Source organism: Pinus tabuliformis, chromosome 9, assembly GCF_031772625.1.
Source record: "Pinus tabuliformis cultivar Carrire ecotype Pingquan chromosome 9, CPIR1, whole genome shotgun sequence".
Taxonomy (NCBI): domain Eukaryota; kingdom Viridiplantae; phylum Streptophyta; class Pinopsida; order Pinales; family Pinaceae; genus Pinus; species Pinus tabuliformis.
The window spans coordinates 130,302,225-130,374,313 of record NC_142307.1 but is presented as its reverse complement, the minus strand read 5'-3'; the positions used below and the strand labels follow the sequence as shown (position 1 = coordinate 130,374,313).

Here is a 72,089-nt window from a genome sequence, read left to right as displayed (position 1 = left end):
AGTCTTTTGTAGATAAGCTCTTCAAATCTTGAATTTGCTCAGCAAATGAGCAAGAGTAGCAGTCCCTCTACTTCGCTTTTGATATAGTCAAAAGCTTTTCGATTTGGTACTCTTTTCTTCAAGAAATGAATAGCAAAATACTACAAACACCAACAAGATACTAGGCTCCCCAGTGGAGTCGCCAGTTTGTTGTGGGGAAAAGTATCCGATGCGGATGACCCTATCCCTACTCTAAAGGTGACAGTCTTTAGCAACAACTGAAAGTAAAGCTTTGATGTTTTCCTTTATGAAAGTACAGAGAGGGGGAAGAAATGATCAACCAACCTGGTATCCTTCACTTAGTCGATCTTGATCCTCTCTCTTTGTCTCTTGTTCCCAGCTCCTTGCTCTCTTTGCCGGTCCAGCTACACACAAGCCCTGCACAAAACGAGAGAGGAATCTACAAGATACAAGTACTCATAACTGATGCATGGATTAGAGTGAATCAAATATACATGTAAATACAATACATCAATGCAATACAAGTATATAAGAGAACATGCAAAACTTTATTGATAGAAGTAACAGGGTTCTGAGAAGGTTACAACCAATGATGGCTCCAATCCAGCAGCACCTCCCCAGCAGCAAGAACTCTCCTCTTCACCTCTAGTAAAACAATCACCCAATAGCTCTAACTGTAATCCAACAGCACCTCCTTGCTTTACACAAAATTCCAGCCTCCTTAGACCTCATAGAAGAGCTCTATATATAGGATAGAAGAAGAGAGGATGAGTCAGCTTGAGACTGACATGAAGCTGCCTTGTGTCCTCTCCCTCTTCAGTTAATCTTCAGTTCTTGAGTCCACTTGGAGATCCTTGGTTACACATGGTGATCAAGTACCTCTTACTCATCATAGGGCGAATCTTATGAACCAAGTGTCAGTTTGGAAGCTTCCTGGGCAGTTGACACCTTGCAGGATGACTGTGCCACTTGGCCAATCTCGCCCAGCGCAGGTAGCCTTCATTACTCTTGACTTCCAGCGCAGGTACAGAGTGGGACAGTTGCATTACAGCGCAGAAGCTCAGTTAAGCAGCTGACATGATCCAAAATAAGCCTGTTTTGAAGTGTTTTCAGGTGGAGAACTGATTGGAAGTGCTGTTGTTTGATGACCTTGTTCTTTTAGGGGTAAGAACAACATGTTTAGGGACTTAGGATCCCTGTAATTATTGACATTCCATGCTCCATGATGCGAGGCACAAAAATGTCTATAACAATGTGTGATTAGAAGACTACCACCGGAATAGGGGCATGAAATATGGTATCAGATCTCTTTCCATAGGGCTTTGTTGATTCAAGATTGTGAAGCAAAGATACGACAACAGGGTTGAAGTTGGTATTGAAGCTTGGACACTTGGGATTTGGATCAAGTGCGACCTAGTTAAGCAGTGGTGAAGCATTGAGCTTGGGCCACGCTGAACGACAAGACATGGAAAGTTGGGAAGAATGCCATGGGAGGCTCTTGCATACCTTATACAGGTTGAGGCATATGAAAGAAGAGAACCCACAGATTCGAGATGAAATTGAAGTCTTGGAAGAGAATGTTAAGGGTGAACTTCTTCGACTTGGTTGGGCAATAGAGTAGGACGAATCTGTGGGTTTCAATGAGGATGAAGAAGTTGTGATATATGAGGAAAAGGATGTTGCAGATGTGAGAACGATGGAGGAAGAACTTGGTGTGATGACACTTGACCAAGTTGGACCAGGATCGTGCACATTGTAGACATTGGATAGAGGGCACTCACATGGAGGAACCTCATGAAGATGTAAGTATTGATGTTACTTGTGTTTCATTGAATCTTTTGGAGGATGGGCCATATGCAGGGATGGGCAAAGGGAGTTTTTCAATGTGATGGACTACCTTACCATGGATGACTATGATGAGACCTTGTGCATTGGGGAAAGGAATATGGACTATTGTAGGACTTGTTGGGGCAACTTGTGACCTTATGGGAGAAGGCGAAAATGCACGTGACAAGGGGGGAACATGATGATCTTAGTGATGGATGAGTCATGCCTAGCCATATGGAGAATTAGATAAGTGCTCGACATGAGTCATGGACACATTGGAGAGAGGGCACATCAGAGTTGTTATGATATGATACTTGGGTGGAATTATTCATGGCTGAGACCAAGAGGCAGTCTTGGTGGACCTTTAGTGGGGGAGGCAGCGATGATGGAAGGAACCTGTGATATGATATGACATGAGGTTTGAGTGACCGAGTGCACTAAACCTTATTAAGAACAAGGATGTGATGCATGAAGTTGTGATGATTTCACTAAGATGGACAACATGGGCAACTGAAGTCATGGACATCGAGTTGGGTAGAAGAAGCATGGCATACTTTGTCCAGGGACATTATGCAGGAGAACTTATAGAGATGTCTCATATGGGAATCCAAGGAGGATTTTCAAGGAAGGGATGTTGTGCAGATGGACTTGTTGATGAGACATGGAGATAGTTTGTAGATGATCTGTTGCGGATGTTGTACACATTTTTACAACAAGGCCATTGTTATTTTGTGAGAAACCTATGAGAGTATTCATACGACTGAGAGGGCAGAGGCATCTTGCAGTGGCACTTGAGACCGAGTTAGGTATGCTTGCTAAAGTGTTGGATGGAGATGGTTCATGGGAGCTCATGATGACTTGAGAGAGTTGCAACTGATGGAGACTTCATACTATATAGGTCTTGGAGTATCTGGTTCGTTGAGGCACTGAGGTCAAAGATGTACTTGACTTTGATGTAGTATGGGATGCATATCTTGGGACATAGTGTGGGTTGTGTTCATGAGGAGTGACTTGATGAATATGATAGAGACGAGACACTTTGGAGTTGATGGAGTTGCAGCGATGATGATGCCTTGGTGGTAGCACTTGGGCATGGGTTGAGTTGATGAGACTTAACCACTTTTGATAGACATGGTGGCTTATTGGTCTATGACCATAGGTAGCACATGGATGATATTATGAGGTAGGTATAGACTTCCCCTTTGAAATATTTGATGGATGGCATATTGCAGAAGAGATGGAGGTTTCTTCATGGACTTGGAAATGGCACATTGAGAGTTGGATTGATGGGAAGAGCTCTTTGAGGAGAGAAGCCTCTCACACATAGATGATGATGCTTAGATGGATGTTGTTGGTCGGTACACTACCACCGCACATGGACATTACCATTCACAGAATCATGTTGCAAATTAGATAGAGACCACTTCATGGACCTGGGCAAGGATTAGTTTACATTTGAGAGATGGGATGGATTCTTAATTGAGTTGATGTTGTGATGGGATGCTGGAGAAACGATTGATGATGGGATGAGGAGGTGCAATGTCATGGATTTGATGATGTTTGGACTGGCCATCCGACTAGTTCAAGTCATGGGGGATGTCAGTGCACTGAAATATGTTTGAGTTGAGTTGGAGTATCATGGCAGCAGTTCACATGATGATGATACATGATGTGTCAACACGATATATGTTGTAGTGAGAGCATGTAGCTTGAGTTGGAGGGGCTAGCCTTCCATGATGGGGCAACATGTGGAGATTGCGACAGATGTGGTTGATGATCATGGATTGAGGAGAATTCCCCGTTTTATGGAGTCATGAGCCTTGATAGCGGCTTATGTGATGATGAGCATAGTTGGGCAACATGGACATTGATGTTGGAGCTAGTGACACTTTGCGATGTTTTGATGATGATGGTGTTGTTGAGAATGACAACCTTATTTAGAGTGGGGGAGGATGTTTGGGCCTCGAGTTGACGAGCACCAGAGAGAGTTGATAAACCAATGATTACGGTTAAAGGTGTGCAATCGCGATGGAAGTGCGATGGACGTCGAAGTTTAGTTAAAGGCGACTCGAAGATAGATGTCGGTTATATGTGACGAGTCATGCAATGGGGATGTGCGATGAGTCGTGCAATGGGTGAGCACACGGGCAACCCGAGTTGGGCATTCGGTTGGGAGACGGGTGATGGGCCGACACATGAGTATGTGTAGGCCAACGTATGGAGGCATGTTGGACCAACCTTTGGATGAGTAGAAGGGTCGTGACCCTTGGAGTTTCACCATGAAGCAACACATATATATTGGAGTAAGGTCAAACCACTTGGAGGCAAGCAAGTTCGACCGTGTGGCATTGCATAAACAAAAGCATGAAGGAGGTTGAGCGAAACATGAAAGAAGAACCGCAAGCAACAAGAATTGGGTCGAGTTGAAGTTACAGTGGGTAGAACCGGGTCGGGTTTGCAGTACGCGTAGTAGCAGCCAGGTCATGTCGGACAATCGCACTGCGTGCGGGTCATGAGCCCATGCCTACAGGCAGGCCGAACGTATTGCGACAGGCACAAGTGAACGAGCACGAGAGTAGTGCAAACAGTTTGATAGAAGATCGAATGGGTAACACGACATAGTTCAACAACACGATGTGCAGACCGGGTGTAATGACACGGGCACTGCACGAGCTGCACGATGGACCGTGTGGAGTGTGCAAAATTGGGTGAGGTTGAACGTAGGCAGCACAAGTTGTGCCGGCAACAAATTTGGGGTTTCCGGTGAGGAAAAGGGGCAACACGAGTTGCACAGTTTGGGCATGGGTGCTTGGTGAATTTGGTAAATTGTTCAAGTGTGCAGGACGAACGTTTGGCTGCACGACTTGACTGTAAATTGTACATTTGTATATTATTGAAGTTTTATTATAAACTGATTGGGCATACTTTATGGGATTTCCCCCTCCCAAGTATGTATGGGTGTACTTGTGATGTTGATTTGATTTCCGCTACATATTGATAAAAGATAATTGAAGAAGATAAATTGTTGATAAGTCATTCTGCTGCATTATTGTGAGCACTTATTTGGAAAATTGACCGAGTGTTGTGTTAGGTGTAGTTTGTACACTTAAGTATTGGTGGAAAGAAAAAGTATATTGATGTCGCACCCACTTATGTGTGGTTGGAAGACTACCACCGGGATAGGGTCGTGACAGCTGGGGTGCCAAGTTCCCCAACTAGTTAATGTGCTCAGTGGTAGATATGGTAAATATAGTTTGTTTTTTATCTTTTAATCTTGTTAGGTAGGAATGGTATTTTTGTATGTTACAGGTAGGTTTTCACTCATGCCAGATGCCTCTAAGTCTTGGGCCATTAACCTGTTTCCTTACATCTGAGGAAATCAAGCTCTTATCCAAGCAAAAGTAGTTTTAGGACATACTTTAGGGCCATACTTTTGAATAGTGAGAAAATCTATCATAACTGAATTGTCAAACCAATAATAAGAACAACCATCACTAATTACTATCTGCTAATACAAGTTCACTTGTTAATATTTACTCCAACCCTATAATTATTTTAATATTTAATTGATTTAAAATAATTTATTTATTTTTACGCCGTAAGGCGTTCCTCTTTGAAACGAACTCACCTAACTGCCAGCGTGTACAGTTTTGCAACGTTCGATGAAATGTTAGATGATTAAAACAATATTGGGCGTTAGATCACCACCGACTCCTCCTACTTAATCGTAAATCGACTCGGTATTCCTTTGCTTTTCAACTTCTTCTTCAACTGTCTGAGTTCTTTTTCTTCACCAATAAATTCAACCAAACCAACTCCTTCGTTAGATCACCACCGACTTCAACAGGCGATTTAGCCGTGCTTGCAACCAGCTCCTCTGGCTTTTTAATTTCTTCAAGGTTTCTACTGTTTCTTCAACTGAAGGGGCTTTTTAATTTCTTTGAGGTTTCCACTGTTTTTTGAAGACTAACCATCTGATTTTGATTTTGAGATATTTCTGAAATCTGCAATAAACATATAGAATACTTTCAGTTTCTATTGTTCTTGAATTCCTAGTGCTTAGATAATACCATAGCTCATTCTGGATTTCACTTTTTTGGGCAGATGACATTTATCATGTTGATGAATCAGCTCATTGGTTTTGACTCGGAGACTGTAGAATCGAAGATACTCATGCAGAGGTTTGCAGATTTAATGTCAGGACTCTGCGCGCTGCCAATTAAGCTTCCTGGCACTACTTACACGAAGTGTTTGAAGGTCACACCCACAACCCAAACCAGTTCGAAAAGGAAGTTAAATAATGTACAAAATCTATAAATCATTTGAAAAATCAAAACTATATTTACAGTTCTGATTTCATTTATATCTAACATGTTCCAATTGAAATAAGAAATAGTATTTGAAAAATCAAACCTATATTTACAGTTCTCATTTCATTTATTTCTAACATGTTACTACTGAAATAAGAAATACAATTTAGTTGCAAGTAAATAAATATCTATTTGGCCATCACTATATTATGAATATCTAACAATATTTATAGTTATCTAAAAAATTTGCAGTTTTAATACTTCAAGTAATATTGCGGGGTCGAGATCATGTGACCAAGACTCTAACAAATATTATTTCTGAGAGAAAAAGGTTGGGAAGAAGGTCTGTCAACACGGACTTCCTGGATAAAGTGCTGGAGTATCAAGCAGATCATGACGATGAGGAGTTTAGCGATCTTGTCATCGTCGATTTCCTCTTTGCACTTCTCGTGGCAGGATATGATACCACTTCCATCGCAATGACCATGGCTGTTCAGTATCTCACAGAGAATCCCAAAGCTCTTCAACAACTGAGGGTAAGTTCCAAATTTTGTTTCAGTCTCTTCAGTCCTGTCTATTATTATTGCAAATATCATAATAGTGTGGATATAATTCAATGATAGATGTGCAGACCTAAGTTAATATGGACTGATCAAAAAAATTGAAGCATAATTTTCTAAAAGATAATTAAGATAAAGTTTGCATATTTTTTGACAAATTTATATTAATTTTACCGATACAATTCATATACAAAAATTAATTTTGTAAACAAGAAAACTGTATGGATTACACGTCTGGATCAAAATAACCTTTTTAAACTATATATTGTGCAAAGAGAACACAACGCTATCCTTCTCACTAAAAAATAGAAACAGGAAAAGATGTTAAACTGGGAGGACTACAAATCCATGGAATTTACACGAAGTGTAATGATCTTTAGATCCTGACCATTTCAGATTTATTTGAGGTTAACTGCAATATTAAAAAGTTCCTCCTAACCTTTGTGTGCGTTGAAACAGGTGATAAAAGAGACATTGCGCCTGTCAAACGTAGGACCCTTTTTGTTTCGAGAATGTGTACAGGACACAGAAATCAAAGGTAGAATAGTATAAAGTCAATTCAATTTTTTGAAGTTTGGAAAAAAATTCGCAGTTAAAAATTATAGTTTGGTGTTTTGCGTTAGAATCAATAGTATATTTGGTGTTTTGTGTTAGAATCAATAGTATATTTACGCCGTAAGGCATTCCTCTTTGAAATGAACTCACCTAACTGCCACCGTGTACAGTTTTGCAATGTTCGATGAAATGTTAGACGATTAAAACAATATTGGGCGTTAGATCACCACCGACTCCTCCTACTTAATCGTAAACCGACTCGGTATTCCTTTGCTTTTCAACTTCTTCTTCAACCGTCCGAGTTCTTTTTCTTCACCAATAAATTCAACCAAACCAGCTCCTTCGTTAGATCACCACTGACTTCAACAGGCGATTCAGCCGTGCTTGCAACCAGCTCCTCTGGCTTTTTAATTTCTTCGAGGTTTCTACTGTTTCTTCAACTGAAGGGGCTTTTTAATTTCTTCGAGGTTTCCACTGTTTTTTGAAGAGGAGGTTCAGGTATGCTTGGACCTTGGTTAACTGTGTGAAGCGGAGTCTAGGGCGATCAGATTCTACGAGATACCCTAGCCTTTTCGGGTTATCCTTCTCTTTTTTAAAATATTCAACAGGTGATCAATTCCTCATTAGGGTTTGTTTTGGTTTTCCCTTAATTCTCTATTTCTCTTTCTTACAAAAGAATTTATAAGAATCTGAGACATACTCATCAGGGTCTGTTTTCGTTTGTATCTCTTACGGTTTATTTCAGAAGGCTTGTGTAGAACCTTGCCTTCAAAATTCAATATGTTTTAACTATTTCGCTACAGAAATAACAACTTGGACTACAGTAAGTGGTTTCTTGAGCAACATTCTGGGGTTTATCCTGCTATAATATTTGCTTCTTGTGTTTGAGATTTATAAGGTCGGTTCATGGTATAATATTTGCTACTGTTGTCAAAAAATAGCTAATAAATAGAATTAATACAATTATACCAATCGATGTGATGAAGTATATTCCATGAAATCGCAATGTTTGAGATAACTGCATTTAAGATAGAAAAAAAATGCCACAATAATATTTTTGTCCAGATAGAGTACAAACCCTTCGCACAATTCTTTCAGGAAAAAGGATGATATTGAAGAATGTAGCTAAATTAAAGGCATATTTGACCATACCATAGGTGAATAACCTAAAATAACCATCCATATACAATTACACCAATTGATATGATGAAGCATATTCCATGAAATTGCAATGTCTGAGATAACTACATTGGAGAAATTTTTTTGTCACAATGACATTATTGTCCAGATAGGGTACAAACCCTTCATACCATTCTTTCAGGAAAAAGGATGAGAATGAAGAATGTAGCTATTTCTTAGCTGCTATAAAGTAAAGGTGATTTGACTATACCATGGGCGAATAGTATATTAAGAAATAAGTTAACTTCCAGTTCAAAATTTATGCAGAAAACTACAATTTCTCTCTAATATTTACAGATAAAAATAGAATCGAATAAAAATAATTAGGCTATATCCTGCACTAGTACCTCCAAAACATATTCCTATTTTGCACTCTCACAAGATCCGGCAGGGTATTCCAAAGCAATTTCTTTCTGCTCTGCAATCCCTTGTTCAACTAGGCATCAAAAGGAGGTTCTTTCACACCATTCCCTCCCTCTGTTAGAAACCTCTCTTGCAAGTAAAGCAACAACAATTTCTGCAGAGCAGAGATCTCTCTAACCTTGCCTTCCAACTCACCTACTCTGGTTTCAAGCTCTCCTGCTCTTTCATTCATTCTTGTATCCAACAGCCTTATGAGCTCATCTTGAATCACCTTCTGTATCATCTGGGACCTCTTATACTCATCCACTTCCTGAAGCCACAGATCTGCGAATTGGCAATCTTTCCAGGCCTCGAACCAAGGGCCTCCCATTGTATAATGTATAGCTTTGGGAAGTTCCTTGTCATCAATCTCATTGTGACCAACAAGGAAATTCCAGGTGTAGGGAATGGGTCCAATATCATTGTCATCAAGCCAATTTTGATGTGTTTATGTTGAAAATTTATAACCTTCATAAGCATTTTTAAGTTCACTGTTATTCAATAAGTAGTGTATTTTGTGAAGGACAATGGAGATTAGTGGATCTTCTCATTTGCTGTGAACAATACTAGAGTGCTCAAGCTAGTGTGTACAAAGCATATCACAGCAAGATATATTCATATTTTGCATGTGCGAAGTATGCATTATGCTCACATATGGAATTTTTAACAGTGTTCTTCTACGAGAAAAGTATGCCTTTATGTTTTGATGCAGACACCTCCAATCTGCACAGCACTCTGGTCCTCAGGTTTCCACAGGGGTAGACTTACACCACCCATTTAAACCTAACATAAATGTCAAAGAACGCTTCCCATGATCTGAAAAGGGGTTAGTAACTATAATAGAGAATAGGCTGTGCAAGCTTTAGCAGAGGGATCAAATGAAGATTTCCAATCTCAAAACCTGCAAACAAGTTTACAGCGGAAGAGATTTAGTGAGAAATTACGTGATGCTATGTTCCTGCAAACAATTGCGGTATTTATGAATGCAATCCACTAAAATATTCAGGTTGGGGATGAATAATCTACAGGGGACAACACCAATCTTTAGATTGCCGAAAAGCTAGAAAAGTTGTCTTTATTCCATTATCTCTAATCTTTGATACAAAGAAAAGTCCCTAGATAACTAGCATACCAGCCCTACAATCGCTTCCCTTGGCGTATGGCTCATCTGAGCACATTCTTTATCCCCCTATGACAATTATAAGCACTGGATATACATCTATACCAAACCAGACTCCCGTTTAATGAGCTTAAAAAAGGCCAGTGGATTGTGACAGATCTCGTTGATGGTATGTCCTTCTGGAATTGCCACAGTTGAGTTGTAGAAGTAGCCTGCCCAGCCTGCCCAAATTTTGCCCATGTTTCCTTGTTAGTACCTATTCCCTGGTTAGTTTTTCTTTCTTCACATCATGTAGTGCGGTTTCTTTCCACTAATCATTCTGCTGAGTTGTAAGGAATCTTAAAAGATAACCACGACTGCAGTTGAGGTTAGCCTAGCTAAACTGTAACTTTACATTAGGTTATGCTTATTATCATATTCATTTTAAGTCCATTTGAATATCCGTTTGCCCAATAAAGCACATGGTCAGTGCTGCCTTGTCCTGCACTCTTCAAATGTAGAACTGCTCGAGGAAGGTTAAGAGAGAGGGCAATCACATCACTGAGGATCATGAAATGAGACGAAGAGAAACAATATTATTAAGAGGATGACGCAAAAGAAAATTGGATATGGAAGTATATGAAGATATAACTAAGACTTTCACACTTAACTTCCAATTCCTATTACCATTTACTTGCCTAATAACATTTCATTCCATGTTCTCTCTTTGACACATGCTAATGTATTACGTAAACAATTTACATAATGTGACCATTGCTATAATGCCATAACACTGTGACACCACCCTTGATGGTCACAACAATGACAAACATAGCTAAAAACATCCCTTCCCAGGTTCTATCGAAGAATGGTTGTTTAAAATTAAAAACCGATTGCTGAGACCATGAATACAGTCCCACACCAAAGAAATGTAAAGATTCCTAAACCACTTTTCCTAAAAATAAAGAATAAAAAAATAGCAGATTAGTTTCCAGCAGTTATAGTAACCTAAAAGACTTTGATGAATCAAATTTAGTAGTATAAATCAAACCCTTACATGAGTGCTGGGAAAAGCAGATGTTCGAAGCGTTTCCTGTACTTCACTTGACAAATTCTTTTTCAGCTTGCTCAAGATGAATGCAACTTGATCAGGAGTTGCAACAATAGAAGTTATTCGATACCCATTGTCCCAACGTCTGTGAATACCTTCACTTGGATAGAGAAAATCAAGCTCAACAGCTTTACTTGGATTTCAATTCAATAAGGAAACAGAAGTGTTGGTTGCTTCTGCCATGAACCTGTTAGGCAGGCCTTTATCTTCAACATGTTCCTAGCAATTACCATCATGGTTCTATTATTTCATTTAGGCACCCCATTTTATTGAGGCATATATGGAAGAGTCGGCTACTTTTTATGCCTTGGTGCTTTGGTGATCTTTAAAAAATATCTTGAAACATATTCCACTATCCCCTGTCCTCAGACTCTTCATCTTTTTGTCACTGAACTTTTCAGCTTGCATGGCAAATGCAACCTGAACTTCTGTGAAGAATAAAAATAATGCTATCTAATTTTTCAGAACAAAAAGATCACCTGATTTGAAAACCCTGCATTCCTTCACATAACCACACCCCATTGATTTCCAACAGTTGCCATTGATGTCACATAAAATCCCTCTTTCGATTTCCTACTAATCCATTTAAATGGAAAAAAATCGCTCACTTTATATGATTGTTGTTTATAGAGTGTACCTAAGAAAAACCGTGCATCATCAGATCACTACAAGGAAGTTTAGTAAACACTCAAAAGCCTCAGCGTCAAGAGTATTTCCCAGAAGCACAAACATTATCGATATTACTCCAACAGTCTAGAGTAACAATCAATACCCCAACTGCAACAACATGGGTTCCTTTATTTTAGGAACTACTATGGCTAAATCAAACTCCAGCAAACATTTATGCTACTATTTCTTCAACTGAAAGGGGCTTTTTAATGTCTTCGAGGTTTCCACTGTTTTTTGAAGAGGAGGTTCAGGTATGCTTGTACCTTGGTTAACTATGTGAAGCGGAGTCTAGGGCAATCAGATTCTACGAGATACCCTAGCCTTTTCGGGTTATCCTTCTCTTTTTTTAAATATTCAACAGGTGATCAATTCCTCATCAGGGTTTGTTTTGGTTTCCCCTTAATTCTCTGCTTCTCTTTCGTACAAAAGAATTTATAAGAATCTAAGACATACTCATCAGGGTCTGTTTTCGTTTGTATATCTTACGGTTTATTTCAGAAGGCTTGTGTAGATCCTTGCCCTCAAAATTTAATATGTTTTAACTATTTCGCTACAGAAATAACAACTGGGACTACAGTAAGTGGTTTCTTGAGCAACATTCTGGGGTTTATCCTGCTATAATATTTGCTTCTTGTGTTTGAAATTTATACGGTCAGTTCATGGTATAATATTTGCTACTATTGTCTGAAGATTTGAGGGCGAACTAATCTTTGCAATAACCATATAATTGTTTTTTTCATACGCAGCATATAGCATGAGCAGTTAGAGATCCAACAGCATAACCACTAGAATCAACGCAAGCATAACTTCTGTTAGATCGATAGCAGTTTCATGAAATAGTTTTGGTTTCTGATCTCACATAGACACATTTTTTTTGTTCAACTATTCTGTAATGGTCCCCTGCATAAGGGGGTTGGGTTTTTATGTCAGAGCTCTGTATCATAGGGTTTGTTCTGCGACTACCATACTTGTCATTAATGTTGTGTAATGGGTTTCTGCATGTTCTGTTTCGAATCGATACTTCTGTAACATTGGGCTGGTTCTGCTATTTGAGCACTAAATGCATTCACATAAGGCACATGTCAAAGCATGTCAATGCTCTCGTACACACAATTGTCCAATTAGTTACCTAACGGTAGATAGGTCGGTGCTGTTTTGTGTTCTAATTTAGGCTAGACCAATGGTTTTTTGATAGTTGAGAGTAGGTTTAAATGTGCAAAGATTGGAATTGAAAATAAAATTATGTTCAATAGTTAAAACTATGTAATCATCTTTTATTCATCCAGAGGGCAACAGGGTTATTGGATGGTCCAGTGATAGTGATAATGTTGATAATGGCTCCCTTAAATCAAATTCAACAACAAATTTCATTCACCGTTGTTCTCTGCATATTCAATTTTGAAATGGTCCAACACTGTCTTATTCTTTAATTCGTGGCTCCAGAAAATTCTCATGAATTCTCCAAACTTATATCCTTTGTACCAAGTTGGATGCTATTCATCAACCAGGGACGTTGCAGGGGCAACGAAGGCATCCTCCGAGGGACCATAAAACGTAGGAATTGATATACGTGCAGCAGATGCATTCGTTACTGCTCGATGTTCGACACTTCTGAATCTACCATTGCTCACAACCTGACAAATTATTAGCATTAATAATAACATTGTCAAATTCCCATTGCTCTCAACCTGATAAATTATTAGCATTAGCATTAGCATTAACAATAACATTGTCAAATTTTCAAGAGGAAATAAAGTATTGGATCTGCTCTTGCTCTTGTTAAATATCTGCAGTTGATCTCCCATATTAACAACGAAAGCGTTGGGTATGGGTTCTACAGCAACCCACTTTCCATTTCTGAGTACTTGCAAACCACTGACCTCGCCTTGCATTGAAATAGTGATGCCACGTGCATTTGAATGGTGTGGTGTGCCAAGAGTAATATCCGGTTTCAGGCATGGAGGATAGTACATTATATCCATGAGTTGGGTTTGTTTTCCGAAGATTCTATCCAAGTAACTGGAATCGAGCCCTAGAGCTTCAGAAATGGCAGCCAGTAGCCTTAAAATCAGATCTCTCACCTTCATAGCTTAGTTGCTTGCGATCTCTCTGTATAAAAGCATATGCAAGATAAGTACTTGTTGTTGTTGCAATATCGTTCCTCCAGAGTTTGGACTTCTTTTAGTTACCCTCTATTGAATCTGGCATGCTCGGTCTTCCACGGGCATTTCGAAGAATTCTTTGGCAATTTCCATCATGCTTTTCATGGTTCCTTCTGGTACGCCATGGTTCACTATCTGCACTCACTTAGATCAACCAGAAGATATGTGGCCATAAAAAAGAATAGTACATACCCTCAGATATGAAACTTGAACCAGTCACTAGATCTTATTAACACATCAGACTGACATTAAAAATATAGATTAAATAATCCTACAACTCTGAAAGTAATAGCTTCAAAAACTTCAGGAATAGAAAACTGATAAGAAATATTCTAGAATATCCATGGCAAGATTAATTTGTAACATAGGGCCTTTTTGGTGTGCGTAGAGGAGAATCCAGAGATATTAAAAGAAAAGCACTGGCAAGAGAAGGGGGATTAAAGTATGATGTACCTGGAAAAATCCATCTTCCACGCATGCATGGCGGATTTCTTCAACTACCCTTGTTCTGTTGGGGCCATCCAGGTCTTGGAGATCCACCACCGAAATGCTCTCAGAGTAAGACACCTCAGACAGGTGGGGGCATTCATTGGGAGGCGGGATATATCTATCTTGAACTTGAAGATGATTTATTCCATTGGACAGCAGCTTTTCGACAGCATTCACATCCTGGGTCAGGACTTCTTCCATTGTAGACGGCGTATTTCTTTCTCGAGTGTTGTAAAATTGGCAGTGGCACCTACCTATTGTTGTGAAAAACTAAGCTTCGACTTGCACACCAGAAATAGGATATCGGATGATGGGTAAAAGAAGAGTGAACATTTAAGTGCGTGCATGTAGATCTCTGCAAATGAATTGAAAAGACATCCCCATGTTAAAGTTTTCAATATACACTATACAGTTTTACTACTATTTTTTACTCTCTTTCTTTTAATTTTCATAATCGAAAGAGAGGATGAATTGCGTTTAATAAATAGCAAAAGAATTTAAAAGAAGCATTATAAATTCTGATTATGTCGTTCAAATTCACAGCAAGAGCCAATTGGCATCGTTTTCAATTTTCTGAATGTGCTACGCATGGCTGTAGCGGTGCACAAGTTAGCCCAAGCAGTGAAGATTTCACAAGAGTTGCAGGCTTTGGAAGACAAGTCAGAGTGGAAAATGAGAATCCTTACAAGGTCTGGGCCATCCCGATTCCCCATTATGTACAAAGTTTGAATTTTAGGCTATATCAATGGTTTTGTTAGGGTTTTTGAGGGGTTTCGGTGGATTTTATTTTTGTTTATTTGCTTCTTTGGGTTTCTTCAAAGACCATGTAATAATCCTGTTGATGGTAGAGCTATATGCTGGTAACTGTCCCTGGGCTTGGTATTTGATGTTCTATAAACTTGTCTGCTTTTTGATCTGGATCTCTGTTGCTCTCGATGAGCTCTCTGTTGATCTCTGTAATTGCAATTTGAATATGTACTATACGGTTTTACTATCTCATTGTTATGGTTTCTTCCGTAAGTGTTTTTAAAAATGACACGTTTCACGAAATAGTTTTGGTTTCTGGTGTCACATAGAAACTTTTTTTTGGTTCAACTATTCTGTAATGGTCCCCTACATAAGGGGGTTGGGTTTTTACGTCAGGTCTCTATATCGTAGGGTTTGTTCTGCGACTGCCATACTTGTCATTAATGTTGTGTAATGGGTTTCTGCATGTTCTGTTTCGAATCGATACTTTGGTAACATTGGGCTGGTTCTATTGTTTGAGCACTAAATGCCTTCACATAAGGCACATGTCAAAGCATGTCAATGCTCTTGTACACACAATTGGCCAATTAGTTTCCTAGCGGTAGATAGGTCGGTGCTGTTTTGTGTTCTAATTTAGGCTAGACCAGTGGTTTTTTGATGGTTGAGAGTAGGTTTAAATGTGAAAAGATTGGAACTGAAAATAAAATATGTTCAATAGTTAAAACTATGTAATTATCTTTTATTCATCCAAAGGGCAACGGGGTTATTGGATGGTCGAGTGATAGTGATAATGTTGATAATGGCTTCCTTAAATCAAATTCAACAACAAATTTCATTCACCGTTGTTCTCTGTATATTCGATTTTGAAATGGTCCAACACTGTCTTATTCTTTAATTCCTGGCTCCAGAAAATTCTCATGAATTCTCAAAAATTATATCCTTTGTACTGAGCCGGATGTTGTTCATCAACCAGGGACGCTGCAGGGGCAATGAAGGCATCATCCGAGGGGCCATAAAACGTAGGAATTGATATACGTGCAGCAGATGCATTTGTTACTGCTCGATGTTCCACACTTCTGAATCTACCATTGCTCACAACCTGACAAATTATTAGCATTAATAATAACATTGTCAAATTCCCATTGCTCACAACCTAATAAATTATTAGCATTAGCATTAGCATTAACAATAACATTGTCAAATTTTCAGGAGGAAATAAAGTATTGGATCTGCTCTTGCTCTTGTTAAATACCTGCAGTTGATCTCCCATATTAACAACGAAAGCGTTGGGTATGGGTTCTACAACAACTCACTTTCCATTTCTGAGTACTTGCAGACCACTGACCTCGCCTTGCATTAAAACAGTGATGCCACGCGCATCTGAATGGCGTGGTGTGCCAAGAGTAATATCCGGTTTCGGACATGGAGGATAGTACATTATATCCATGAGTTGGGTGTGTTTTCCGAAGATTCTGTCCAAGTAACTAGAATCGAGCCCTAGAGCTTCAGAAATGGCAGCCAGCAGCCTTAAAATCAGAGCTCTCACCTTCATAGCGTAGTTTCCTGCGATCTCTCTGTATAAAAGCATATGCAAGATAAGTACTTGTTGTTGTTGCAATATCGTTCCTCCAGAGTTTGGAATTCTTTTATTTACCCTCTATTGAATCTGGCATGCTCGGTCTTCCATGGGCATTTTGAAGAATTCTTTGGCAATTTCCATCATGATTTTCATGGTTCCTTCTGCTACGCCATGTTTCACTATCTGCACTCACTTAGATCAACCATAAGATATGTGGCCATAAAAAATAATAGTACATACCCTCAGATATGAAACTTGAACCAGTCACTAGATCTTATTAACACATCAGACTGACATTAAAAATATAGATTAAATAATCCTACAACTCTGAAAGAAATAGCCTCAAAAACTTCAGGAATAGAAAACTGATAAGATATATTCTAGAATATCCATGGCAAGCTTAATTTGTAACATAGGGCCTTTTTGGTGTGCGTAGAGGATAATCCAGAGATATTAAAAGAAAAGCACTGGCAAGAGAAGGGGGATCGAAGTATGATGTACCTGGAAAAATCCATCTTCCTCGCATGCATGGCGGATTTCTTCAACTACCCTTGTTCTGTTGGGGCCATCCAGATCCTGGAGATCCACCACCGGAATGCTCTCAGAGTAAGACACCTCAGACAGGTGGGGGCGTTCACTGGGAGGCAGGATATATTTATCTTGAACTTGAAGATGATTTATTCCATTGGACAACAGCTTTTCGACAGCATTCACATCCTCGGTCAGGACTTATTCCATTGTAGATGGCATATTTCTTTCTCGAGTGCTGTAAAATTGGCAGTGGCACCTACCTATTGCTGTGCAAAACTAAACTTCGATTCTCACACCAGAAATAGGATATCGGATGATGGGCAAAAGAAGAGTGAACATTTAAGTGTGTGCGTGTAGATCTCTGCAAATGAATTGAAAAGACATCCCCATGTTAAAGTTTTCAATATACACTATACAATTTTACTACTATTTTTTACTCTCTTTCTTTTAATTTTCAGAATCGAAAGAGAGGATGAATTACATTTAATGAATAACAAAAGAATTTAAAAGAAGAATTATAAATTCTGGTTATGTTGTTCAAATTCACAGTAAGAGCACTTTGGCATCATTTTCGATTTTCTGAATGTGCTATGCATGGCTATCGCGGTGCACAAGTTAGCCCAAGCAGTGAAGATTTCACAAGAGTTGTAGGCTTTGGAAGACAAGTCAGAGTGGAAAATGAGAATCCTTACAAGGTTTGGGCCATCCCCATAATGTACAAAGTTTGGAATTTTAGGCTATATCAGTGGTTTTGTTAGGGTTTTTGAGGGGTTTCGGTGGATTTTTTTTTTTTTTTATTTGATTCTTTGGATTTCTTCAAAGACCATGTAATAATCCTGTTGATGGTAGAGCTATATGCTAGTAACTGTCCCTGGGCTTGGTATTTGATGCTCTGTAAACTAGTCTGCTTTTTGGGCTTGGTATTCGATGTTCTGTAAACTAGTCTGCTTTTTGATCTGGATCTCTTTTGCTCTCGATTAGCTCTTCGTTGATCTCTTTAATTGCAATCTGAATATGCACTATATGGTTTTACTATCTCATCGTTATGGTTTCTTCCGTAAGTGTTTTTAAAAATGACACGTTTCACGAAATAGTTTTGGTTTCTGATGTCACATAGACACTTTTTTTTGGTTCAACTATTCTGTAATGGTCCCCTGCATAAGGGGGTTGGATTTTTATGTTAGGTCTCTGTATCATCGGGTTTGTTCTGCGATTGCCATACTTGTCATTAATGTTGTGTAATGGGTTTCTGCATGTTCTGTTTTGAATCGATACTTCTGTAACGTTGGGTTGGTTCTGCTGTTTGAGCACTAAATGCGTTCACTTGGCCAATTAGTTGCCTAACGGTAGATAGGTCGGTGCTGTTTTGTGTTGTAATTTAGGCTAGACTAGTGGTTTTTTTATGGTTGAGAGTAGGTTTAAATGTGCAAAGATTGGAATTTTAGGCTATCTAAGCGGTTTTGTGATTAGACCCATCTCCAGTATCTCATGGAAACTCAAGCTCAAGCCTCAGCAAGCAACCATCAAGAGCATTCTGAGTCTTTCTCCACCCCCAGTTAAAATGCCACTCAGTTCCTGCTGCGTTAGCTCTTTTAAGTCATTCTCTTTCCTCTCCATTTTCAATTACAAGCCCACCTTCAATCGCATAAAACATTCATACTCTGTCAGTGAATGTACACCCGATTCAATAACCCACAACTTCAACACCTTTTAGATCACCTTCAAAAACCTGGGTATTTCTCAGTTGATATATGCACAGCACAAAAACAACATTCTCAAGGATGTGGGTAAGCAAACTCTGTCAATGGCATCCATGCTCTTGTTCACCTCTCTGATTCAGCAAGTCCAGTTGACACCATCTTTAGCAATTACCCAAATCCTGAACTCAGACTTTCAATCCCACATGGCCTCAAAAGAGCCAGAGGCATACGAACATTAAGACCTTAAATTATTTACAAAATGTAGGCCACCATTATACCATTCAATGGGAGAATAATGAGTACCCATCAACATCATTACCATAGGTTTCTCCCATAAAATGGTTTTGGGGTCAATGTCAATAGTGAAAATATCATCTACATAATAATCAACATTTTTTATATCCGCTTCTCATGGGATTGAATTTGAAGAGCCACGCTTGATTCTTTAAGACAATTTAAGTACATATAGGTTATAGTTTTAATGGTATAGTTAATGTGTTAGATATTAAAATTTATGTGTTGTAACATTTTAGGAGTTACAATGTCTTTATCATGAGAGTGTACTAGGGGTCATAGTTTCTAGAATTCATTGTGTTAAAGATCATAGTGCACTATGGTTTAATTAATTTTAGAGTTATTCCCTTAAGGATTATAAGGTAATCAATGCCATTTTTTTTTAATGGTAATAGTTGTTAGAGGTTGCATTATGGAAGGGTTTTTAATTATCTAAGAGTATCAGTGATCACAGTAAATTAGCGGTTATGGGTCATATTAGTGTTTTGACATTCATAATGGTTTTTTGTTAAGGGGCACACATTGTATCAGATATTATAGTGGTCAGAGTGGTCAAAGGTTACATTAATAAAGGGAAAAAATTTGTGGGGGTAATATATAGTGCAATATATAGAAATATCTAATAATAAATTCATTATAAGTATTTTTATTCTTCATGAATGTATTATTTTGTTGTATTTACATTCTTCAATTTATGCCTTACCTTTGCAACATCTGGTGCAAATGCTAATTAAATCTAAAATAAAATTTATAAATTAATATATTAAATATTTAAAAATTAATATTTTTTTTATTCTTCGAAAGAAAGGCTTATGTGTATAATCATAAAAGGGCGAAGCATCACCGTTGCCGAATTTATCGATGGCTTAAAAACGAATTGACGTAACTCTTTAATAAGGTTGATAACGCAATGATTGGGCATTTGATTATTAAAAGGTTTTGATAATGCAATAATCAATGATTCGACTTGTTTTCTCATTTTTATTTTCAAACATATTGATTATGTATAAATTAGTGGCGTATTTGTACTTTTAAAAGTGGACTCTAATTTCAAATTTTTAAAAATTGAAGAAAGCCTTGATTGAGGGGTGGGTTGGTTATGAAAGTGAAGTGGTATTATTGGTAAAATAGTTTTATTTTACTAGATATTTTTATTAATATAAAGATTATGATATATTAAATTAATATGTTTCTTATTAATATAAAAATGATGATATATTAAAATTGATGGGTTAAGTTAATCACTTTTTTTAATTGCATATTTTTTTCAGGAAAGATGAGCATTTAACAATCTACCAATCATTATATTTGTAAGAGACCTGACTTCCATATAAATTTCTTTATTCAAATATAAATGGTAAGAGACCAAACTATCATATAAATGTTTTTATATCTATATATGTGTGTTTTATATATATATATATATATATATAACTAATTTCTCAACACATTTAATAAGGGTGGTGTGACTAATTCACCACATGCAACACACTTGTAAGCAATTATTACCACCTTTCATTCTCATGATAGACTATTCTTTGTCTGAGCATTCTGGAATGAGAGACATTGCTTTCTATTTTTTTTTTATGCTTGTGATATACCTTTGTCGTAGGTGGGACAATTCCTTTGGTCAACAAGTAGTGAGGAGGTCGTATCCGATAATGAAGACTCAAGGTTTTGTCATAAATTATGGGTTTCCTCTATGGTATGAGAGATGGTTTTTTTTTCCATGGCCATGGCTCGAGATGCACTAGAAATTTGGGGGGTTTAGGTTTGAGGTTCTCCAACTCATGCACTAGATGTTAAGCAACAATGAGGGGAAACGACAAAGGAAAGTAATGGATGCATCACCTAAGGCGTTGACAATAACCACAACAAAAGACATTATAGGAGCGAGAAGCGACAACCTTCAACTATCTCTCACAAAGATGCAGGTTCATGCTTGTTGGTCGACCAACATTGGGTAATTATTTTTATGTCCAATTCCTTTACTTTTGACAACTTCTTCACTAGTTTTGCTTCTATTTAGTGGGGTATGGCATGTAATGCTTTAAGATTGGTAGAGGTGAGTAGTGGTTTTGATGTTGTTGCCTCTCAGTGGTTGTTGGAATCTACCCATAACATTTTATATTCCCCCCCTCAGACGTTGTTTTCCATTGGAATTCATCATAAACCTCCCTGGATGTTACTTGTATTTGGCTTTCTCATCTTCAATCCCACGGTTTTTGGATGTTTTGGGCTAGAATTCTATCCTAGCTATTTTATAAAAATACTTTTAGACCAATACAATTTAAATTCAAATATATATATCTATAACTTTAAATTTTATATAATTTAACTAATTTTTTATTTTATTTAATAATAATTAAATATTTAAATACAATCAATTTTAGAAATAAAAAAATAAAAAATTATATATATATATATGATATTTAAAATATTAATTAATTATTTAAAATAAATTTATTTTGAAAAAGTAATACCTATTCTAAAATACACCATGTAACATTAAGATTAATTTTACATATCACACATTGCTCGTGATATAATAATATATTAATTAAATATTAAAAATGTGATATATAAAAATATATAAAAAGAGCAATATCATTTTCATTAATATATGTTTAAAGTAAATATTAAAAATTAGTGATATAAAAGCATATCACTATGATGATGTGATGAGATGAGCTGAGATGCCATTTCTTCATTATTATTTTCTTGACAAAACATTGACTTAAAATAATAAAACTTCTATGTTACACTCAAATTTTCATTAATATATGTTTAAAGTAAATATTAAAATTTAATGATATAAAATCATATCACTATGATGATGTGATCAGATGAGCTCAGATGCCATTTCTTCATTATTATTTCCTTGACAAAACATTGACTTAGAATAATAAACTTCTATGTTACAGTCAAATTTTCTTATTCCTCATTATTTCTTATTCCTCATTATTATTTGCTTGACAAAATATTGACTTAAAATAATACAGTTTTCAAAAGAAATAGAATTTTAAAAATGATTTTCTCACTTGATAGAAATACCAACCATCATAAACCTTGCAGTTCGAAAAGGTCGTGGCTTACCTCACCACCGAGAAGTATGAAGTTTCAACCATAGTAAAACATTGTACTTGAAAGTGTGTGTCCCCACATTATATGTCATTTCTTATTATTATTATTATCGTTAGATACAACATCATTTCACATTAAGGATAGATAGAGTCTTATCAATTCCTCCTTTTATCACTATCTATTCATCTTTATAAAAGGTTCTATGAAGGTTTAGTGTAAATAAGAGAGTGTACTCATACTAAAGTAAAGGTTAGTTATACATTTTGATTAAATTAAGAGTGAAAATAAAATAATAAAATTTTTATCTATTTAAATTATAGTAGGTTAAAAGTGTCATATAGTTAGATAAAAAGGTTACTGCAAAGTGTCATATAGTTAGATAAAAAAGTGACTGCAAAATATCAAGCTTATTATTGTTATTATTATTGTCATATAAAAGACCCAAAAAAAACTAAAAGACTTAACATATTAGGAATGTTGACTAATATAGTTGGGATTTGTTCATCAAGATAATGGAGTTTTATAAACATTTTGTTAGAAGTTTGCATTATTATGATTGAAATTTTGGAATTGACGTCTTGATTTGTGGCTGAATCTTATATAATTGTAATATAATTTCTTGTTGAGCCTTGTAATTGTTCAATAACACTTTATCAATCACTATATTGATATGGCAGTGAAGGTTCACAATCTTCAAGTATTTGGTATCTCTAATGCTTCTACTAGTGTGAGGGATCCAATTATTGATTTCTTCCTCTATTTCTATATCTAGGATAGAAGCTCATTTAAGTCTAACTTCTACCTCTAATGTAGAAATTTCCTCCTAGATGGTTGGGTGGGTGTATGCTCCCTAATAAATGTTGATAGACTCTTTAGCCCCTTGCTAACATTTGGAACCAATTAGTCAACCTCTCCCACGACAACCTCTTCTACCATGGTTGTCATGAGGCATGATGAGAAGTGCAAAGAAAGTACATGTTGTGAAGTAGACATCAAGGCAATGCCCTGCATTGAAGTGAGCACAGAGGGTGATAGAAGCTTTGAAGGGCTAGTTACATGTAGGAAATAGTCCCACTAATGCCAAGATGTCTCTAGTTTTGATATACAAAAAACCAACTAGTGGACCAATCCAAAGAAACTCAAGAAATATTATGGAAGTGTTTCCCTATTGGGGTATACCAATTGAGAGATACCAAGGGTCATAATGTCAGAAGTTGTTGCCTAAATCTTGCGTCCTTACTGTAATATAATAATCATTTTTTTAAATAAAAGGAATTCAACTAGGTCACTCTATTAGGGGGTGCCCAACAAAGCAATTTTCTTACACTCATGAACGGGAATGAGAAGCATCCTCACATACCATCTCATTAATTGCTACATGTGTTAGGTTTGTTATGGAGCTACTAGGGGTCACCTCGATCTACATGGTGGATGAGGGTCGGTGGGACTTAGCCTCAACATTCTACCCCAACCTTAGGGGGCTTATCCTCCCTATCATCCCATTTGGGGATATATAGCCCCCTAAGGTTAAGGTAGAATGTTGAGGCCAAGTATATATATATATATATATATATATATATATATATATATATATATATATATATATATATATATCGAGAGAGAGAGAGAGAGAGAGAGAGAGAGAGAGAGAGATGTTATTGTTTTGAACTTTGTTAATACAATTTTAAAACCTTGAGATGCAACATCATCACTTGTAAACAAAATCTAGCCATCTAAAATAACCAATTGGTAATCCATAAGGTGGTGGACTTGCACTCTTGCTAAATGCCTTTGGGTCTAAAACATTTAACCTATTTCCTTAAATTTGGGGAAGAGCAGAGGCTCTTAGCCAATCATAAGTAGTTTTAGCCCATACTCTAGAACCAAGAGGGAGTTTTAGCTAATGATTGCAATCAACTAATAACCATTACCCCATTTACTCATTGTTGAAGCTACTAGTCATGTAGTATATAGAAAGCACATAGAATTTAACACCATGCATAAAGCTTGGTTACGAATTAACCTCATATCCAAATGAAATGTATGTTTTTTATGTTGTAGACACTATTATCCAAATATTTAACAATATATATAATAATATGATATTAATAATATTAAAATACAAAAGTTTGTGTACATTTTTATTGAATTTGGTAGAACAAATATTTCTCAGTCTTGATATATCTTATATAAAAATTATTCATTTTTTTCTATTTTTGATGAAGATATATATATATATATATATATATATATATATATATATATATATTTGAGGATCAAGTCAAGTTCGGGACTAGTGGCAGCCAACCAAGTGTAAGGTCATTTGGGTGTCACGTTGACCTAAGTGGGGTGTGAACGATTGAAAAGGTTATGTTTTTGTATCTTTGTGGTTTTGGCTATGTAGTTTAATTAATCTGAGCCAATGATTCGTTGAGTTTTTGTATATGTGATTTGTAAATAAAGCATTAAGTCAAAGGGATGATTCTCTAAATCTTGTGCATGTGTATGATGATGCTAATGATGGATTAATGTCCTGTGTATGATTCTCATTTTTGGGTTAATGAATTAACTAAAGTAGAAGAGACAATATGCTTACTTTCACTGTATTGAAGGGTTGTGATATTCCGCTAAGTAACCAATGATATAAAGATTATATAAGTAAGTTCATTGTGATGCATAGTCTAGGTGGAGTAACTTTGTACTTCACAAGCTAGAAGTAAAACATGTTGGTGTCGCACGCTTCAGGGGTCGTAATGTTCTAAAAAAGACACCTTGTAACCATAGGGGCCCTTGGGTTCATGACACTATCATATTAATATGTGTGGAGACTATGAACACAAAAAAATTGATTGAGCTTAAGTAACTATAACAAAAACAATTCATGCCTAAAAATGTTAAGGTCACTGTTTTCCTCAAAATATCTTGGGTTTCGTAGTATATAGGTTAACATTAAATATATCTTATATGTCTTTTTAATTTTAATTTAGTGGACATTAATTTTTTTGAATTAATTTGAAATCTAACAATCTAACGTGACATCTCTCTATATTAACTTCTTGAGTGCTTCTCAACATAATTATTAACTAAATCAACCCAAAAAAACACTATTCACATTCATGATTTCAACTTCTTCTCTCACATTGTTAGCAAGCATTGATTTGATAATGAGATCTTAGACAATTATTAAGGCATTACAGACTCATGTGCATGGATTTGCCTATGTTACTTTGTGCAATGGATTGATAAGATTGTAAAATACATAGACAATGTAGCAATTAAAGAACCTAATAGAGAAACACACATAAATACAACAAGTTTAATAAGGAGTTCACCCAACACTCCTGGGCCACGTCTTTTGGTCTAGCCTTTAGTGGTGATCTCTCTATTATGTCTTCAGAAGCAAAGTTTTTACAAAAGTGAGCTCAATTTGAGTCTCACACAACAGATATAAAACAACAAGGCTTTACTTGGATCCCCCAAGTCTTTCTGAGTACACAGCCTCTCCTCACTCACTCTCTGTCTCTGTTTGCTCTCTATCTCAGCACTGCTTCCCTTTTGTCTCTATCAGTTTGTGGCTTTAAAGCCAGTTGACGCTGTCTGTTCGTTTCCCCTTCTCGGGCTCTTTGGCTTTCGACCTCTGTCTGCTCGAATCCCCCTCTAAGCCTTAGCAATCATTGCATAACGTCTTCAGGGGAGGTGGCCACCTATTCTGCAACGGAAGGGACCATTGAGCCTTTGAAATCCCTGAAATAGCCATTCTCTGTTTACACAGAGAAATACATTCAAACACGGGAAAAATCTGCCAAAACACAGTTCATCAGACTTCAAATATTCATAAATCCGCTTTATACTTCTATCGGGTCCGCCTTTTAATCACTATCGCAAGTCGCAACTGCCATGTTCCATTGTTTCCCTTTGTATTTTAAAAATACATCAAAAAATTGCAAAATATTGTAAAATGGCTTTAGATAGACTTGAAATAATATAATATCGCATTCATAGATCTGTCGAGTCCAGTTTCATCACATTGACGCTTCCCTTCATATTTTGTTAATTAAACGAAATACACAAAATACATAGCAAAACACCTTTTTACGGATCTCAAAACATATCAAACATCGCGTATAGCCTCGTCAGGTCCAGCCATCGCATCGCATATATGTAACGGCCCTACTCCTTGTATTTGCTGATTGCGATATCATGATTCAACTTGGGCCGTCGATCTGTGTGCTTGATCGATGGTCCTCGTTGACCCCGCCGATTGTTGTCGCATATACCATGTCATCTCTGCCGATAGCCTCTGCTTGCCACCGATGATTGCGATATGCCGATCAGATCAGGACCGTTGATCGGCCAGATCCGATGGCTCCTGCGAAAAGTTGGTTTGACCTCCAATAGGCTCGATTTCACTATTTTATTTATGTTTTTTCCTCCCAATAGTGTTATCCGACTTTTCTAAAAGTTCTTCTCATGCGATAGTTTTGATCTTTAGAAGACTTAGAGGGTTTTCTAGGATCCATTTGGATCATGCCTTCCCACTGGAAAATCTTTTGGACCACCAAAAGCTGGTTTTTAAGCATCAATCAAGTGAGGATATAGCTTCCTCTCTTGTCCAGTCTCTATCCATCTTGCACTACTTGGTTTTGAACCTTTGAGTCCAATTATAAGGTACTCAACACCCCTCTACACATAGTTCTAACCCTCTTGTCCAAAACTGTATCTTCCTGCAACTCATTGAGATATTCACGCAACAGATCATCGATAGAAGGCAACTAACTTTGCTCTTTGGGATCTTCAATTAATGAAGGTTCAAACAGTCTCAAGTTCTCTGCATTGACTACTGAATAGATGTACATGTAAGCTGGAAAATCAAGGTGAAAAGCGTTCTCACCAATTTTCTCAAGTATCTTGAAAGGCCCATACCTTATTCACTTTAGCTTCTTACCTTCACCTTGCATTCTGTCTTTGCTGATGTATAGCCAGACTTGATCATCAACTTGGAAGCTATGCTCAATTCAATGCTCGTCATGCCTTGCATTGAACTTGGCCTGGCTCTGTTCTAGTTGTTATTGCACTGCCTGGTGAATTTCTTGGATCTGTTCAATGTACTTGGTTGCTTTGTCCACATCACTGTGTCCATCAACTGCTATGTATTTACTAAAGACAAAATCTAAGGGGGACCTTGGTGTAAAACCAAAACAAGTCTCGCAAGGAGATCTCTGTGTAGAAGAGTGTTTAGCACGATTGTAAGCATGTTGTACATAACACAAATGTTTATCCTAAAGCTTGGGATGCTTGTTGCAATAGCCTCTGAGAAACTGGATCACTGTCCTGTTGACCACCTCTGTTTGGCCATCTGTTTGTGGATGAAATGTTGTGCTCTTCTTCAATCTGGTGTCCATTAACTCCCATAGACTTGACCAAAACTTCCCAACAAATCGGGAATCTCGATCAGAGACAATAGAAGTGGGTAACCCAAAATGAACCTATACATGCTGAAAGAACAACTCTGTTGTTTTTTCAGCTATAATCTACTTGTTACAACGTATTTTTGCTGAACCTGTCCACAATAACATAAAAATAATCATGACCTTTTCTAGATTTTGGCAATCCCTCAATGAAGTTTATGGAAACACTTTCCCAAGGATGAGAAGGCACCGGAAGTGGAGTGTACAAGCCTAGTTTTCTATTGTTGGGCTTGCTTTTAGCACACATGGTAAACCCTTTAATATATCTAGAAACTGTTTCATGCATTCTTGGCCAATAATAGAACCTTTGCAGTTGTGCAACTGTTTTAATCACACCAAAATGACCTAATATTAGAGAAGTGTGTGCTTGTCGAATTATGTTAGTTCTTTCAGTTTGAGGAATGCATAACTTTCCCAAATGATACAAGAGTTGGTCCTTAACATGATAATCCAATTCTTCTACTTGTTTGCCATAACTTAAAGTTGCATATACATATTTAAAATCTATATCTTGAGCATATTGTTCAATGTAGCTTTCATGCAATACTGAGTTATGCTTAAGTATAGTAGATGCATTTATGATTGGTTTGGACAACATATCTGCAACTTTATTGTGTATGCCCTACTTATATCTGATGACTAGATGACACTGTTGTAGAAAACCCATCCACCTATAGTGTCTTGATTGTTGCAATTTCGTTTGTGAGTGCAAATATTGAAGTGGTTGATGATCTGTATGTATAATTGTTTCTTTACCCAATAGGTAATGTTTCCACTTTTTCACACTCTGTACTATTTCATACAATTCTTTATCATATGTGGGATAATTAACTACTGCAGAATTAAATGTCTCAGAATGATAACATATGGGTTTACCGTGTTGCATCAACACTGCTCCTATGGCATAGTCACTAGCACCTATTTCAATTTGAAATGGTCTTTGAAGATCCGGCAATGCTAGTATTGGTGTTGTACTGATTTTTTCTTTCAAGGTGTCGACGGCTTTCTACTGTTTGCCTCCCCACTGAAACACCTTGTTAAATCCTGTCAAATCATGTAACGGAGCTAGAATCAAGGAAAAGTTAGCAATAAACTTTCTCCAATATTGTGTTTCTCCTTGGAAGCTCCTAACTTCTGTAGCAGATTTGGGTTTAGGCCAGTTCACAATGACTTCAACCTGAGAGGGATCTATATTCAATTCACCACCCCCTACAATATGACCCAAATAATTATAAAGATGTTTTGCCAAATTCACATTTTGATATTTAACATAGAGATTTTCTCTTTTCAAAACATCTAGAGTCTGCTTTACATGCTTCAAATGTTCTTCCCATGTTTTACTGAAAACAAGAATGTCATCTAAATATACAATTACAAAATCATCAATAAAAGGTCAGAGTACATCATTCATAACTCTCATGAAAGTGGCAGGAGCATTAGTTAAGCCAAAAGGCATAACCAGCCATTCATACAACCCTTGCTTTGTTTTGAAAGTAGTCTTCCATGCATCTTGTTCTGCAACTCTGACCTGATGGTAGCCACTACGCAAGTATAACTTGGAGAAGTAAACAACTTCTTTCAGCTGATCTAATCGATCCTCAATGCGAGGAAGAGGATAATGATTCTTGATCGTTATTTTATTCAGTTCTTTGTAATCAATGCACATCCTCCACTAACCATATTTCTTTCTCACCAACACAATTGGAGATCCGCATGGTGATGTGCTTGGTCTTATGAACCCTTTCTCGAGCAGCTCCTGTTCTTGCTTCTTGATCTCTATATTCTCTAAATCAGATAACCTTTTATACTTGTGGCTGTGACTGTTGTTTCATCACCTGAGTCTGATCCCAAATATTTCTGAATAGCAGCAACAGTCTTCTTCTTCTTGCCATCGAACTTCTTGGGTTTCAGCTCTGGATGCAAAGACCGAAAATGTTCATCATCATGTCCATCCTTCTTGAAATGAGTGCATTAAGGTTTGTCTTTCTGTACAGCGTTTGCCTTCCTCTCTTTCCATTTCTGCTTCCTCTTTTCCTTGTTCTTGCTTGCAGTGGGTTTTGATGATCCCCCAATCTCTAGGTTCACATTCTTGCCTCTAGCCTCCAGATGTGTAGCCTGAACTAATACCTCATCTATGCTAGTAGGGTTAAACATGAGAATGGTGTGCCTCAAATAGCTATGCAGACCACCTATATACTTCGGAAAAGTTTTAGGTGAGTCTAGAGAAATGCCTCGAATTAAAGCTCTTTTTCTAAATTCCTGGGTATAGCTTTGTACACTTTACCCCTTTAATTGGTGAAGAGTTTGACAACTCATCATTGCTTGCTGCATATAAGATAGTGGATAGAATTGTTTTTTAATGGAAGAAACAAATTCACTCTAGGTAGAAAGAATTTTACCATGCTTCTTCAAATCAGCTTGTGTCCTGCCTTCCCACCACACTAAGGAAGTTCCTCCAAGGCGAAGGCTAGCTAGCTGAATCTTTCTCCTTTCTGAGTCAATGTTTTGCACCCTATAATATACATCAATATTTCTAATCCAGTTATCTAGCTTTTCTGCATTTAATTCTCCATCATATATTGGCAAATCAAATTTTACATCTAATTTAATCAAACACGTTTTCTTCTTTTTATTTTCAGGGCTAGAAGGATGTGTTGATGGAGGAGGGTCTTCCCCTTTCCCTTTGCCTCCTGAATGGGCAACTAGAAGAGGTTCCTCTACTCCTTTTCCTGTTTGAGATGCTGAAGGGTATTCACCTCGGCCTTTCTTAAATTCTCCATACATCTCTTCTACCATGGCTCTCATGGTCATGAAACTTTCCATGAACTGAGAGTCAAATTCCAAGGGAATCTCTTCTACCATTTTCTTCCTAGGATAGACTCTTACAATTTCTGGATTAGCCTCAACAAGTTCTCCTTCTCCTATTTTGAGCTTTGACCTAGTTAGCATTCAGCAATCCAACGCAAGCTTGTCTAACCTTAGCAAACCTAGTGCTCTGATACCACTTGATTTGATAATGAGATCTTAGACAATTATTAAGGTATTATAGACTCATGTGCATGGATTTTCCTATGTTACTTTGTGCAATGGATTGATAAGATTGCGAAATACATAGACAATGAAGCAGTTAAAGAACATAATAGTCAAACACACATAAACACAACAAGTTTAATAATGAGTTCACCTAACACTCCTGGGCTACGTCTCCTAGTCCAGCCTTTAGTAGTGACCTCTCTATTATGTCTTCAGAAGCAGAGTTTTTACAAAAGTGAGCTCAATTTAAGTCTCACACAACAGATACAAAACAATAAGGCTTTACTTGGATCCCCCAAGTCTTTCTGAGTACACAGACTCTCCTCATTGACTCTCTATCTCTATTTGCTCTCTATCTCAGCACTACTTCCCTTTTGTCTCTATTAGCTTGTGGCTTTAAAGCCAATCAGTGCTTTCTGTTCGTTTCCCCTTCTCGGGCTCTTTGCCTTCCGACCTCTGTCTGCTTGAATCCCCTTCTGAGCGTTAGAAATCATTGCATAATGTCTTCATGGGAGGTGGCCACCTATTTTGCAATGGAAGGGACCATCAGGCCTTTGAAATCCTAGAAATAGCCATTCTCTGTTTATACAGAGAAATACATTCAAACATGGGAAAAATCTGCCAAAACACAGTTCACCGGACTTCAAATATTCATAAATTTGCTTTATACTTCTATTAAGTTCGCCTTTTAATCACTATTGCAAGTCACAACTGCCCTATTCCGTGGTTTCCCTTTGTATTTTAAAAATACATCAAAACATTGCAAAATACTGTAAAATGGCTTTAGATGGACTTGAAATAATATAATATCGCATTCATAGATCCGTTGGGTCTGGTTTCATAACATCGGTGCTTACCTTCATATTTCATTGATTAAACGAGATACATGAAATACATAGTAAAACACATTTTTACGGATCTCAAAACATATCAAACATCACCTATATCCTCATCGGGTCCGACCATCGCATCACATATATGTAACGGCCTTGCTCCTTGTATATGTAAATTGCGATATCATGATTCAACTTGGGTTGTTGATCTACGCGCTTGATTGACGGTCCTTGTTGACCCCGCCAATCGTTGTCGCATGTACCATGTGGTCTCTGCGGATAGGCTCTGCTTGCCACTGCCAATTGCGATATGCCGATCGGATCTAGACCGTTGATCATTCAGATCCGATGGCTCCTGTGCAAAGTTGGTTTGACCTCTGATAGACTCGATTTCATTGTTCTCTTTATGTTTTTGCCTCCCGATAGTATTATTCGACTTTTCTAAAAGTTCTTCTCATGCGATAGTCTTGATCTTTAGAAGACTTAGAGGGTTTTCTAGGATCCATTTGGATCAAGCATATCCTTTATTCAACTTCAATCCCATTTTCCTCACATGATGACGAGTCCATTCACTCTTCAGTGTCGATCATCCTTCATGGCGAGTTCACTCACTTTACTATAATTAATAATAAACATAATAATGTAAGTGTTCATCTAATTTATTTAATTTAATAAATTATAAATTTGAAATGTTAAAAAAATATTATTGAAATATTATTAAAAAAAAAAATTGGATGTTCAAGAGGTATATTTTTCACTTATGAAATATAGTAGGAATTTGTCACAATCACAACTTTTATCTTTGACTTTGCATAATTCGAATTCTCTAAGGTCTTTTAGGATGTTAAACCCATTTATGCATTCAAAAATGGATTTTAGATAAGAAAAAAGAATGATCTAACTAAAGACTATAGCTTGTTTCATTAGCTTCCAACCAAACTCTCCACAACATAAAATAGTTAAACACTATAATATATATATATCTAGATATATATATATATATATATATATATATTTTACTATACCTTTTTTAAACAGTGGGAAAATTGATCATAACTCTATTGTCAAATGAGTAGTGGGTTCAACCATCAATAGTCGTTATCCGCATGCACAGTGGCTCATCACTATTATTCAAGGAAAATCATTGCACTTGGAACTACCTGCTGGTGGTCTATAAGGGTGCATAGTTTCACTCTTGTAAGACACCTTTAAGTTTTGGGCCATTAACATGTTTCCTGACATCCAAGGAAGACTTTCTCTTAGCGAAGCAGAATCAATTTTGGACATACTCCAAGCGCATACATTTAAATAGTGAAAAAACCTATCATAAATGAGTTGTCGAACAAATAACAGAGACAAACATCACTCATTAATATTTGTTAATGTATATTAACTCATAATTATTTACTATGGACTTATACCTATTTTACCTATTTTAATGTTTAATTGAATTAAAATAATTTAATTTTTAAAAATTTGACATAAATTTTTGATGTGACCCAGCCCACGCTTCCACGTAGCCTCAGTTATCCACCTATCCAGGATTTATGATGTTGGTGAGGTTGGTTTGTTGTTTCGGCGGTTGTTTGTAGATATGGATATCAGATATTTTTATGGGAGTCTGGAAAAAATTAATGAGCTCATAAATATCCACCTACGGTACCTAGCCTCGGTTTTTGTCCTCCCGTTTGGTCTTTTACACAAAATGCTCTTGCTTCCCAGTCATTTGCATGGGTTCTGTTCTACTATGGGGACTCTGTAAGGGTTGTTGTCAAAATGTATGGTTTCGCACCAGCACTTATGGTAATCTCTAGTTTTTTTTTGCGTGGCTGTAAGTGAACGTCGGTCATCCAAACTTGTTTGTGCTGTTATCAGTGGATTGTTCCTGTAGAATGAATCCGCCCTGGTTCTGGAGGTGCGCTTGCTCGAGTTTCTTTTACACAGTGAGTTCTTGATTTTGTCTTATCGTTCTTCTATTGTTTGAATTAGGAATATGGTCTCTCGGCCATTGGTTATCCTTTGTTGTTGTTGATATTACCCTTTACTTCTGCTACGGTGCGAAAGTCGTTTAACTTTAGGTTTCAATGTGCACAGGTGATAGCACGATGGTTTTTCTCAGCTACAAACCAGGTAATTCGTCCTTCCGTGCTATATACTTACCTTCTTCTGGTGTAGTCACTGACCAAGCCTGCTCCTCTGGTCTCAGGCTTCTTCTGGTTATCTGTGACTCTGTTCCTTAAGGTTCTTGGTCCGGTCGTGCCCAGGTATGCTACGCTTTCCCTTACTATTGGTTATGCTTCGGTTCTGGTAACACTGTGCAGGTATGCTAACTGTGACTCGTTTTATTTGTGCAGGTCAAAGGTTCGACCTGGATGCGAGGGCTTAACACAGTTCAGTCTCCAAATTAAACAACCCTCTGCCGGTAGGCTCTGTCTTCTAAAGCTTGTCAGTTTGTAGCCAGGGTTTCTTTTTGTCTCTATAGGATTTATCTCTTGCTATCTTGTAGCTGTGTACAAACTGGTTCATCCTCACAAATTATGCTTGAGTCTGTTTTCGATTCTGGTGTCTGTTTTCGATTCTGGTTCTGGTTTGGTCGTCTGTTGAGGTTGAGGGTTTTCCCTGATATCAAACCCTAGACTAGGGTTTGTCCGTTCTGTCGACCGCTGGGAACTTGTTTTATTTTGAACAAATGTAACGCTTAACTTACTTGGAACAATAGCAATGTACACATAAAATTATTTGTCTCTGTTTATTTATGAAAGATGTGAAGATTTGTTTGAAATTACCTTTGTTGTATTTCGTTTTCTTCGGCACTCTATTTTTGTAATGTTCCTTCAGTTGAATCGTTGTGCATTACTCTCCTGGTTGTGAATTCAATTCGATTATCCTTCACTCTGGTTGTGGATGTATATGCGTATTCGATATTGCCTTCTGTTGAGTGAGGAAAAAAAACACGACCTATAGTAGTCATTCTCTATCTACTAACTCTGAATTCAATTTTTCAATGAATAAAACAAAATGGTACAGCACGTAGACAATGACATAGATGGACAGTTAGGAAAAAATTTCTTCTGTCTTTTTTTATTGCTCGAACCTAAAAAATGTTGAACGCTTTACATGTTTTCCACTTCTACATTTATACATTTTCACTTACAGTTAATGAAACTGTAGTTACTTTTAGTTAAAAGAAATATAGTTGTATAACTACTAATTCTCAGTTCTGTTTACATGACAAGATCTTCATTTAGACATTTTTGTCTTTTCCTCCTTAAGTTGATAGAAAAATTACTAAGCTATTTTTTATTAAGGTCATACACATAACATCCCTAACCGACCAACTAACTTTTGACTAATACAACAATTAAAAGAAAAAAAAAAACAAAATACTACCTCATGCTCTGATAAACTAAACATAAAAGAAAATTCAAATGCTAAATCAACTTTCCAACCTGGCAGAAACATCACCCGGTCATGGCGCCCTAGTTGGATGCTCCTGCATCAGGCTCCTATGGAAAAAAGAAATCATGGCTCTGGTCCATGAGCTTCTCGATTGAAGAACCTATTTGCTCAATCTTCCTGGCATCAAGCCACGAACTGTCCTCAATAGGAAGGATCTTCCACTTGACCAGGTACTGCAGATAATCCTTCCGCCGAGTTTGTTTAGCCACCTGAGCGTCGAGAATGCTCTTGATCTCGGGAGGTTGAACATAAGGCATCTGTCTCTTCCAAGCTTCTCCTCCATCCTAGGTATTCTGTGTAGGCAGCGTGGTTCCATCTTCTTCCTTTTCTTCTGGGTCAGTCGTGTAGGGGAATAGGTCTGCTACATTAAAGATAGGTGAAATGCCTATTTTGGGTGGCAACGCCTATTTTGGGTGGCAACTATATCTCATCGCCAAAAATTTCCGGAGGATTTTGTAGCGTCCTATCTTCTTGCACTTTAGCTTATTGTTGTTATCGGTAAATCTAGTGTCTATTCAGAGCTGCTAGTCCCACTAAGACGGGTAGCTATCTTAGAAACAAACAGATTAAAGTCACTTGTTTTTCCTTTATGAGAGAGAGATGAGAAAGAAGCAGAGAGTACCAACCTCAGTCTTCCGCTTGGCTCCTTTTTTGTTTCCTTTCCCCTTTGACAGAATCTCGCCACTGCTTCCTTACTTGCCCCTCTTCAAAGAACACCTGTAGATTCACAGCAGCATAATACCATCAAAGCATAGAGATCTTTCACTGTAAAAAATATAGGATCAGATATATATTGACCATACAAATGCATATATCAACATAACATTCAGAGATACACAAGAATATGGAGGAAAACTCAAATAGCTTTAATAGTAAAAGTAGTAGAAGAGAGGATTACAACCACTTGTTCTGACCCAACGCCATCCTCCCAACTTGAAAGCCCTCTTCACTTCATAAAAAGAAAGATCACCTAACAATGTCTTCAAAGAGAAACCAACAACACTTCCTTTCCAATTACAAAATTCCATCCCCTGGATCTCTTGGATGAGGGATCCATATATAGATGTTTAGAGGGGAGTGAGTCAACTTCTTGGATTTTGATTAGTGTCATTTCACTGATAGTTCTTGGTTCCACATGGAGATTTTAGATCTCTTACTCATTCCTGGGTGAACTCAGAGAGGCAAGTGTCAAATGAGCAGTTTCTAGAAGATTCTCCGGGTTTCCACCTAGCAAACTGCTTGTGCCATTTGTCTTCTCTCGCTCATCGCACCCTATAGAAGGGCTTTCCAATATGCATCACACTTTTTGCATGTGGCAGGTGAGATGCATCGCACCTTTAGCACTCGACAATCTGTATGGTCCTGCTTTGACCAATTCTGAGTAGTTTTTCATTGAGAACTTCTGGGAGATGATGTAATCAGCTGACCTTGCTCCTTTAGGGTATGAAACAACACTTTTAAGACTTAGAAGCCCTTGGTTTATGGACATGTATGATTGGGGTTGTAGTGCCAAAATATGTCTATAATAGTTGCCCCCTAAAGCATGAGGTCATAAATCCTTTTGATGTCGGGTGAAATGCTTTTATAATGAGGATCTGAGGTTTTTCGAACTGGAAGGTGACCTGTAATAAGATACAATACAATACATTATCTTCATAATATTTTTCATGATCTAGCTGAGGCAGACATTCCCATGCTCAGCTTTGATAAATTCATTTTCATGTACATAGGAAAGACAACCATCTGCGTGCAGACTGATGATTATGGTAGAGCCATCATCCCTTAGTTTGGATGATTATCTGTGCAACAATGATGTACATTCGATGTCTTTATTCTCTTGAACATATCGTAGCCCGGATGGATGAAACTAGATCCAGGGTCTTCAAAACTTGTTCAATCTTCGCTCGAAGTACAAGTTGATCCATGTGAATAGATGTTTTGATGTCGAACATGGAAATACATTGCCTGATTACCAGCCAATGATGTAAGTTGTTAACGGGCGCAAGAGGAATCACCAATGATGATGATGACCCTCAAGGTATTGTAGTACAATTCACGTGGTGTGAATACATGAGTTGATGTCGAACACCACGCAAAGTCTTTCAGTCAAAGGCCATTAATGTAAACTTGTCGCCGGAAGTGAGAAACTTTCCATTGAGGCATGCAAGCTTCAAAGTACTGAAAGGGTTGTTCCTAGGTCGGCTTCTTGGATAATGAGTTGATGTCGACAAGAAGTGACCCGTCATAGGAGGGAATTGATGGATCCCACATTTACGACACAAAACAGAGCAAATGATTTTGTAGAGGTGAAAATGATCTGATGATACAAGGTTCAAGGTGGCGGTCATGAAAGGATGAAGCATGAAGGTATTGTAGCGGATGAGACACAAGCTGGGTAGGTGAATTCTCTGAGCAACTTCTTTTGAACATATCGGCGACACTGAAATGGATTGGTAGCGTTAACCCCAAAAGTGGATGATATAGTGGACCAATGGTAATATGACCGGTGAATGGAGTAACCCAACCCGACTCAATCATGGTGATGGAGTGAAAGTGTCATGTTCAAGAGCAACCTGCTACCAATAAAGTTTCTTCAAGTTTTGTTCCCAATTTTCCCGCGTCATTTCTGACCAGCACCTCTTTATTTTTGTCAAGCTTGAGGAGGATAACATATGCTTGTTCTATAATTTTCCCTTTGGGAAAACCCGTCGCTATGTTTTAACGAGCCTAGCGACAGTGAAACTCACTCTTGTCTGAATGGACAAGTTTTTCGCTATTGTTTTAATGAGTTTAACGACAAGGATAACTCATTATTTTTCAATTTTAGAGATTCTAAAAAGAGAAGGAAAGAAGACTTCAATATTCCTTTTTTGTAATATAATCCCTTAAGTCTGAAAAAGTATAAAACAATGCAAAAGGGATGACCTTTCGATAGTTTTAACGAGCCGAACAAGAAAAACGCTCGATATTTTTGTGTAATAATCCCTCAGGGCCAAAAAGATTAAAATCTAGAGGAGGGATAACACTTCCAATCACTTTAACGCGCCAAAGAGGTCAATTGCTCGGAAATCTTTTCATATTTTACGAGTCAGATGAAAAGAGCTTAAAGGAGACTCATTTTTTGAGGAACGAGTGATGTTTTCAGATAATAGCTGGTTCCAGGTAATGTTTGGAACTTTTCAATCCCGATAGTGTAAAGAAGGTGGCTAATAGGATCACTCGTCGCATTTGTTCCTCAAAAGGGGTAAACAATCAAATGGAGGCAAATGATTGGCTAAAATAGAGTGGAGGTGATGGTAAGAACACGACCAAGGCTCAAAAGCTAATAATAATTTGATCTCAATGGTTACTTACCGATGGTGGGTTCATTTTTTAATGAGCTTAAACTCTAGTGGAACATATGCTCATTGCTAGGTTTAATTTTTAATGAGCTTGAACTTCGTGTAAAACTGCTCGTGCTAGTCGTATAATAAAGATCTCTCATCGATAGGTTCATTTTTTAGGGAGCTTGCACCATTCAAAATTATGCTCCGACTCCTTTTACTATGTAAGCTAGGAACGATCAATCCTACGAGTTTAAAGGGTTAAGAACCTACAAACTAAGAAAATAAATGGTCATTTTTCACTTTCACGCAAAAAGGTTTGCATGCCCCCAGGTATAGCGAAGTAGAGTTTCCTAGGTTACCCCTCAATTTGTAGACAAAACATATGTTCTATCGGGAAAGGTCTACCTTTTCCAGGTTACCCTTCAATTTGCAGACAAAAAATTTGTTCTATCGAGAAAGGCCTATCTTCTAACAAAGGTATCTTATTCCGGTCTAATCCCATTTTCCTAAACGGATGGGTGTGTTAGACTAGTCATATATCCTCTATGGAAACCTACCCTACACTTGAAGTTTTCCTGCCGAAGCAGACCAGGGTACATGCCCCTTGGGTTTCAGTCACAACCGTCGAATCACTCGCGCTCATCAGGTAGACGGACTAGAGATTTATGAGACATTCCTTGTGCAAAAAGACCTGTCAAGGATGGCATTTGACTATTAGCTATGTGTGAACCGGGGAATGAAAGCTGGTCTACGAGCTAGACCACTCTGCCTTCATGCAAAAAACACATTACTCAAAAGAGTGAGGAGACAATGGCTCCCATGCTATAAATGTAGTCATGCCCAAGGAGTAGATTGTAATCTAAAGGTCCTTGGACTACCATTACATTTAGATAAACGGTTTTCCTTTTCAAAGTTATAGGCAAACTTGGAAGGATCCCTAACGGTTGACTGGTTCCTTTGTCGAAGCCTGTTAGATGTCGCATCTCAGGCAGAAGTGATGGTGAACCAAGTGCTTTCCAAGCAGTTGAGGAAAGGATACTCACAGAAGCCCCTTCATCTATGATGGTACCAACCATGACCATTTTGTAAGTTTGCACTATGATTTGAAATGGTACATTAGATGGTAAACGGGGTCTACCTAGTAGATTCGAATCGAAGGAAACAACTAGGTTGCTTGGAGGTGGGACTGAATAAACGGCCGGATACCACTCTGACGAATTTCCTTCTCGCAGTAAAGGAATGGGCAGATTGCCCCCATGTTCATTGGAGTCTGTGTTTATGAAAAGAATTTGAACGGTGTCATTCTCATTCTCTTCGGTGACTGTATCATCTGAAGGTAGATCTTCTGAAGTTAGGATGGGGTCGACTACCGTCTCGACCTGTTGACTTGGGTTCGATGTGGACTCAGAGGGTTTATCTTCAATGATAGGTGTCTCGACCGACACCAAAGGTGGGTCAGTCGGATTTTCAACTAGTAATGGATTCAGCAAGAGTTTCTTGTATCCATGAGGAAGTCACTGCGGTGATGCAGGACAATTGTCCAAGACTCTTTTAGCTCCGTCCAGGAAGGGACAATGGTGGAGGGCATGATCGCCTTCACACAGTTTGCAGGGAAATTTAGATTTTCCTTTCTGTCTAGTGACTTCGCTTTCACTAGTTGATGGTGTACTTTCAACATGATCGTCAGAGGTTGACGACACCAGATTGTGAAAGCGGGGAGACCGGTCCCTTAGGATCCGTGGGATGCAAGGACAATCTCGGTGATAGTGGTCTCCTTTGCAGATGACACATGGAGATTTAGGTTTGGATGGTGCAGTGTGTGGATTTTCACTAGATGATGCACGGTTGCCCCTTTTCGTCGTTGGCTCCTTCTTCTTCTTCTCCTTCCCTTTCTTCTTCTTCTCAGTTACTTGGTTCTTAGTTTTACTAGTTTCACCAAGCGAAGAGGAAGAAGGAGAGGGAGAAAAAAACAAAGTAGAAGGTTGGGGGGTGACTCTAGTATCATCTAGTTGCTGATTTGATTGCTTAGGAATCACGGTGTTTTGAATGATAGAGGTCGAGAAAAGCGATACCGGCAGGCCAATTGTCAATCCAGGGAGGGACAATGTGGCCATATGAGGTGCACCAACATCTCCCCAAGAGATGAAAGGACTAGGATTTCCCCCAAGGGGAAATACTTGGTTGGTGGACTCCATTTTCTCAACCCAAAATCAACGAAGGAACGGTGACGTTATTCCGTTTAAAATAAATTTTAGATGCTTTGACACAACTTGCTTTTTCACTTTTTAAGAGTAGAGAAAAAGCTAAAGATGACTCTAGTCACCTTCGATTTTTAATGAGACTGAAGTGACAAGTGCTCAGATGGACCTTTTCCTTTAAGGAGTCTGAAAAGGAATGAAAGAGGCTACTCTAGAAATCTAAACAGAGGGATTACCAAACCAATCGCAAAACGGCAGAATAATTTTTACGGTACGACAATCAATCTTCTTGAATGTTGTGTTCAATGCATTGCGATCGATAGCGCGGCAGACACAACTTCCTAAGGATAAAGGATATAGCCTATTGTGGTATCCCAATATATACTCGACGGTATGTGGGAGCAAAACTCCGTACTAGCACTGTCGTCTCAAAGAGGAGGAATCACCCAACCTACGATGAAAGCAACGGTTACCAGGCTTTACGACACCGGAATACGTCTCTAGCCTAGACTTCTAGATGTTGTGCATTAGGTTCCAAAGCATTTTTATGTTCATTGAATTTATTTTACAGTTGATCTTTCTTAAGAAATTTTCCTTTCAGGTTCACCGCGTGATGTAGATATACAATTCCTAAAATTCAATCTAAGATGATAAACAGTCGTTTAATCTTCTTTTTGCAATGAAAATCCTAGCTAGTAAGGAAAGAGAAATGAAATCCTTTCAACATAGAGTAGAGAGCACACACTAGATGCACTATCCTAAATCAAAATCAACAAGCAGTCTAAATGAAAATGTGCGTGCATGTATTTTTTTCTGCTTTCTTAATGTGTGAATGACAAAAAGAATGCTAAATACAAATATGAATTATCCCTTCTTTCAAAGCGACAGTACTAATGATTTTCTTTTCAAAAAACGATAGGAAGGCAAGACGACACTTTGCGATTTTGAATTGAAAACTTCTTTTGACACTTGAAATACTTATAAATTCAGATCAAATACAAGAGTAACAATGTAATCAACTATCAAAAAGAGAAGTATTCTTTTCTTTGACTGAAAACGACACTTGCGACACTTTCAAATCAAAAGACGACAGTTCGATTAAGCTACTATTTTGTAAATGAGAACTGTGAATGGCGAAAAATACATAAAAACATTCACAAATCTTTGTACAATGGAGGCTAAATGATGCAAAGGAAGGGGGTTTCTACAATGGTCTACTGATCATAGACAGAAAAAATCCTGAATAAAACTGAAGACAGTGAAGAAAAAACCAAAATCTGGAGGTAGATATAGTCTTGTCTGATCATCGCACCTGTAACACAGGGAAACAAGGATGCATCTCACCTACTGCACATGGGAGGTGTGATGCATCCAATTTTCCTAAAGGAGAGGGTGCGATGGTCCAGGAACGAGACTTTAACTTGGTTTTTGGTCAAAGTTTGCATTTTAGTTTAGGGATTTAGACCAAGCAAATGATAATCAATAACTACAAAGTATAGGGCCGATCTAATGAGGTTACTCAAGCTACCTCTAGGGCACTTAGGATGTTTGCAAGTCAATTGTTCAGTTCATAAAAAAACCCAGAGATTGACTGAAGTAGTGTTGATCTACTTTGCACTTGCATAGAAAATGCAGTTCGAAGGCTAGTTGGCTTGACTTCAGGCTCTGTCTGTGGTTTATGAGTCAAACAAATAGAGACAAGCAATCAAACTAATCGCTCCCCAGCAGAGTCGCCATTTTGTTATCAGGAAATCTAGTGTCTATTCAGAGCTGCTAGTCCCACTAAGACGGGTAGCTATCTTAGAAACAAATAGATTAAAGTCACTTGTTTTTCCTTTACGAGAGAGAGATGAGAAAGAAGCAGAGAGTACCAACCTCAGTCTTCCGCTTGGCTCCTTTTTTGTTTCCTTTCCCCTTTTGATAGAATCTCGACACTGCTTCCTTACTTGCCCCGCTTCAAAGAACACCTATAGATTCAGAGCAGCATAATACCATCAAAGCATAGAGATCTTTCACTGTAAACAATATAGGATCAGATATATATTGAACATACGAATGCATATATCAACACAACATTCAGAGATACACAAGAATATGGAGGAAAACTCAAATAGCTTTATTAGTAAAATTAGTAGAAGAGAGGATTACAACCACTTGGTCTGACCCAGGGCCATCCTCCCAGCTTGAAAGCCCTCTTCACCTCATACAAAGCAAGATCACCCAACAATGTCTTCAAAGAGAAACCAACAACACTTCCTTGCCAATTACAAAATTCCAGCCCCTGGATCTCTTGGATGAGGGATCCATATATAGATGTTTACAAGGGAGTGAGTCAGCTTCTGGGATTTTGATTAGTGTCATTTCACTGATAGTTCTTGGTTCCACATGGAGATTTTAGATCTCTTACTCATCCCTGGGTGAACTCAGAGAGGCAAGTGTCAAATGAGAAATTTCTAGAAGATTCTCTAGGTTTCCACCTAGCAAGCTTCTTGTGCCATTTGTCTGCTCTCTCTCATCACACCATATAGAAGGGCTTTCCAGTATGCATCGCACTTTTTGCATGTGGCAGGTGGGATGCATCGCACCTTTAGCACTGGGCAGTCTGTATGGTCCTGCTTTGTCCAGTTCTGAGTAGTTTTTCATGGAGAACTTCTGGGAGATGATGTAATCAACTGACCTTGCTCCTTTAGGGTATGAAACGACACTTTTAAGGATTTAGAAGCCCTTGGTTTATGGACATGTATGATTGGGGTTGCAGTGCCCAAATATGTCTATAACAAATGTATGTACCCTTAGGGAAGTGTTCTTTGCACAAATGTGTGAGGACTTCATCCCCCACGTTGAACTGTACTTCCATTCTCTTCAAATCTGCTTGCTATTTATACTTTAGGTTGTTGTCCTGCAATTTAATTTTTACCTGTTCATGCAAATCTCTTATCGCGTTAGCGAAATCTTATCCATCTGTGCTTCACCTTTCCTACAGTCCAAGATTCCGCAACTCATGCACTCTACGAGGATGCATGCCGTATAGGGTTTGAAATGGATTGAATCATGTGCTACAGTTAGGAAAGTCGTTATAAGTGAACTTTTCCTGTGCCAGCACTCGATCCCACATCCACGAATTCTCTCCAACTAGGCTTCGTAGCAGGTTTCCTAGACTCCTGTTTACAATTTCTGTTTGTTCGTCGGTTTGCGTATGATAAGCAGAACTTTAACTCAGTTATGTGTCCATTTTCTTCCATAGGGTACGCCAAAAGTTTCCTATAAACTTCACATCCCGATCCGACAGGATGGACTTAGGCAACCCATGTAACCTGACAATCTCTGTGAAAAACAAGTGGGCCACGTGAGTGGCATCATTGGTTTTCCTGCAAGGGATGAAATGCGCCATCTTCGAGAATCTGTCCACTACTACCATCACCGAGTCGTAACCTCTCCGTGTCTTAGTTAGACCTAAGACAAAGTCCAAGCTGACTGAGTCCCATGGTCTGCCTGGAATAGGTAACGGTGTGTATAGTCCCGTGTTTTGACTATAACCCTTTGCCAACTGGCAAACTTTACATCTAGCCACAAATCGCTGTACATCCCTCCGCATCTTTGGCCAAAAGTAGAAATGACTGAGCTGCTCGAGTGTCTTGTCCATGCCGAAATGTCCGACCAGACCTCCACTATGCTTCTCCCAAATAATATTCTCCCTCATCAAGGAGTCAGGTATGCACAGCTGTCCTCCCTTAAACAATAGTTTCTCCTGTAGATTGTAGTCCAAAAATGGACTATTATCTCTCACTAAGGGATTCTGGCATGCCTCATAGGCCTCCTTAAAATCTGTATCAGTCTGGTATAAATCTTTTAAGTGCTCAAAACCCAGCACTTGCACAGTGCTTTCCTGCAGAAGTAGAGCTCTCCTACTTAGTGCATCTGCCACCTTATTGGCCTGCCCACTAATATGATTCAATATGAAGTTGAAACTATGAAAATACTCCACCCATTTGGCATGATTGTGGTTCAACTTGTGCTTTTGCATTACATACTATAGTGCAGAATTATCTAAAAACAACACAAATTTGTTTCCCAACAGATAATGCCTCCAGTGTTTTAATTCCTGTATAACAACATAGAACTCCTTATCATACGATGAATATTTCTTTCTGCTTTCATTTAGCTTCTCATTGAAAAAGGCCATAGGCTTATCCTCCTGGCTGAGTACAGCTCCAATTGCTATACCGCTAGCATCACAGCGAACCTGAAAAAGCTTCTTGAAATTTGGCAATCTCAGGATCGGCCTCTCAGTGATCTTTCTCTTTAACAACTGGAAACTTCTCTCCATTGCCTCTGTCCATCGAAAAGGCTAGTTGGCCTTTTAAATGGTGTCCAACATTGGTGCACAAATTTCACTAAAATTCCTTATGAATTTCTGGTAAAATCTCGCTAGTCCATGAAAGCTACATACCTCAAATAAATTTTTCGAAGACGGCCAATTCACTATCGCTACAACCTTCTCTAGATCCATCTTCAGTTCGTTTTCTTCCATTACAAAGCCCAAATAAATCAATTCCTTCTACAGAAAGGTACATTTCTTCAAATTTATTAGCATTTTATTCTGCTGTAATTTTTCTAGCACTTTCTGTACGTGTTGAAGGTGTTCTTCCCTTGTCCTGCGAAAAATTAGTATGTCGTCCAGGTACACTATCACAAATTTCCTGATGTACTCCTTCAACATCTGATTCATTAACCTCATGAATGTATTGGGGCCCATTGATCAGTCCAAATGGCATGACCAGCCATTCGTACAGCCCCTCATTCGTCTTAAAGGTTGTCTTCCATTCGTCCCCCTCTCGTATTCGAATCTGATGGTGCTCGCTCTTCAAATCTATCTTAGAGAAATACACTGCCTCGCTTAAACAATCCATCATGTCATCCATCTGTGGTAGTGGAAACCTGTATCGGATGGTGATTTTGTTGATGGCCCTTGAGTCGGTGCACATCCACCACTCTCCTCCCTTCTTGGGAGCGAGAACCGTTGGGACTACACAAGGGCTCAAACTTTCCCTTATCAATCCCTTGTCTAACAATTCATGCACTTGCTTTCTAATCTCTTCATTTTCCTTGGGGCTCATTCGGTATGCCACTTTATTCGGCAAACTGGCTCCAGGTATGAAGTCAATATGATGACTTATGCTTCTTTTGGGGGGTAATTTGTCTGGCAAGTCATCCACCACTATATCTGTAAATTCCTGCAACATTTGCTGGATTTCTGTAGGTAAATATGATACCTCTGTATGCAACAATACTGTCCTTGCTTTCTTTACAACTTCATCCCATCTCACTGTCCTCAACTTGTTTCAGAAACTGTTTTCCGCTAACCAACAATGTCCTTGGTTCACTTGTCCCTGCTGTCCCTTCTTCTTTTATGGGCACAAGCGTATGCTTGATTCCATATTTGACAAACTTATAACAGTTCGTCACTCCATCGTGTACCACTTTCCTATCGTACTGCCAAGGTCTGCCTAGCAGTATGTGACATACATCCATCGGCATGATGTCACAAACGAATTTATCCTTATATCTGCCTATTTGAAACTCCACCTCGCACTGTTCATCCACCAACAACTGATGGCCTTTTTTCAGCCATGAAACTCTGTAAGGGTTGGGATGTTTCAAGCGCTTCAACTCCAACTTTTGTACCATCTCTGTGGAAACTAAGTTATTAGTACTACTGCTATCAATAATTAACTTACAACACTTACTCGTGACTTACAAATTTTTCTAAACAAAGCCTTCCGCTAAGTTTGTTCGGTCAAACCTCTATGACTAGTTTTTACAACACTTTGTGCAGCACTAGGGCTTCCCCTGTCTCCAGAGCATTTTCTGCTTCCTGGGGAGGTGCCGCTGCTTCCTCTGGTTGTGCAACATATGCACCCCGCTATCCATCCTGATTTGCCTCTAGACATTCAAATGATCGGTGTCCCCATTTATGACACCTATAACACTGATAGCCAGCCCCTCTACCTCGGCCATTTCCCGTACCTCGTTGGGATGACCTACCACCTCTCACGTTATCACCTTTGTTTGCTAATCCAAAAGCTCTGGAACTGCTGCCTTCCTCATTACTTCTAGCAGTCCGCCCTCTACCATATGACTGGCCTTTTCCCCTATCGGCTCCTCATCCTCTCCGGGCACTCTGCCTTCTAGTAATTTTCTTTTTAGCTTTCATCGCACTCTGGTATGCTTCTTCAGTGTTTTTCGGAGATAAAATACTGATTTCATCTAAAATATCTAACCTTAACCCATTAGCATACCCGGCTGTTCATTCCATGGTATCCTCTGTATATATGGCTCTTAAGTTCACTCGATAGAACTCCTCCGTGTACTCCCTCACCGTCATTCCTTTCTATTTCAGATTCTGCACCAGCCTGTGTAGTGCAATCTGATAGTCTTTCGGCATAAATCTGCCCTTTAACTTGGCCACCATCCTTGACCAGGTTTTAATCGGCAACTTGTTCAATCTCTTTCTCTCCATTTGGACACTATCCCACCATAGGGATGCGTGTCCCTTCAATTTCTTCGTAGCAAACTTAACTCTATGGTCTTCGCTGACTTCCTCGCACTCGAAATACTTATCCATCTCACTGATCCAATCCAATAAAACCTCGATAGATTGACTGCCGTCATAGGTTGGGAGTTTTGGCTTGGGTTTACTGCTTGCCACTAAAACAGATCTCAACAATCTCACTTTTGGGGACTCGTCTTCTGGTCCATCTGTTACTGCTTTAGTTTCCTCCTCGTTGTCATCACCTATTTTTGGGTCTCTTCCTCTTCCTGCCCCTTCTGCCTCCAAACGGGCAGCAAGAATTCTGATCTCTTCTCTCAGTCCTTCCTCCGCTATCCTTCGAGCACCTCTACCATGACCCCTCCTTCCTTTCTCCATTTCTCTTACTAACATAAACAACTGCTCTGATACCACTTTGATGTGACCCAACCCATGCTTCCACGCAGCCTTAGTTATCCACTTGTCCGGGATTTATGATATTGGTGAGATTGGTTTGTTGTTTCGGCAGTTGTTTGTAGATATGGATATCATATAGTTTTATGGGAGTATGGAAACAATTAATGAGCTCATAAATATCCACCTACGGTACCCAGCCTCAGTTTTTGTCCTCCTGTTTGGTCTTTTACACAAAATTCTCCTGCTTCCCGGTCATTTGCATGGGTTCTATTCTGCTATGGGGACTCTGCAAGGGTTGTTGTCAAAATGTATGGTTTCGCTCCAGCACTTATGGAAATCTCTGGTTTTTTTGGCTGTGGCTATAAGTGAACGTCGGTCCTCCAAACTTGTCTGTGCTATTGTCAGTGGATTGTTCCTGTAGAATGAATACGCCCTGGTTCTGGAGGTGCGCTTGCTCGAGTTCTTTTTTTTGTCTTATCATTCTTCTGCTGTTTGATTTCGGAATATGGTCTCTCGGCCAATGGTTATCCTTTGTTGTTGTTGATATTACCCTTTACTTCTGCTACAGTGCGAAAGTCATTTAACTTCAGGTTTCAATGTGCACAGGTGACAGCACAATGGTTTTTCTCAGCTGCAAACCAAGTAATTCGTCCTTCCATGCTATATACTTACCTTCTTCTGGTGTAGTCACTAACCAAGCCTGCTCCTCTGGTCTCAGGCTTCTTCTGGTTATCTGTGACTCTGTTCCTTAAGGTTCTTGGTCCGGTCGTGCCCAGGTATGCTACGCTTTCCCTTACTATTGGTTACGCTTCGGTTCTGGTAACATTGTGCAAGTATGCTAACTATGACTCGTTTTATTTGTGCAGGTCAAGGGTTCAACCTGGATGCGAGGGCTTAACACAGTTCAATCTCCAAATTAAACAACCCTCTGCCGGTAGGCTCTATCTTCTAAAGCTTTCTAGTTTGTAGCCAGGGTTTCTTTTCGTCTCTATAGGATTTTTCTCTTGCTATCTTGTAGTTGTGTACAAACTAGTTCGTCCTCACAAATTATGCTTGAGTCTATTTTCGATTCTGGTTCTGGTTTGGCCGTTTGTTGAGGTTGAGGGTTTTCCCTGATATCAAACCCTAGACTAGGGTTTGTCCGTTTTGTCGAATGTTGGGCACTTGTTTTATTTTGAACAAATGTAACGCTTAACTTACTTGGAGCAACAACAATGTACACATAAATTTATTTGTCTTTGTTTATTTATGAAAGATGTGAAGATTTGTCCAAAATTACCTTTGTTGTATTTCGTTTTCTTCGGCACTCTGTTTTTGTAATGTTCCTTGAGTCGACTCATTGTGCATTACTCTCTTGGTTGTGAATTCAATTCGATTATCCTTTGCTCTAGTTGTGGATGTATATGCGTATTCGATATTTCCTTCTGTTGAGTGAGGAAAAAAAACACGACCTACAGTAGTCGTTCTCTGTCTGCTAACTTTAAATTCAATTGTTCAATGAATAAAACAAAATGGTACATCATGTAGGCAATGACACAGATGGACAGTTAGGAAAAATTTGCTTCTGCCTTTTTTTATTGCTCGAATCTAAAAAACGCTGAACCCTTTACATGTTTTCCACTTCTACATTTATACATTTTCACTTACAGTTAATGAAACTGTAGTTACTTTCAATTAAAAGCAATATAGTTGTATAACTACTAATTCTCGGTTCTGTTTACATGACAAGATCTTCATTTAGACATTTTTGTCTTTTCCTCCATAAGTTGACAGAACAATTACTACACTGTTGTTTATTAAGGTCAGACACATAACAACCCTAACCGACCAACTAACTTTTGACTAATAGAGCAATGAAAAGAAAAAAAAAACAAAATACTACCTCATGCTCTGATAAACTAAACATAAAAGATAATTCAAATGCTAAATCAACTTTCCAACCTAGCAGAAACATCACCCGATCATGGTGCCCTCACTGAATGCTCCTGCATCAACTTTATAAATTGATATATTAAATATACGATTTTAAAAATTATTCTTCTTCAAATGAACGACTTATAAAGACACACGTGTATACTCATAAAAAGGTGAAGCATCACCCTTGCCGAATTTATCGTTAGCTTAAAAACGAATTGACTTAACTTTTTAATAAGGTTGATAACGTAATGATATTATTTATTTACAAGGAATTTGAAAAAAGTGGAATATATTTGATTTTGTTTGGGTTGTTTGTAAATTATTTTTTTATAATTTTTATTGTAAATCACATATAATTATATAAATATATTTTTATTATAATTAATTTAAATATAATATTTAAATGAATTTGGTAAAATCCATATTTTAAATTATAATTATTACACGATATGTTTTTATTTTTTATTTATTTTTAAATATCGCTTCATCACAATATTATGAATTAATGGTTTAATTGATAAATCGATTTGTGTATAAAATATATGCCAAACACATCAGAAAACAAGTCAAACGGTTTTGTTTATATAGATAGATAAAATAGCCGTATTTAAATGAATAATTTGGATGCTCCAAAATTTAATTTGTGTATGAAATATATCCTCAAACGCATTCAAACTATTTAGTTTATATAAATAGATATAATATTGAATATTTGAAATAATTTTGGTAGAAATTATATTGGAAAAGTTTGGTCCATTTGTTTCGAATTTTGTTTCGAATGAATATATAACCTTGAATTTAAAAATAAAATATTTTTATTTAGATGAATAATTTAGATGCTCCAAAATTTTATATGTGTTATCTAAAGAAAACTTTACATATGATTTATTGTGAAAACTATATTCAAATTATAAAACAAAATGTTTCAAATTATATTTGTTGTATGGAAAATTAGTAATTACAATAAAATAATTTGATTTCTTAAAATGATCACATTATATTATAGTTTCTTATTAGTAACAAAAATATGAAATATTAAAATTGATAAATTATATTAATCACTTCTTTCACTTGAGTATACATATGATTGATTACGAAAACTTTACATATGGTTGATTATGAGAACTATATTTAAATTATAAAACAAAATGTTTTAAATTATTTTTGTTATATGGAAAACCATGATTACAATCAATAATTTGATTTCTTAAAATGCTCATATTATATTATAGTTTCTTATTGGTAAAAAGATTATGATATATTAAAATTGATAGGTTATATTAATCACTTCTTTTAATTGAGTATTTTTAGGAAGGTTGAGCATGTAACAAACCACCAATCATTGTATTTGTAAAAGATTCCATATAAATCTCATTATTCAAATATAAATAGATATATTGGAATTCAGAGGCTAATTTAAACTAATTTGTCAACCACAATATGAAATATTAATTTTAATATATAAAATTATTTATATCATAAAATAATTTCAAAATATATAATATTGAAATATTTAATTGAATTCCTAATTGGGTTGTTGGAATTCGGGACTTTGGAGGAGGGGAGTTCTCTTTCCAATGCATTTAAGAGGGGGCGGTGTGGCCAACCCACCCCATGCAAGACACATGCAAGTAACTATTATCACCTTTCAATCTCATGATAGACTACTCTCTATCTAAGCACTATGGGATGAGAGACGTTTCTCTCTAGTCTTTCTATTATGGTTGTGAAATACCCCCGCCTCATGTGGGACAATTTCTTTGGGAAACAGATAGTGAGGAGATCGTTTCCGGAAGCAAAGACTTAGGGTTTTATTATAAATTGTGGGTATCCTATGGTAGTAGAGACGGTTTGTTTCCATGGCCATGGCTCAACATGCATTATAATTTTGGTTTAGCTTTTAGGTTTTAGGTTCTCCAACTCATGCAGTGGACGTCAAGCAACAACAATAGGAAAATTGTTGAAAATAGCAACAAGAAATTCTAAAAATAGAAGTGCTAAAAATAGCATTTCAAGATACATTCCAATTTTAGTTAGTCCCTAAACTAAAATTGAGAATTAAAATTCGAATTTGATTGCAGCAGCTGTTTGTAAAATAATTAATTAATTCATCTTGAGTTAATTAGTTGTAGAAAATCAAACATGAAGTTTATGTGAAGACATGCAACAGTTTCTACATTGATTGAGGAAGTTATCCCTTGATTAAAGGAGATCAGGATGAGTTGTAATTAATTAGCTCAGTTAACTAAGTTAAGTCCAGTTAGATTAGTTCAAATAGTTTGTTGAACTAATTGTGAGTTCAATTAGTTAATGCATGCATGCATGTAATTGCTGCACTTTAGATAACTGAATATTCTCTCATAAATAACTCATGCATGTCAGTTCAAACAGAGACCCAGTTGAGATCAGATGATGGGACAATGTACTATCAGTTGCAAGAATATTCCATGGAGGATATCTCTTGCATGTAGAAGGAATTCATTCCTTGGAGATTGCGCAGTTACTTTTGAGTTTGATGAGTGTGTGATGAGGCCAATTCACACAGGTGGTAGCATTGGACCCCAAGAGAAATTGCGCAAGGAAATAGGAGGCTTGGAGGGCTAAGGGAAGGTATATGCCGTGTCTATTCAGTCTGTGAGCTGTATTGTTAGATTGTACTTAGAGCAAGATAGCTTGTGAGCTAATGCTTTATGTAATCTGAACATATTTCCACTTGTATGATAATATATAGATCGGGGTTTTTAAGCTGAGGATTTCCCTAGAGTATTATTTTGTGTTCATGTGTTATTGCCTTCTCATTCTCAGTTATATGTGTTCTATTTGATCTTACTCAAAATCGATTAAGGTTCCACAAGTTTGTTGTAGAAGTAGAACTTGTATTTTGCTTTAGCATATTGCATAATCTGTTGATCTATAGTGGGAAATTCTACATGGTATCAGAGCAAAGGTGATCAAAGCGAAGAACATTATACAAAGAAGGGAGAAGTTTGAAGTTTGAAGTTTGAAGTTCTTGATTATAGAATTCGAATTCTTATCACATCTCAAATTTCCCCAATGGCGTTCAATGGTTTAAGACTCGAGTATGCCCTTGGTGGCAGCTCGAATTATATAGCCTGGAAGGATCGCATGGAAGCAGTATTAGACGACAACGGTCTAAAGGACTTCATTGATCAAGAAGTCCCCAAGCCGGCAGCAACTAATGCTACATGATTGGCGGAATGGAAGAAATGTGTGGCTAGAGCGAGGAGAATCCTTCTGGAGGGAGTTTGAGACCACATAGTCTCGAGTCTCCATGGGAAGGAGACACCGTTTTCAATGTGGAAAACATTGAAATATCTATATCAGAACAACAACAATCAGAGGAAGTTGGTGCTGAAAGACAAGCTTAGGAAAATAAAGTGTGAAAAGGGCAACACGATCTCTACATATCTTAACAAGCTCACCACCTGCAGGGATGAGCTTGGAAGTGTAGGGATCATGACAACCGATGATGACATAGTGAGTCTTGCTCTCCTCGGTCTTCGTAAGAGCTGGCATAGCTACCAAGACTCAGTAAATGGAAGAGAGAAACTACCAGATTGGGAACGACTTTGGTCAAATTTGATGCAGGAGGAGATAAGAAGAAGCACCAGAGATGGATCTTCATCAAAGCAAGACGATGAAGAAAATCTAGCCTTAGCGAGTAAGACGAGGAAAGGGAAAGGGAAGGTGTCCCATTCCAAATCTAGTTCTTCCCATGGTGGGAAGAAGTTTGACAAATTGAAAGTGTGATGCTTTCATTATCATGAGGTGGGCCATTATGCTATGAATTGTCCATAGAAGAAATCCAAGAAGGGATCCTCGAAGGGATTAGATGGTGAGGCACTGGCCTCATAGTTCGAGTTGGATTTCTCTCTCATTGCATGCATGGTTTCATCCATGGTGGGATGTGTTTGGTACCTGGACAGTGGAGCCTCTTTCCACATGTCCAGTGACAAGAATCTTTTCAGTACCCTAGAGGATAAGTATCTCCAGATGCAGATCAAGATGGCCGATGATGGAAAGTACCATGTTTTAGGTGAAGGTATGGTTGTGTTTTAGAGGGACCATGGAGCTCCTCTCACCCTGACTGATGTAAAGTATGTACCAGGTTTGAAAAAGAATCTTGTGTATGTCGCTATGCTAGAAGACAAAGGCTATGATGTAGTCTTCAGTAAAGGAAAGGTATTCTTGAGGCATATTGGTACTAGACAAGCAAAGAGGATTGGGATTCAAGTTAAGAATCTCTACAAGCTGGAGGTAGACGACTATGCTGCATTGTGTTCCAAAGTAGAGGTGGTGTAAAGGCAAGATGTTGGCGAGCTATGGCATAGAAAATTGGGCCACTTGCACCATGGGGCCTTGAAGATCATGCAGCAGATTTCTACTAGACTTCCCAAGGGAAACCTGGAGCAGACATATACATGCAAAGGTTGTACCTTGGGTAAGTATGCGACATCTTCCTTTCAAGATCGAGACAGTAGAGCTGGAGCAATCTTGGAGCAAGTTCACATAGATGTTTGTGGACCATTCTCTACAACCTCCACCGCTAAACAAAGGTACTATGTTACTTTTATTGATGATTTTTCTCGTAGATGTTGGATCTACTTTATGCAAAAGAAGGATCAGACCTTTTTGCAGTTTTGTGAGTTTAAAGCCTTGGCAGAGAAAGAAACTGGAAAGAAAATAAAAGCCTTGCGTAGTGACAATGGTGGAGAGTATGTCTCCCAACTGTTTAAGAAATTCTGCACAGTAGAAGGAATTAAACGGGAGTTGACGGCACCCCATAACCCATAGCTGAATGGGGTTATCGAAAGGAAGAACAGATCAATTATGGGAGTAGCTCAAGCGATGTTGCATGACAAAATCCTACCACTTCATTTGTGGGCTGAGGCATGCAATACAACAATATACTTGCAGAACAAAAGCCCGCACCATATATTGGGAATGAAGACACCTATGGAGGCCTTTTCTAGGAAGCGACTAGATGTGAGTCACTTCAGGTTCTTTGGATCATAAGTTTATTTCCATGTGACCAAATATGCCCGGAAGAAGCTAGATCCAATAGTTGAGTTAGGGATACTTGTGGGTACACTGATACACCCCACAACTATCGGGTGTTCCTGCCTACCAGTAAGAGGATAGTGGTATGCAGAGATCTAAAGTTTGATGAGAAGAAAGCCATGCGATTATCACATGAGAGGGAGCTCAAGTTACATGCAGAGGAGTTCCTAAGGAGGAGGAGCCTCAGATTGATGCGGAGCAGCCACATGTAGAGGATCTGGGAGTGGAGACATCCACTCATGCTGAGTCTTTTAGAGATGGGCGGAAACATTCAAGGGAAGCTGACAGGTTGATGATGGATGCACGAGAGAATGTGGGACAACCATATTATTAGCACAGACAGAGGAGGTCACCTGAGCGATACACTGGTTACATGGCCTTGGTTGGGGAGTGTGTAGAGACCGAACCTTATTCATTCGAGGAAACAGTGCAACAACCAGTTTGGGTTGATGTAATGGTAGAGGAGTACGACTCTATCATTCGGAACAGTGTGTGGGATGTTGTACCAAGACCTCAGGACAAGTCAATGGTGAGTTCCAAATGGATTTACAAGGTAAAGTAGGCAGGTGATGGCAGTGTTGAGAAACATAAGGAAAAGTTTGTTGCCCGTGGTTTCTCACAGGTTGAGGGGATTGACTACGATGAGACCTTTGCTCCTGTAGCAAGGTACTCATCTATCAGATCAATGTTGGCACTATTAGCTCAGATGGGTTGGAAGATCCATCAGATGGGTGTGAAGACAATGTTCCTCAATGGGAAGATTGAGGAAGAGGTGTACATTGAGCAGCAAAAGGTTTTGAGACCTTTGATCATGAGTCGCATGTGTACCGACTCAAGAGGGATTTGTATGGGCTAAAGCAAGCACCCCGTGCTTGGTACACCAGGATCAACAACTATTTCACTGGGTTGGGCTTCACCAAGAGTGAAGCAGATGCGAACCTTTACGACATCATGGTAGAAGGTAAGCCATTGATCATTTTTATTTATGTGGATGATCTTATTTTGACATGTGATGATCAATTGATCAAGTCTTGCAAGGAGGACCTTGCAAGAGAGTTCAAGATGAATGACATGGGTATTATGCATTACCTTCTAGGCATGGAAGTGTGGTAGAAAGATGGGGAAGTATTTGTGTCTCAAGGCAAGTATGCCAATTAGGTGCTTCCACATGGAGAAGTGCAAGCTCATGTAGACTATTCTAGCTGGGAACTGGAGGAAGGAGGATGCTACTTTAGGTGAGGTAGTAGCTACTACTATTTATCAGTAGCTTGTGGGTTCACTTATGTATCTAGTGAACACACGACCAGACTTATGCTTTGCGGTGAGCCAACTAAGTCAAGCTATGGTTCAGCCTACCAAACTGTTTTGGAAGGCAGTGAAGCATGTGCTGAGATACCTCAGAGGCACATCTCAGTATGGATTGTGGTATAGACGAATAGAGGGAGTGAAACTTCAGGGATTCACAGATGCAGATTGGGTAGGGAGTCCATCAGACTGGAAGAGCACTTCTGGAGGAATATTCAACCTTGGTTCAGCTGCAGTTTCCTGGTACAACAAGAAACAAAGGTCAGTTGCACTTAGCTCAGCAGAGGCTAAATACATGGCTGCCAGTCAGGCAGCATGTGAGGCCATTGGGATGCGGAAGATTCTAGTGGGATTGTTTGGTCAGAGGGTGGATCCAACTATGATCTACTGCGATAATCAGAGCTGTATCAAATTCTCTGAGAATCTAGTATTTCATGATAGGTCCAAGCACATTGATATCCGGTACCATCATCTTCAAGACTGTGTGGTGAAGAGGATCATGTTGTTGCTTTATGTTTTGACCAAGGAACACGATGCAGATATTTTGACTAAGGCATTGTCAAAATGCAAGTTCAAGTTCCACAGAGATAAGATTGGGGTGACTGATAATCCCTTTCTTGTTGAGAGGGAGTGTTGACAATAGCAACAAGAAATGCTAAAAATAGAAGTTCTAAAAATAGCACTGCTATAAATAGAATTTTGGGATACATTCCAATTTTAGCTAGTCCCTAAACTAAAATTGGGAATTCAAATTCAAATTTGATCTTAGCAGTTTTTTGTAAAATAATTAATTAATTCATCTTGAGTTAATTAGTTGTAGAAAATCAAACATGAAGTCTATGTGAAGACATGCAACAGTTTCTCCATTGATTGAGGAAGTTATCCCTTGATTAAAGGAGATCAGAATGAGTTGTACTTTGAGTTGTAATTAGTTAGCTCAGTTAACTGAGTTAAGTTCAAATAGTTTGTTGAACTAATTGTGAGTTTAGTTAATTAATGCATCCATGCATGTAACTGTTGCACTTCAGATAACTAAATATTCTCTCATAAATAACTCATGCATGTCAGTTCACACAGAGATCCAGTTGATATCAGATGATGGGACAATGTACTATCAGTTGCAAGAATATTCCATGGAGGATATCTCTTACATGTAGAAGGAATTCATTCCTTGGAGATTGCGCAGTTACTTTTGAGTTTGATGAGTATGTGATGAGGCCAATTCACGTAGGTGGAAACATTGGACCCCAAGTGAAACTGCGCAAGGAAATAGAAGGCTTGGAGGGTTGAGGGAAGGCATATGTTGTGTTTATTCAGTCTGTGAGCTGTATTGTTGGATTGTACTGAGATTAGGATAGATTGTGAGCTAATTCTTTGTGTAATCTGAACATATTTCCACTTGTATTATAATACAGAGATCGGGGTTTTTTAGTTGAGGCTTTCCCTAGAGTATTCTTCTGTGTTCATGTGTGATTGTTTTTTCATTCTTAGCTATATGTGTTCTATTTGAACTTGCTCAAAATCGATTAAGATTTCGCAAGTTTGTTGTAGAATTAGATATTGTATTTTGCTTTAGTATATTGCATAATCTGTTGATCTACAATGGGAAATTCTACAAAAATATGGAGGGAAGCAATGGGGGCATCACCCAGGGCATTGATGAAAACCATGAAAAAAGACATTATAGGAGCGAGAAACGACAACCTTCAACTAGCTCTTATGAAAACGAAGGTTCATGCTTGTGGGCCGACCAACATTGGGTAATTCTTTTTATGTTCAATTCCTTTGGTTTTGACAACTTCTTCACTAGTTTTGCTTCTATTTAGTGGGTGTTGGCATGTAATTCTTTAAACTCAGTAAATGTGACAAGTGGTTTTGGATGTTGTTGCTTCTTGGTTGTTGTTGGGCTCTACCCAAAGTATTTTATCTAACTCCCCTCAGATGTTTTTTTCATTATAATTTTTCACAAGCCTCCCTAGAAAGTTGTGCCTCTCTGGGTGTTACTTGTATTTGGTTTTCTCATCCTCAATCCTTGGTGTTGTCGGAGTTTTGGGTGAGAATTTTATCCTAGCCCTTGGTAATTTGGTGTAAAATGCCTTGAAAGGGAATGTGTTTCCACTAGGGGTCCTCATGGCTGATTACAATCCCAAGCCCAAGCTCAAGATGTCATAGCCATTTCCCACTTTTCCACTGCTCGAGAAATTCAAGAGGAAATTTGTCAACTTAAAGCCTTGACCATTAGTGACCAATAAGCATGCTTTGACTCAAAAATTTAATTTGAGGTAGCCAACTGGGTTCCTGCCCCTTGACACACTAGGGGAAGATGGAATTAATACTTTAACTCCATCACCCTTCACTAACAGATGAAGACACTCTTGGGCAAGGTCCTTAAGGAGAAACATGAAGATCACAATGACATAATCTCTTCCCTGGATAATCAAACATGTACAACATTACCTATGTTATTGTCTTGTTAGTTTGGATGTTTGGCTTGCTCACCTAGAAATCCATCTCCAATGTAATATGAAACCTCCTGCATCAGCTGGAACCAACGATCAACATCTGACTCTAATTACTTCATCTAACTCTTGATGTTAAGTTTAGTCACTTGGGAGTTGTCTTTACTTCTATAGTTAAGTCTAAGTTGGTTGTCATAAACTTCATAGGGATAATTTTTATCATTTTGCATTATCTAAATTTTTTCCGTGATCAACAGATCCAGTTTCCCTTGAGGCAGATTGTGACTGGACATAACATGAACAATGATAATTTTTGTTTTTGTATGAAGAGATTTTAAGGAAATACAATATATATATATATATATATATAACTTAAGATTTTATATAATTTTAACTAAATTTTTATTTTATTAAATATAATTTTTTTATATAAATAGTAATAATAAAATTATAAAATAAATAATATACCATAAAAAGACATATACATAATATATAAATCATTTTATTTATTAAATTTAAAATATTAATTTAAAAAATTACCTTCTTTTTTTAGAGAAATAATAAATAAGGTAAAATACAAAATGTAGAATTAAGGTAATATTAATAGTTGCAATGCAACACAGTTCCTACCTCTACCACTATTGCTAATTAATGAAAGAAAAACTATGCATTTCACCTGCATTTTTGTCTCCACACATGCTTCCTCCTCACACACTCCCTCCGCACAACTTCCTTCGCACATGCTTCTTCTGCACAACCTCCTCCACACAACCATCGTTGTAGTATTTTCTTCTCAAAGATGTACGAAAAGAAAACACTTAAGAATGTGGATGACAAACAGTCTCAACAATATAAATGGTTGTTAAACATTGTAGATCTGCAACAATTGATAGAAACAAAACCTGCCAAAGTCTTGATCTATGCCACAATCATAGTTAAACAACAAAAAGAAATAGTAATAACTCCAATCATCCAATGGAAACCAGATATACAAAGAATAGATTTTATTATAACACTTGTGAAGGGAACAAATAAATGTTACCAGTCCCCCTCTATGGGATGGGTTCTTGGCTATCCTCAAACGTCTTCAGCTTTTTGATAGAGTCTCTCTCCTCTATAATGTGTAAACCCAACAAATAAAATGTTTGAGCTCAATGGGAACTCAAATGGAAAAAGTGGTGTGCGACAATGAAAATAATCAAAGTTACAATAGTGAGTGCAACAATGAAAATAATCAAAAGTGAATAATGAATGGAAAACCCTTCTATTTATAACAAAATATTGAGTTATCCTTGAATAATGAGCAATAATAAAATATTATTAACCCCATTCTTGGAATAACCTCTTGGAATATTTTATTATATTTGGTCACGAGAGAAAAAATATTTAAACTTTATTTAGAAATAAAAATAAATAAATGATTTATTTATCATCTTAAGGAATTGGTTAAGGAATAATAAAAAAATAATGATTTATTTAATTATTCCAAAGGGATTTGTCCGCATGGGGTAGCTCAAGTGGCAATGGCCGTGGAAATGAAGTCTCACCGAACCGGAGATCTTGGGTTCGATTCTTGTGCTACCCTCCCTGGAAATGGGGTGAATAACGGACATGTAAAAACTCGAAAATGAGAAGGTCCCACCTAAGCTTACAGAAAAAAAAAAAAAAAGTTATTCCAAAGGGATTTAGTCAAATTTGACAAATAATAATAATTAATTAGTGATTAATTAACTATTCCTAGAGAAAAATAAGATAATTAATAATTTATCTGTTGATTTTTCATAATTGGGTCAAATATGACAAGGAATAATAATTGAACAGTGGTTTAATTAATTATTCCTAGAAGAAAATCAAATAAATAGTGATTTATTTAATTATTCTTCATGGGTTTTGTTACACAGTAATTTGTCACTATCTTCATCCCAGTCTTCCTACTGTGTCATGAGTCCAAAAACATTTATGCTCATGCTCTCTAATGTTGCCAAATGACCCACTTTGCTAAAGTTTCTGCCTCAATGCGTCTGTTGGCCAAATAAACGCGCTGATGAGCGCTCCAAAACAGTCCATACACGCTGCCATCGCGGAAGTACACGTGATTCCCGCGATGGTCAAATTTCATGCGCCAGCGCAACTGTTTCTCGTATTTTCCCGCGATGACATGACTATCTCCGTTATGCAATAGCAATGTCAGCGCGGCAAACCAGTTATGTGCCCGCGATGATCCAGTTTGGGCGAGTTTGTTCTAACAGTCGGCCTTCCAAATGACTCCAGACCTGGTTGTTGGCCTTGTTTATGTCGCCCTCTTTTCTCTGGCATGGCTGTTCCGTCATTTGTGCTACCCTCCTTGGAGATAAGCTCATATTCCCACCATTCATGGAGACTCCTTCTCCTATGTAAGCTCTCACCATCGCTATGAGCTGCTAGTTTGGAATTCTTAGTCTTTGGAGTGTTGCTGATAGTATTGTGAGCTTGATAGATAGCTGGTGTGACAAGTGTGGGATTGTTTGAGAGCTTGAGGAAGGTTGTGAAGTGCTTTTATCTTGTGTGAAACTTGTGAGTGAGAGAGACTTGTATTGGGAGATCCATCTTTAAGGGTGAATGCTTGAGGAACATGCTGGCTGGACCCTCCTGAGAAGGCTTGTGACGTCAAGACCTGAGTTGTAAGCTTACTTTATTTTATATTTAATGCAATCAATGATGTTTTCCTATGTCTTATATGCAATGTACTAGATAGCTCATGATTTCTTGACTTTATGGGTAAATAGTTCTTTGTTGTATCCAGTTACATGCTTTGTTGTATTTCCTTGCTTTGTTTCAGGTTGATTACTCATTAGGAGAAGGAAGCGGAAGCTGGAGCAGCGCAACGGAACTCCATTGACCACCGGTTGAGGTAGGCCTCCAACTTGAACTATTTAAGGAGAATTGTTGTTGATTTGTCCTTGTTTGTGACTAGACCCACTCTAGGGCTAGAGGGGTTGCCTCTGTCCATAGAGGGAACACTTTCCTATTTCTCAAATTGGCGACTTCACTGGGGAACTGGCCTTTGTCCTTTTCTTGTTCACTCTTGCCTTGAGTTTTTGTTTTGGTCTCTTTTCAAGTTTTTGGGGATTAGTTGTTGTTTTCTAAGTTTCCTGGCCTGAGCTGGGAAGTGTCCTTTTTTGTTTAAAGATTGACTGTTTTGGTTTGGGAGTTTTGGCTCGGCTGTGGCTATTTTTGAACATCATTGCATTTTTTAATTTAACAGTCACGCTGTCATCGCACCACTATTTTTGTAATTTCCCATCCATCGCGTTATTACACCTAACAGTCGTGACGGTTCTGTAAATCGAACCATCGCGAAAAAGGCGTGTACTTCCGCGCTGACATCACATTATTGATACGTGTCATTCTTTATCAGCGCTTTTTTGTTGTGTATTACCCGCGTTGATTGCTGTAGAATTGAATTTTTTTAATTCTGCCTCGTGAATCCGTCAATCTTGCTAGTCCCTGCTATTCTCACTTGGTTGATAACTTATTTTCCATTGTCTAGAGGTTGAGGCACTCTCTTGTGAGATTTTTTGGACGAATCTTGCCTTTTTTCTTTGTGACCTAATTTTATTGTTTCAAGTCTTTTGGATCAGCTTTGCTTGGTTGCTTGTTTGCAAAGATTCGTTTGTTTCTTGCTGTCGGTTTGATTGAGCCTTCCCCTTTGCTTACTTTTGGTTGATTATTTAGTGAACATTGTGTCTAGTCAATTTAATGTCTTAAATTGCTCTACATAAATTATCAATCCAGGTATTGTAAACTGATGAAGTGTGGTGCACCATATGTGCTTAGTTAACCTTTCTCTTACTTCGTTGTTTTATAGTTTATGTTGTTTTTTTTTGGGGTTTTGTTCTTGTTGGTTTTCTAAAGTGTTTAATGCAAATGGAAATCCTATTCTAAGGTCTTAAGAATACTTTTAAAGGACAAGTATGGATAAAGATTTCAAGACAAGGCCTATGTCCCTAATGGTAACTTCCAAAACTTAGCACTTCAAAAGAACTTAAAACATGTTATTGATGGAATTAGTATTTAAACAAAAGTGTAAATATACAGCTAGTTCAATCAAAATAAAATGCAATAACCAAACAATGAGCTAGTGACTATGAGACCCAGTATCCTTGCTGCTTCAGCAGAGGGACAAGATGATTATATCATGTCATTAGTCATTAAAAGGCTATGTGCATCACTAATCTACAATCAAAATAGAATGCAACAACCAAACAATGAGCTAGTGACTATGAGACCCAGTATCCTTGCTGCTTCAGCAAAAGGACAAGATGATTCTATCATGTCATTAGTCATTAAAAGGCTATGTGCATCACTAATCTACAATCAAAATAGAATGCAACAACCAAACAATGAGCTAGTGACTATGAGACCCAGTATCCTTGCTGCTTCAGAAAAAGGACAAGATGATTCTATCATGTCATTAGTCATTAAAAGACTATGTGCATCACTAATCTACAATCAAAATAGAATGCAACAACCAAACAATGAGCTAGTGACTATGAGACCCAGTATCCTTGCTGCTTCAGCAAAAGGACAAGATGATTCTATCATGTCATTAGTCATTAAAAGGCTATGTGCATCACTAATCAACAATCAACTAGTTGAACACACTTGCATGAATTAAAATTGCATAAATGAAAAATCTAATCTATCAAACTTGAAAGCAATCAAATAACATAATGAAATCAAAGCAAAATTGAACACACTTGCATGAATTAAAATTGCATGAATGAAAAATCTAATCTATCAAACTTGAAAGCAATCAAATAACATAATGAAATCAAAGCAATATTTACAAAATGAAATCTAATCTACCTTACATTATAATATGCTCCATGACATCTACTTCACATCTCCTTCCATGTTGAGAACATCAAAGCTTTATTCAAATTCTTCAAAAGTACAAAGTACAACAAAGTTCTCCAAAGCTTTCAAAAGCCATCAAGGAAGAACTACAAACTTAAGAACTAGGGACTAAAAAGCTTAAGCTAAATAGACTAACTAATGAAGGAGAGAGATCTCCTATTTATACAAAAGATGAGAAGCCATCTCATTAATGAGAGTCCATGAATCTCTCCCTCTACCTCTAGAGTCCTAATCAAAATAGGAACTGATAAGACACATGTCTTCTTAGAGTTACAATACAATTAGGAGATGTGACACATATCCTCATGATCCCATGATTCTTTCCAACCAAATTCGAATTTGGCCTTAGAGTGCCACATAAGGGTCTTCTAGAAGTCTCCTTTCAACCTACACATGTCAACAACCTCAACCCATTTGTTAGGTATAAGCATATGCACATTATTTTCTAATTTTTAACCACAAATTCACTTAAAAGACTTAGAATTAATAAAGATTGGAAAAACATAAATGTGGCCCAATGATAATGAAAGTGGGATGAATGTGGTGACATAGTAGTGAAATAGAGGTGAAATGGAGGTGATATAATGGACATAATAGTGAAAGTGTAATGACATTTTCAAGACTCAACATACCCCCCAACTGAAGCAATTGCATGTCCTCATGCAATATATATTACATCAACTCTTTGATCCTTGAGCTTTGGCTTAACTTTGCATGATATCATTTGATAACTTCATATTTCTGCAAAGTGTTTTACTTGAATTGCAACATGGTTGGTTCTTGTGTTACAACCATTTTTTTTTTTTGTTGCCTTCTATTTTGATTTTTGAACTTTGCATAATGATATTTTGATTATTGTTGCAAAGTATATCTTTATTGGATTGCATGATGGTTGGTTCTTGTGTGACAACCATGATTCTGTTTGTATCCAATTTATCCTTTAAGCACTTTTTCAAAAGCCATTGTATGCTCATAATAGCAATGTAATAATTAATATATATTGGAAGTATGTGGGCTCCTGAATATGATATGGGCATGGCAAGATATGAATATGAATGTATTCCCCCCCCCCCAACTGATGGTATTGGCAATTTTATGAAATGAGGAAGAGAAATGTTTTTCCAACAATTATCATTCTAGCTTTTTATGGAATTCTATGGTCAAAAGTTAGAAAATGACGTACCTTCACTTACCCTTTGGAATGGATGAGTTGTATGTGTAGTGGCTGAAAATTTCTGATCATATTCTTCTTCAAGTGGCTGAACAAGAGGAGTCATGGATAGAGAGATAAGATGACTTTTTATTGCTTCTACTAAAACTTGTTGAATCTGCTCCAAAATGCTGAAAATAATAGTCTTCATGTCTTCAAAACTCATTGGCACAATTCCTACTATGTGAAAAGATGTTCTGATGTCGAACATAGTAGGAAATTGTTGGCTTAGTGGCCATTAATGGATGCCACTAGTCAACACGAGAACTCTCACCATTGATGACAATGAGAGTCAAGATGCCCAAACACATCTTGCTAGGTACGAATGAATTTGCTGAAGTCGAGTCACCTAGAAGATCTGACGAACAAGGGACATTAATGTATTCCCATTGTTTGTCAGCATGAGGACTTGCCATTAAGGCATGCAAGCCTCAAGGTGTTTTTACAAAGAACTTAGACTCAAAGGACTATGGACTCAATAATTTGCATTGAAGCATGGCTTATTTGCGGAATGAAAATGACAGGAAATGGAAGATGGCAATGGAGAACAGAAATGGCAATGGGCAATAAGCATGTGAATGAGCCTCTTGCTTTTATTTGTGGGTTATGAATGGAAAAAAAGAGATGGAAAGTGTATGTGAATGGAAATGGAAAATATGGAGTGAAATGAGGTGAATGGTTTATTATGAAGTACGGATGTTATGGATGGATGTGATGGAGACAATAATATCTGAAAGTTTTTCAAGTGTTTGGATCTGATTTTGCATCAGCATATTTCCTCTTTGTTGCTGATCATCCTCTTATGAAACAAATTGGTCTCTTAGAGAGACACCATTCTCTTGTAGTCATTTGTCCTTCCTCCTGGAACCTGCAAAAAAAACTAATACTTCTTCTGCAATGGAATGTAAGATTATCAAAGGAGAGAGGTGATCAATCTCTCTAGTTATGATATTTACACGCAAAACTAAGAATTTGTATTAATGAAACAAGTTCTCAAAGGAAAAACCAAAAGAATTTATACCTGCTTTGAAATTGGTGCCCAAGTTGAATGTTGCTTCTTTTCAGCAATTTATTTCATTATTTTCCATTTCAAACTCTAATGATAGATTTCTGATTGTATAGATCTTGTTGAGATCTTTCCAATGATAGTTAAATCATCAAAATATGATTTTGTATGAGAAAGATAGGCTGATTTGAACAATGAGGTTTTTCTGGCTGCGGAATGTGCACAGTTCTGTAGCTACAATCTTGGATACAAAGTTAGCCATTCATTTTTCATCATCAGTCCAAAATTAATCAATACCTTCAGAAAAGTGAGCAAATAGCCTATTCATTTCATTGATTCAAAATTATTATTTTTTCTTGACATGCAGTGACTCAGTGTGTGGCGACTTAGTGATAACACACAATTTGACTTCCCTTTGACCGGGGTCTTTTTCATCAAATTTGATCGAATGAATAGGACACCATCCATGTACCAACATTCCCCCAGCTACCCATGTGACTTGTTTTGCTTGATGACACCTGCAACCTAGAGTTTAACAAAACAGCTACGGAAAGTTGAGCCAGCTGCGGAAAGTTGAGCTAGCTGCGGAAAGTTAAGCTAAAACAGTCGATCATCAATTTTGAAATTTTTTCATTGTCTGCATGTAGGAACTCTGTGAATGGAGCAAAACAGTTTTATTGATGGACTTATAGTTTGATAAACAGCCTATAACCATGATCATAACTATTTGGCCCTTTCATAGACTTAATCCCTTCCGGTTCTGCCCTTAATAACCGACCCATCCTTTACTCTGTTTAAAATTTGTCTGCGTGTGAGGGTTCAAAAAAAAAAATGGCTCGATTACAGGATTTAGGATAGACTGTAGTGACTACAATCGGAAATGGAGAACAGGGAATGGAAGTACCTGAGTTACCAAGGGAATAGAGGATGAGCAGTAGTAAACAAGTTCACAAGAAAATACGAATGCATGCGAGTATGGTATAAGTGGAGTGATAACGAGTAGAGTAACGGCGGGATCTTTTCGGATCGGATGACTTTGTACACGTCTCAATAGACGGCTGCGGAAATTACGGCTAAGAAGAGCTGTAACACAATAGGTCACGTCTCAAGAGTACGGCTAATAAGTGGAAGTGCAGTCAGTCTTGAGTTTAAACTCGGAATAAGCATAAGACTGTAATTAAGCTTGAATAACAGCACATAGTTGATTCCTATTTGGATTTCTCTTCCTCAGGCACGCAAAATTGAATCACACATTCAAACTATCAGTTAATTAACTCAAATTCCATTTTTCTTCACGCGGCGGCAAAAAAAGAGGCTCCAAAGAATCGAGGATTTCTCCCAGACCGCCACAAATTTCTTCAAATGGTTTCTGGGTTATCTAATTGACCCACCTGGCAAAAAAAAACCCATGTTTTAGTTTTTCCAAATTCGTCTCTGTTTGCGCAAATCGAGCATTTTAAATTTTACATTTTTCTGCTGTTCACGTTTTTCCTGAGTTATCAGTTCTGCATTCGGCCTGTAAAATTTTGGAATTAGTGGTTGGATGATACGAATTTGTGCATTCTTATACATGTCAATCTGTCCACCACAATTTTCACCTTTTCACAGCAATGAAAGGAAGAGTGAATCCTCAAAAAGAGTTCGAGTACTTGCCTGTTAAGCCTCTACTGTTTACGCATTTTTCTGAGTTTTTCTTTCAATGTATTTACTAATCTTTTTTTTTTTTTTTTGACAGAGGTTGATAATCCTCCTCTATGGATTGCTCGGGGGATGGATAGACTTCTTGAATGGTTCTTTTGCCTTTTTCTTTCTTCTGTTTCTTATTTTTAGCTCTATCTTCTCCTTCTTTTTGGACAGTTTCTTGAATTTCTATTGCAGGGGAGTCTTGGACTGTAATGTTCTTTTCTTTCTTCCTAGTTTTCCTTGGAATTTTTGGTGAACTGCTTCCAGAGGCCTCAGACGGCTCTTGGAAGTGGTTTCTTGTCAAGAATTGCTCCCAAGTATACTTAGTTTTCTTCAACTGGTCCTTAATAAGGATTTTTATGAATCCATGATGGTAGAGATGAGGTTCAATGTTGCCTACGTGTTTTTAAACTGTAAAACTCATCTTTTTCAAACTCAATAGCAGAAAATGAGGCAAATTGAGAGTGTGAACCTCTATGAAATTCATCATCAGTCTAACATGATACATATACATAGAACCAAAAAGCGACCTTCACACGTGATAAATTTCTGGATGACTAACAGTAGACTAGACCATTCCTCTTTTATTGCATGAACAGGGATGCCTCTTGTTAAGCCCACAATGGAAGCTAGGATTGTTTTTCTCTTTTCTTCTTCTCTGAAATTGTAAAATTTTATAAAAAGGATTCATGATTTTCAATTTCAGGCAGCAAATACTTTAAGAAAAACATGTTAAAAATAGGACTTTGACTGAGGTCTTAGGCTGGTTTTTCATCAATCTGAGTTGGGTGACTAGGATAGGATCCATGTCGAGACAATTCTGGAGATGCCCATGTGGTCGATTTCTTCATTGGACGCTCGTAACCTGCTAAACCTTGAAACAGTTGTGGAATTCTCAGCTAGCTGCAGAATCAGGGCAGTTTCCGCAGCTAAGTTGCAAAACCTTATTAAACAAGATACAGTGTTTTGAAGACCACTACAAAGCATATCCAGACAATTTTGGACAATTTGAACCTATCAAAGAAGTTGAGTTTCATTTTTTTTCATCATTTTTTTATTGAATCAATTGAAATGTTGAAGTTTATTTTGTCTCCTTTTTTTTTCTTTTTTTTACATAACAATTCTTTTTCTGATCCTCCAGATCACACAAAGTGCAAGAGGAGAGCAAACTCAAGAATTGTTGATTTTTTTTTTAGATGTAAGAAATAAGGTCTCCTAATTACACTTCCCCGGCAACGGCGCCAAAATGTCTAGTCAATTTAATGTCTTAAATTGCTCTACATAAATTATCAATCCGGGTATCGTAAACTGATGAAGTGTGGTGCACCATATGTGCTTAGTTAACCTTTCTCTTACTTCGTTGTTTTATAGTTTATGTTGTTTTTTTTTTGGGGTTTTGTTCTTGTTGGTTTTCTAAAGTGTTTAATGCAAATGGAAATCCTATTCTAAGGTCTTAAGAATACTTTTAAAGGACAAGTATGGATAAAGATTTCAAGACAAGGCCTATGTCCCTAATGGTAACTTCCAAAACTTAGCACTTCAAAAGAACTTAAAACATGTTATTGATGGAATTAGTATTTAAACAAAAGTGTAAATATACAGCTAGTTCAATCAAAATAAAATGCAATAACCAAACAATGAGCTAGTGACTATGAGACCCAGTATCCTTGCTGCTTCAGCAGAGGGACAAGATGATTCTATCATGTCATTAGTCATTAAAAGGCTATGTGCATCACTAATCTACAATCAAAATAGAATGCAACAACCAAACAATGAGCTAGTGACTATGAGACCCAGTATCCTTGCTGCTTCAGCAAAAGGACAAGATGATTCTATCATGTCATTAGTCATTAAAAGGCTATGTGCATCACTAATCTACAATCAAAATAGAATGCAACAACCAAACAATGAGCTAGTGACTATGAGACCCAGTATCCTTGCTGCTTCAGCAAAAGGACAAGATGATTCTATCATGTCATTAGTCATTAAAAGGCTATGTGCATCACTAATCTACAATCAAAATAGAATGCAACAACCAAACAATGAGCTAGTGACTATGAGACCCAGTATCCTTGTTGCTTCAGCAAAAGGACAAGATGATTCTATCATGTCATTAGTCATTAAAAGGCTATGTGCATCACTAATCTACAATCAAAATAGAATGCAACAACCAAACAATAAGCTAGTGACTATGAGACCCAGTATCCTTGCTGCTTCAGCAAAAGGACAAGATGATTCTATCATGTCATTAGTCATTAAAAGGCTATGTGCATCACTAATCTACAATTAACCGGTTGAACACACTTGCATGAATTAAAATTGCATAAATGAAAAATCTAATCTATCAAACTTGAAAGCAATCAAATAACATAATGAAATCAAAGCAAAATTGAACACACTTGCATGAATTAAAATTGCATGAATGAAAAATCTAATCTATCAAACTTGAAAGCAATCAAATAACATAATGAAATCAAAGCAATATTTACAAAATGAAATCTACTCTACCTTACATTCTAATATGCTCCATGACATCTACTTCACATCTCCTTCCATGTTGAGAACATCAAAGCTTTATTCAAATTCTTCAAAAGTACAAAGTACAACAAAGTTCTCCAAAGCTTTCAAAAGCCATCAAGGAAGAACTACAAACTTAAGAACTAGGGACTAAAAAGCTTAAGCTAAATAGACTAACTAATGAAGGAGAGAGATCTCCTATTTATACAAAAGATGAGAATCCATCTCATTAATGAGAGTCCATGAATCTCTCCCTCTACCTCTAGAGTCCTAATCAAAATAGGAACTGATAAGACACATGTCTTCTTAGAGTTACAATACAATTAGGAGATGTGACACATATCCTCATGATCCCATGATTCTTTCCAACCAAATTCGAATTTGGCCTTAGAGTGCCACATAAGGGTCTTCTAGAAGTCTCCTTTCAACCTACACATGTCAACAACCTCAACCCATTTGTTAGGTATAAGCATATGCACATTATTTTCTAATTTTTAACCACAAATTCACTTAAAAGACTTAGAATTAATAAAGATTGGAAAAACATAAATGTGGCCCAATGATAATGAAAGTGGGATGAATGTGGTGACATAGTAGTGAAATAGAGGTGAAATGGAGGTGATATAATGGACATAATAGTGAAAGTGTAATGACATTTTCAAGACTCAACACGTTGTTGAACCAATCTTGGCATTGTTTCGATTTCTCTTCACTACCTGGACATAGATTACAATTGTTTGGGTCAACCGGTTTTCCACATTTGTTTGCTGCTTATTGGTTTCTTTAGATTAAAGGCATCAAAATCAAAAAATTGCATTTCATTTAGTATGCGAAAGTGAAAGTAAATTTGCATTTCAAGTTGCTTATTGAAAAGCGAATGATTAGATCTCTCATTAGTAGTATCCATGCATTTTAGGAATTGATGTCTTCTTGCATTGAGTGACTGTGTGTTGCCTTGGCTTTCTTGGTTTGGGAATGATCTCTCTACCCTCCCGTATGTAGGTGTTCATCGAAGAAAAAGGATACTTCATTCATTTTAGTTGCATCCTAGGCTTTGAAATATACATACGGTAGGGCCTGAAAACTGAAACATAATCCAAGATCAACTTTAAAATGAACTGAATAAATCTAACAATGCATTAGAACATAACGCACACATTTAGAGGTCTAGGCTAGAGATGTGCTCTGGCGTCGTTAAACCTAGTCACTTTTGTTTCCACTCAAGGTTGGGTGATTCCTCCTTTTGTGACTCAATAGTGGTCTAGTACGGATTTGTGCTCCCACGTACCCTCGAGTACATGGGGAGACCCCACTAGGTTATCATCTTTTATCCATACGAAGCCATGTCTGCCGCCTTACAAGCCGTAACACACCGAACACAGTATTCGGGAAGATTGACTGCCGTACGGAAAGTCCTTGGTTTTCATATGACTGCCAAGGTGTATATGCAGTTTTACGGATTTGTTTGGTAAACCTTTTTGCCTAGTTCTCCAGAGTAGTCACTTTCGTTCCTTTTTGGACTCCCTAAAAGAAAAGTTCCATCTAAGCACTTGTCACTTCAGGCTCATTAAAAATTCGAAGGCAACTAGAGTCATCTTTTGTCCTTTTCTCGACTCTTTAAAAATGAAAAGGTCAAGTTTTGTTCCCGTGTCTTAAAATTTATTCGGCCACGATTCAAATTTACCTGGTTAGATCTTGTTTGTGTTAGCTTGAGTAGGGTTTTTTCTCGTTCTCGATGGTGACATCCCCTGAGCCTACTGGCCAAGGTTTCCCTTCAGATGGAAATCCTGGTCCATTTCCTTCTTTTGGAAATGTCGGTGCTCCGTATATGGCAACTTTGTCTTTGCTTGGGTTAACCATCGGTTTGCCCGTATTGTTGTTTTCAACCTCGGTGGTCCCGAGTGTTATGACTCCTGTTCCACCGTCTCCTTCATCCGAACCAAGACATGATGATTCCAAAGTTGAGCCTACGCCTTCTTCCCTTGTTTCTTCCTCCTCCTCTCCTCCTTCGCCTGGTGAAAGTTTCACATTAAGTAACCAGGAGCCTAAGAAGAAGAAGACGAAGAAGAAGAAGAAGTTTGATAAATCCAAGGCCACCTGTGCAATTACCGCTCCGATTCCATCCAGGTCGAACCACCTTCTACTCCTTCACGGAAGGTTAAGTTTCCTTGTAAATTATGCAAGGGTGACCATCTTCTTCGTGATTGTCCTGACATTCCAAGGATCATAGAAGTATGGTCTCATGATCCGGCTCGCCCCTCATCGTCCTCTGAATCTCAAGGCGATGCTATCCTAGCAACTCGCAATAGTAAGAAGGAAGGGAAGATTCGATTCCCCTGTAGACTATGTGAAGGCATCCATCTCCTTCACCTTTGTCCGCTCATGGATAAAGCTTCCACCATTTTGGAAAGTCTTACAGCTTCTTCACCCCAACTCCCCATTGGTTATAA

General features: G+C 37.7%; 1 protein-coding gene and 2 pseudogenes across 1 annotated transcript; all 3 read right to left on the bottom strand.

Annotated features, from left to right (window-relative positions):
* Positions 1-13,205: 13,205 nt before the first annotated feature.
* LOC149147436 (protein DMR6-LIKE OXYGENASE 1 pseudogene) lies at positions 13,206-13,799 on the bottom strand (annotated as a pseudogene).
* A 105-nt stretch (positions 13,800-13,904) lies between these two features.
* LOC149147435 (protein DMR6-LIKE OXYGENASE 1 pseudogene) lies at positions 13,905-14,564 on the bottom strand (annotated as a pseudogene).
* Positions 14,565-16,035: 1,471 nt separating this feature from the next.
* On the bottom strand, positions 16,036-44,942 carry LOC149147434 (protein DMR6-LIKE OXYGENASE 1-like). The gene is made up of 3 exons (XM_089441833.1): positions 44,749-44,942; positions 16,456-16,684; positions 16,036-16,263 (listed from the first exon to the last, which is right to left on the bottom strand). The coding sequence occupies exons 1-3, from the start codon at positions 44,940-44,942 to the stop codon at positions 16,036-16,038; spliced, it is 651 nt and encodes a 216-aa protein (XP_089297959.1).
* Positions 44,943-72,089: the final 27,147 nt, after the last annotated feature.

Bases quoted from the DNA above. Each gene is read 5' to 3' on its own strand.
- LOC149147434 (XM_089441833.1), bottom strand. From the start codon at position 44,942: ATGGAGAGAAGTTTCCAGTTGTTAAAGAGAAAGATCACTGAGAGGCCG. The intron at 16,685-44,748 runs GTATGATAAGGA...GCTTTTATACAG, and splicing joins AGCAGAAAGAAATATTCATC to AGAGATCGCAGGAAACTACG. The intron at 16,264-16,455 runs GTCAGTGGTCTG...ATAATTTATTAG, and splicing joins CTGTTTTAATGCAAGGCGAG to GTTGTGAGCAATGGGAATTT.